Below are 72,089 nucleotides of genomic sequence, written 5' to 3' on the forward strand. Positions count from 1 at the left end.
CATCTTAGCATTCAATAGAATTGCGTTTTTAATAACATGCACTGTGCATGCTGAATTAGAACATTTTGAATCTCAGATTACTATTCTCTTACAGATAAAAAGAACTATTCTAATAAAATAGCTAACAATGACTGTGAACATTTATTGGGAGATTTCGGGGAGCCAGGTGCTGTGCTGAGGGCTTCATATACACTTTTTCATTTATATTCATAAGAAATTTGTTAGATAGTTTCGCCATCAGTGGCAGATCTGATGCCTAGAGAATTTAAGAAACTTGTCCAAGGTTATCCAGCCCAGTAGTGCTTAAAAGATAAAAATGTAGGTTTTTCTTCATTATCACGCTTTTGGAAAAGAGAAAGATGCAGTTTTAAATGTTAAAATGTTGTTTTGATGGCCTTTATACTGTGTATTCATTAACCTTATTCTTTATGATCTGGGGATTTAGCAAATTTATAACATTTGATTAAGTTTTAATCAATATTGTCTTAAATAAAATGTTCCCTAGTTCCCTTAGTTATTGACAGAAGAAGCAGGACTACCATTGATTTCCTGCCTACAGATGTTCCTTATTTTATTTATTTACTTACTTATTTACTTATTTACTTGTTTGCTTATTTATTCTCAGACCACTCGCTGGCTTACGATTCTGGATTCTGAGAGCTTGAAGCAGATAAACCCATGTGCTTTTACATCCTAATTTACATTCTCTCTTTCAATCCCATCTTCCAGATCTAACCTACCATACTTAATTACTGTCATCTCTCAGTCTCTGCTACCAATAAAAGAGTGCTCCATCTTCCCAAGTCATGCTTCCTTGTTAGAAATCATAACAAACTATTGTTTCAACAAGCATTAAAAAATAGATAATTCCTTAATATTAAGTGAACAAAAAGCTAACAGAAAAAATATCAACTCCTCCACTTTTGTCAGAATTATTTTATTAGAACTCCCATGAAAAGCTTAAAATCACTATAATGTTGGCTAACTTTCTCTTTGTTTCTATAGATTTAGAGCTTTATAAACATTTTGATAATTTTATTTTTCAAATTGTATCTCTGGAGTTAATTAACGTCTAGATCAAAGAATACAGCATTATCGGTCTCCCACACAAAATAACGATTTTGATTGGATTAGTGTTTCCTCTTTTAGAACTCGATATAAATTGACTTAGGAAAATTGGATTTGTTTTCCTGAATTCGTTTACTCAAATTATATTTCTAAAATCTGCCAAAATCATTGCATGAAATCATATTCATTTTCATTGCTCTATAGAATTCCATTGCACAAATATATTATGGTTAATGTAACCTATGTACTGTTGATTCCTAGTAGAAATTCTAAGGGGATATGCATATGTTCACACTTAACAGATGATGCCAAACTTTTTTCCAAAATGTAGTACTAATTTATATCTCATCGGCAATGTCTGAGAACTCCAGCTGTTCGGTTTTGTCTTTCTTTTTTATTTTAACCCTCTGATAAACATGTGGTGGTTTCTTGGGATTTATTTTACAATTCCTTAAGAGTTAATAAAGTTAAATGCTTTCATATATACATACATATATATATTTTTATATCTTCTTTAATCAATGCCTATTCCAATCTTATTTCTGGTTTGTCGTTGTTGTTATTGTTTGGATTTTTTTTTTGGTCTTGGGCCTTTCATTTCTCTTTACTCATCAGTGTGTTGGAGTTCTTTATATACTACAGAGATCTTTGATTTTAAAATTGTAACATATCTTTGGTCTATTAGGTTCAGGTGGTGATAGAGTATTTCAAATTACTATGAACTTCATTGACTTTGTCTTTTTATATGTTACTGGGATTATAAAAAGCTTTGATCACCTAGGAAAAAAATTCTGGGAAGAAATAAAGTGAAACAAATACAAAAGAGCTATAAATTTATAAAAAGTAATGTGATTACCACATCAACTTTCAGGATCTACTTAATCTATGGAGTTTTATTTTTTCCTATTCATTAGAATATATTTAGGTAAAGCAAGACATTTCTTTGCCTGTTTTGAAAAAAATATTAAAGTCTCTTTGAAGTTTTCAGGTATACAGTATGACTTACAAACTAACTGATGTAAATTATATTCTTGTTATATACATAATCTTGCTCCAGGCTCACTGGTTTCATTTATTAATTAGAACTACTAGGGAATCACCCACTTTTTATGGTCTATTTGGAATTAAATTTTTCATAATATATTTTAAATAAATCTAGCACTTTATTCTTATTGGCAATATAAATAGGCAAATCAAATAAAAATATATTTAGAGAAGTATGAATAAAATTTTTTAAAAAGCTCATTTTAATCATTTTGCTTAAATTTTTGTCATAGTGTCAGGTCAGTACAACACTACGTGATCTGGAGGTTTAAGAAATTACAGGACATTTTCAGACAAAAATGTATTTGTTATTTGCCTGAAATATCTTTGGAATTGTATCTTGCACTGCATTTCTCAATTTAAAAAAATTCTGAGACCTTTAAATTGAGTGTCAATATTCCAAAGAGAGCTCTACCAGAAGATGCTAAATACAGTTTTTGAAACATAACATAGGAAAGTACACAAAATTATCACTGCAACATATAAAATCTGCTACAAAAATTCAGGCTTGACTCAAAAGATAATATTCCATATCATACTCTCGATTGTTACACATTTAATCATCTGATAGACATGCAGGTATTAAATAAATGTCTAATGCTACTAGAGTGTGATCAGACTTTGAAATATATGCACTGCCAGTGAATTTAGAAAAGAAAAAATGATTTGGCCACTCACTGAATAATAAACTATTTTTCTTAATGTATCATGTCCAATAGCTTAAAACCCGTAAAAAAAAGTCCTTAAACTTTTTACTTGTAGTTGAGCCACTTTTCATCTACTTTCAAGGGCCTGAACTTTCCTCATTTTCTAGATATATATATATATATATATATATATATATATATATATATATATATATATATATAAGCTTGGAAAAAATAGTCCCATTTCTATTTTAAGCAAGCAAAATTAAACCAGAGAAAAAGTTATCACGATACATGTGTGTTACACTCGATTTGTAAAATCAAACATTTGTCTCTGAGGCTCCAGCAGATCAAAAGGAAAACATTATTAGCTACAACATAGGCTGTAACCATGTAACAAAAATATATCAGTTGTTAGGAAAAAAACAATTTTCTTGATATTTGGTTTCTCCAATGGGGTTAAATAAATGAAAAAAAAAACTGTGATAGATACATAACTTTCACAAAGATATTATCAAATCTAAGCTCCTAATTTTTATAAAAAGGGACATTTCTAGTGAAATGATAGGTCATGTTACTCTTGATGTTGTGATCAGGCCCAAGAAAGTAATTGAAAGAATACTTATCTGAAAATAAATACTTAATTCATGTATTACATGGAAAGTATTGATTAAACAGGTTAAAAGGCATGGCTATATGTGAAAATAAACGGACATATAAAATTTAAAATGAATCCAGTTTGAGAAGTTATGTTTATGGGGTAACATGGCACTTGCTTAGATGAAATTTGAATTCTGGTAGAGGAAATTGGCACACAGATGTATAACAGTATAACATGTTTCAGTGCCCAATTAGACACATGGTAGTTCAGTTATAAGGTCATAGCCCAGAAGATAATGAACACTCAGACACCTATGCATATTCACTTTGTTCAAGGTACAAACTATACAAGGTCAGATGACATGGCAATCATGAAGAAAACCATGGTCAGGTAAGATCTCCTACGGGATATCACTCTGTTGAAACAATGAGAAGTGTTTGTATAAAGTTAGGTGTCCCATAGTCCCAAAAAAGGATCAAAATTAATATTTTATAAGACTTTAATTCAGACTAGTACTTGTTTATATCTCCATTATACAGAGCAACTAGGAAGAAAATGTCATAAAATATTGCACAAACTTCAAGTGACATAAACCACAAAATCTGTGATACATAAATGATGCTTTGGATTTCAAGATTAAGTAATCTAGAGACTTTGAAGTTTAAAATGTAGCTCTCAAATATAATAGCATTTTTAGGGCTTTTGTCATTTTTCCCCATGCCATTCTTTTCCGAAGGTAAATTACATACGCATTATCAGAAATTGTTAAAGACTTTCAAGGGCTCCTAGTTCTAAAGCAATATTTGCATAATAGAAGACAACTGTGGCCAGAGTAATAAAATATAGCACCCTATAGAGAGTTAAGAGCAGATCTGGGCCTGAATCCAAGAGATTAACTTTCAGACCAGTGTTCTTCCACCTGGGAGGCCTAGAGCACAGTCTCCTGGCCAGAGTGCATGGCTGAGAATCCTGGCCTCACCACTGACTAAGTTGTACACCTTGGGCAGCTTATCTGTTGTTTCTGTGACTCAGTGTTCTCATCTGTAAATTGAGAATAATCATAGTAGCTACCTTATGAGGTTTTTGAGTTACCTTCCTGAGAAGTATTTAGAGTACCTAGCACAGTATTAATGGAGCTTAGTGTGGGCCACCCCAAAATATAACAAAGTGGTATACTGATATTTTGAATTAAAGTTATGTAAAAAGCAGCAAGTGCAAAAAAAAGGGGGGCACTCTGATTACCCTATGTATCTCTGAAAGAAGAAAGATACATTCAGTGCACCAGAAAAAAAGAGAAACATCTTTAGTGCTAGAGAGAGAGAATTCAAGGCTGAGAAGCCTGTATAAACAAACTCTTGTTCTTTTTACTAATTTATACCCCAAGCCCAAACTCTACTTATTCCTTACTAATTAAGCACACAAACTCAAATTTCTTTATCCTGTCAAATTCTAGTCAATTTATTGTTTCGTCCTCTAAAAAGTACAAAAACTGTCTGCTTTGGTCATTTCTTTAGGTCCCATATCTATGAGACTTCCTTATGTACATATGTAATCAAATTTGATTTTATTCTGTTAACTTCTTTTGTGTCAATTTACTTCTTAGACCAGCAAGAACCTGCAAGGGTAGAGGAAATTTCTACCTCCCTGACACTGTAAACTTTGGTTAAGAGTTTTCTATCAGCACCATTTTTTTGACATGAGCCAGGCATGAGTGTGGCCTAGAATAAGATGCTATACTGGGGAAACACATGAATGTGCTCACATCATCAGGCCAGGGCTGGGGACTAGGAGCCCTCAGAAGCCCTAATCTCTGTTGAGGAGCAATTTTTATTGCTCTCTACATTATTAACCTTACATATTTACATACTTTTGCCACTAAGGAAATTTGTATCCTCTAACAGTGGTTGTTTTTTTCTCCCAATAGCAGCATTCTCCTAAAATGCCTGGTCCCCATTTCATGCATATTTACAAAATGTAATAAAGAATTGGAGATTTGTGAGTGAGAATTCTCCCTTTATTGATGCTTTTTCAAAATATTATTTTCTTGTCCATAAATTTAAATGTCTTTTTTAATAACTCAAGAATGCAATATTCATAGTCTTGTTGATATTCAGGAGACATTAAATCAACATTTTAATTCAATTATTATGACACTGAGTTTTTCATATCTGCAATTTGTAGGAGAGATTAATCCTTATTGCATTAACTTCTGGAAAAACATGAGATTTTAAAAATTAATCTTGATCATATTTTGCCTCTCCTTATATTCGCACTAAATTGGCTATTGGTTTCAGTTAAAATGACATGTAATAAACTGGAAAAGTCGGTTAATAAATTGAAAGTTTTCTAAAACCACATCTGACTTGTTACTTTAATAGAGGGAATTATAATTCACATAGGACATCTCAATTTGAATACCATTTAGTTGCCATGATGATTATTTCCTAATTTTTCATAGAAACTTAGTCTGTTCTGTTATTTTCTACCAACATTCTACTTCTGCTAAGGATCAAATCCTCCCTTCTCATAGGAAGCAACAAATGATATAGATATTACAAGAAAAGCCCTTGAACTAAGGTAAATCTAACTTTGAATTCTATCTTTGCTGGCTGACAGATACTTGGAAAGTTACCCAACTTTACTAATCTTCAATTTTACAACAATACAATTAGGAATAATTACATCTATCTTGTAATTAGCTGTTTTATTGAGTTGTTTGTTTTGTTTGCTTATTTATTTAAATAAATTCCATAGGCTAAAATAAGTAAAACTTTTTACAGTTCTCAAAAAGTAATAAAGACAAATAAATGGCAACTATCGTTATTAATAAGAAATATATATTGATTAACATTTCTCAAAGGCCCAAGAGGAACACAAAAGTTAACGCTTAAAGGTTAAGTTTAATCTTCTTTATCTCACACAGAAAATTATGAGCAATATGACAAATTTACATGACTTTTCAATTTTGTTTGTATTGGCCAAATAATTGCTTTCAAAAATTCTTTCTACCTTCTGGATACTGTTTCTCTGAGTATAAAGATATATGTTGTAAATATTTGCTTTTAGCTGATTGCTTGTCCTTTAATCATTTGTAGTATCTTTGTCACAGTAGTCTATTATTCTGATGCAACCAAATCTATCAGTCATTTTTCATTAGAATAGGAAACTTCAGTTAGTGTTATTCAACTAAAGGCCTGCCCCCAAAGAAGGGTAAATCAGAATTGTCTAGGGGATTCTGACACATACTCCTTGATGTTCCACAGTGAGCATCACTGCCAAACTATTGTGACTGGTACTGATATCACTGATGATGTGTTGGGGAATAAATATTCAAAACCACAGTTATAGAATCAAGAAATATCAATAAAGTAACACAAATCTTTGCTTTGGAATGTGAATATGAGATTCATGTTCAAATCAAATTAGGAAAAATGGATACCACTGAAGAATAACAGCTTTGAAAACAACGGTTTTCATGTTCTAACAGTACTGATGTTCTACCTTTGGAATTTTTCTTTGTGCTAAAATATACATCACATAAAAGTTACCATTTTAACCATGTAAAGTGTACAATTCAGTTACATACATATATATATATAAACAGACTCATTATATATATATAATGATTAACTAAAACATTAACATGCGTGTATGGTTAGTGAAATACTACATTATACCAATATTATATAGTATGTGATATAAAAGCCTCTTTAAAAATCCTGGGCTTCTCCTTTATTTTTTAAATCATCTTTCCATCAAGCACCAGAGCTTGGTTAGCCCTGATTCAGGGTCATTTCCAATAAGATTTTTGCTACTCTAGATATGAGCTGAGAATTACTTAACTCACTTTTGCTATGATTAAATTTGGAATGGCAGAAGATTCCAGGCTTTGAGGCTAAAAGTGGCACTTGAAAACGCTCACCATTTAAAGATTTATTACTTCCATCCCCTCCCAAGATACCTGCCTCTTATCACTGTTCACAAACACACTCTGCACTTTGTTTCATCTGGGTTTTGTCTCACTGTGTTTCCTCTGCTTAGACTGCCGTCCTCACTTAAGATTCACTGAGGTTATTATGCTGAGTGAAATAAGTCAACAGAGAAAGAGAAACACCATATGATCTGACATATATACAGAATCTAAGGAATGAAAGGAACAAACTAATTGAAAACAGACTCATGAATATAGAGGACAATCTGGTGACAGCCAGAGGGGAGGGGATTTGGGGAGACTGGGAGAAAGTGGTGAAGGGTTAAGAAGTACAGATTGATAGATGGTCATATGGATGGGGAGCATGGTATAAGGAACATTGTCAGCAGTGATGTAATTGCTATATGTAGAGCTAGAGGGAAGACAAAGTAATCGGGGGGATCATTTCATAAACTACATAAATGTCTAACCAATGTACTGTTTACTTGAAACTAATAATAAAATAAAATACTAAAAAAAAAAAATTACTGAGGAACTCTAACCACCCTTCAGTGTCATACAAATCCTTCACCCTCTAGGAAACCATTTATATTATTTCACCAATTGAAATGTCTCCTTTGGAATCCAGATGGCAATTTGCACTTTCCTAATTGAATTACTTAGTATAGCAGATACTTCAATACATTGCTAAACTTTCTATCTCTTTATTTCTCTCTCTCTCCAACTTATGTAGAATACTACATTGCATGAAATTGGTTTCCTGGAAAACATGCCTTTTGCTAGCCTGAATATCCCACTGATAGATTGAGGGGAGGAATGTCCTGGAGAGTTCTCAGTAGTCCTCGAGAAACAATCAATCCTATTGTGTTTATTTATTACAAGAAATCCAGGTGTTCACTCTAAGACATCTCTCATCACCCAGATACTGCTTCCCATGTACCTTTTATACATCCTAATGCAACTCAGTTTTCTACTTCACATTTACCTGAATCACCAAACTTTCCCTAGGACCTTCTGGAATTTAGGGTCCATCATCAGTAGTATCCCCTAAAAGTTCAACCTTACCTATGAATATTACTTTCTGATTCTTCCCACCCTGCACCTCTCTCCAACACAAGACACTGCTATCTCAAATAATTGCTTTCTTACTTTACAGAGTACAGATCCTAGGGATGGGTAGATACGTAGCAGGTATATTTATTTTTCTCTGAATTGCTTTTAGGATATTATTTCATCTCCTTTTCCACCTTTCCCAGTTCCTCTGAAGTAAATGCCATCATCTGAATTTGTCGCCCACTAAACTCTCTTGCTATAGTCATCTAAAGATCTCTCTAATGACCCCTTGATTAATGGGACATCTTAGCATTTGGCTTGTTGGATTTTTTCTCACTACGATATACTTTTATTATCATGAGTGATCATGTAAAAAGCCACAGGGACATTCTATTCACAGCAGCAGGTGACAGTTGATCACTCTCTTCCATTATGAATCTTGTTCTTTACATGGTGCATGAATTCTACATTTTCCTAGTTATTCCTGCTACCTCAGGAAAGTGAACTCTCAGAATCCTTTCATGAATCCTCTTCCTGACTTCTAAGTGTTGAGTAACCAAGGAACAGTCTTTGGATTTTTCTATTTGCACCCATTTTCTAGGTAATTTCATTCTGAACCATGATTTCTTTCCTGAACCTAAATCAGCACCTGTGGCCTGTCATGCTGAGAACTGTACTTGCATATTGAAAAAACTTCACAAACATAAAATCTCAAAAAATGAACTCTTGATTTCTGCCACCACCATAGCTGGGGGGAGAAATGTTCAGAAAAAAATAATCTCATGAGTCGTTTTTAATTTTTTCTAATATACCACATACAATCTATCATCAAATCCTTTTGGCTGTCTTTTGACTCCCTTATCACCATCTCCCTTGCCTACTACCATGGTTCAAACCACTATCAAATCTTACCTGGAAACTAATGCATTATGCTCTGTTTCTACTCCTGTCTGATAACACTTACTCACCCCCTGTTTCCAATCCTGCACAAAATCTAGAATACTCCTTTAATATCAGATTATGGTACCACTCTGAACAAAACCATTCAACACCTCTCTTTCTAAAATTTCTAGAATAAATCTCATATTATAGTCCTGGACTACATTTCCAATCTCATTTCCAACCAGTCTTTCAGTTACACTGACCTCCAATCTCCCTCTAGTTTTGAGGACTTTATACTGGAATGCCCAGCATGCTCCATACCTAGGGATCTACAAGTCTTTCTCTTGACCACATGAATTTGTATTAAATAGACAGCAATTTCTTTGATATACTATTTGTTTATTTCCATAGTTTGTCTCAATAGGGTGGTAATATTTTGTTTGTTTGATTACTATGTTCAACTTCTAAAACAGTGCACACTTCTTTCATGTACTTAATTTTTCATAATAATTAGTTTCAAGAATATAGCACTTTGGTTAGATATCTAAATAGTTCATAAAATGATCCCCCAAAATTCTCCCTCCCTCCCCTGACCCTCCACCTAACCAATGTATTAATGCTAACTTCATTCCCTATGCTGTGCTCTCTATCCCCGTGACCATTCATCAGCTACTAATTTGTACTTCTTTAGCACTTCACTCCATTCTCCCAGCCGCCCATACTTCCCTCCTGCTGTCCGTCACCAAAATGTCCACTATACTTGTGAGTCTGTTTTTGACTGGTTTGTTCATTTTATTCCTTAGATTCCACATATACGCGAAATCATATAGTGTTCATCTTTCCTGTCTGACTTAAATACCATCGAGGTCCATCAAAGCAATATCTTTTTCCATCTCCTTCTTTTTATTCTGTGTGTGTTTTTTAATTTGAAGTGAGTCTTTTGTCTCTTTTCTTCTTAAAGAAGTCCCTCCAACATTTCCTGTAATGCTGGCTTGGTAGTGATAAATTTCTTTAGCTTATTTTTGTCTTGGAAGCTCTTTATCTGCCCTTTGAATCTAAATGATAGTTTTGCTGGCTGGATAAAGTATCATTCATTGTAGATCCTGGGTCTTCATCATGTTGAATATTTTGTACCAAGCCCTTCTGTAATGCATAGTTTCTTTTTAAAAATCAGCTGCCAGTCTTATGGGTGTTCCCTTGTAGCTATTTGCTTTTCTCTTGCTGCTTTTAATATTCTTTTTTTTTGGTATTTAACCTTTGGTATTTTAATTATGATGTGTCTCGGTGTGGGACTCATTGGATCCCTGGTATTTTGGATTCTCTGAGCTTCCTAGGGTTTTATGTCCATTTCCTTCACCAGGTTAAGAATGTTTTCATCATTATTTCTACAAACAGCTGTTTAACATCTTGATTTTTTCAATTACACGGATCAGACAAATATATGGACCCTTAATAGTGTTCCATATGTTCCTTAAATTATTTTCATAGTCTTGGCAACTCGTCTCTTGTCATTCTGCTTGTGTGTCTTTGGCTTTCCCATTCTCTAAATAGGGCATTTAATCCTTTTCTTTATTCACTCTGTTTTTTCCCTTTGTTTATCCCATTTAATATACTTCTCATCTCAGATGTTATTCATTTCTGACTGGTTCCCTTCTATAATTTCTATTTCCATCTTTATGTTTTTTATCTCTTTGCTGAATTTATCTACACTTTCCAAAAGTTCCTTGAGCATCCTTATAACCAGTGTTTTGAATTCTGCATCTGTTAGATTACTTGACTTCACTATATCTGGATCTCTGTTCTGTTCTCTCATATGGTTTCTGCTTGTCTTCCCATTTGGCTACCTTTCCGTGTCTATTTCTATGTACTAAGCAAAGCTCCTAAGTCTCCTGATCTTATTAGTGTGGATTTGTGAAGTAGGTGTCTGTCCAGTGGCACAGTCCTGAGAGGGGTTCAGCTGCAGGCCAAACCTCGCCCAAGCCTCTACCCCTCCGGGTCCACCTGTTAAGATTCAGCAAGCAATCACAGATGCTGTGCTTACAGTTGCCTCAAAGGCCACACCAGAAACTGAAGCTGGCTGCCTCCAGTGTGAGTGCAGGCGCTGCTCAACAAAGGGCACCTGACTCGCTGAGGATATACCCAGATATGGCTTGGGTAGGGCCGTGGTTTTGGGGAGCAGGGTTTCAGAGAATCCTTTGGGCCCAGCAACCTCTGCTATCTAGTTTGATGACACCTCTATGGCGGTGCTGTGTCTGCTCACTGGGAGTGGGAAGAGCTCAACAGGGAACAATGGATACTGTGACATTTCTGTTCTGAGCAAGTCTCATCTCGGCCCTCACTCTGACAAGTCTCCCTGTAAGTCCCTGGTGCCCACCGTACACAGCTGAACAGGCACTGGTCCTCAAAGCAAGCAGGTCCATCACCATGTAAGTTTGCTCATGGATGCAGCCCCTTTAAGAGGCATCTGCCGCTGCTACTGCCGCTGCTTCTGCAGCCTCCATTTCACTCAGCTGCTGGAGACCAGGCAGCCCCACCTATCGTTCTGTCTTACCTTCTGCCATTGCAGGGCGATTTCTCAGATTTGTCCCTAGTTGTATGCCTTATTCATCTATATGCCAGATGATTTTTCCTTGCTGCTGCTCCTTGCTTCTGTCACAACTTTGATTTGGTTGCCAGAGGGATAAACAGAGCCTCTATCATCTATGCCATTTTCTCCAGTCTCATAACAGTGCCCTCTTTAAGTACTCAAAAAAATATTTACTGATTGAATCAATAAACTGAATCAATTACTAATTAATGGTACTAAAATATAAAATAAAATAAAATAAAAATCAACTTCAAAGTTTTGTTACTTGTAAATCGTAATGTGAGATTCATATATAATGTGATTGATTTAAATTTGTGGACCACTTTTAGTTCTAACTGGTCATTCAGACCAGAAGTCAGTATTTGAAAGCACTGTGGAAGACGTATTTTGCACACACAAGAACAAGCTATTTTGCAAGATTTATTTGCTTGGTTAATTTTTCTCTCAGGGTGTTTAAGGTGTTAAAACTGTATATAAGAAGAACTCTGGCAATAGGGGTAGAAAGGCAAAGTTCATGTGTAAAACTATAGGCAACTAATAGCTGGTTTTGCTCAGGGAAATTTAGGTTTCATGGATGTATGTTACTAGTGATTTTAAAAAATTATTGAAATACATTTAGAAAATAACTGTAACTGAGAATCTAAAAAGCTCCAATTTCTCAACGTTTACCCCAAATGCAAGTAATATTTATAAATTTGTTTCTTAGTAATAAAACCATTGCAACTTTATGTACCTTCAATCATTAAAAATTCTTAAATTTAACTGATAATAATTAATTAAGAAAAAATGGAAAATAAACAACTTTAGTCTTGGACTGGATTTTTTTTAACTACTATTGGTTAGCAATATTTCTCTGACATATTTAAGTTTTTAAAATTTTAGCAAAGTGCTAAGTACTAAAAGTGGTAGTGTTTTACAGTCACATTGCTAGCGTTTTGAATTTTAAAATTTATTGCACAAAAATAATTTCACAACTTTATATCTTCTATTAGAAAATGGCAATGTTATATTTGCCACTGGAAACTCCATCATGATAGTCTTTGGTATTAACCTGAATATTCAAAACCTATTAGAAGCATAAATATCTATGAGGAAAACACACAATTTAAATATCTTATTCAGTATAACACATCATAAATAATTTGTTCTTATTTTTGTAGTAAAAATAAAGCCCCATAATTTGCTTAGTATTCTCCTCATAATTAACCTGTATTTAGTTTGGCTATTTAAACTCACATATCTCCAAGTTTAATATTTTGTTTAAGCAGGAATAAGTATTCAGTAAATCAAAACAAAATGGTTATAGTTTATCTGTAAAGTTTGAATACTTTGTTTTTACTATAATTTTGTAATTTAATAAACCTACTCATACCTTAATTCCTAGGACAGAAGCAAAAATTCTTGCATCTTCAGATACACTTCCCATGTAAAATTTTTTCTGAAACACTGGAGGAGGAGGATTTTCATCTCAATATATACTTTTGCCATATTACCTAGAGGATAAGAAATAATATATATTTTTATTGGTGGTTACTTATGCTAAAAAAAATGCACTGGAGTAAATACTTATTGCACTTTTTTTTCCTGAAACAATAGAAATCACTTCAATCAAAAAAAAGTTGTTCCTAAATGACATGTTTAACACCACAAAATTGACAGAGGACACTGATGATGATTCTGGCACAATAATGTTAAGTTGTCGCTATTTCTTTTAATTACGATGTCCTGGTAATTCATTTTACTTCATTTAATAGGCACAAAAGTATTTTATCCTAATAAGTTTGATGATACGACTCAACTGTTTATGTTTACAAACACTTCACACGCATTATCAAGTACACAAAAGTGACACAAATATATAAACACCTTAGGAAGTAACAGAAACAGCCATAAACAATATATATGTATATATATTTTATTGTTTTAATTAAATTTTGCCATGACATTGGTTAATAAGATTATATAGGTTTCAGGTATACAAGTCGATAATACATTATCTGTATATTGCATTGTGTGCTTATCACACGAAGTCAAATCTTCTGTCTCCAAATACTACCCTTTTTTCCTACGCCTCTTTTCCTCCAGTAACCACTAAATAGTTGTCTGTGTCTTTCAGTTTTTGTTTGTCCTGTTTGTTTTTTGCTTTCAGTTTTACATCCTACAAGAGTGAAATAATATTGTCCTAAACTTTGTTTGGCATATTTTGTTCTAGCATAATTATTTTGAGGTCTATCCATGTTTTCGCAAACAACGGTATTTTATCCTTTTTTATGGTGCAGTAATAGTCCATTGTATATATGTACCACCTCTTCTTTAGCCACTTATCTATCGAAGAGCATTTTAGTTGTTTCCATGTCTTGGCTACCATGAATAATAAAGATATTAGATATATGAATTTTATAAACTCTAGAGAGAGAAAATACAATGAAATAATCATTAAAAATATCAATTTAGCAGTTATGAAAAATCTCTAAACTTAACATTTATAAAAACATCTAGATAAATATTTATGCTATTGATAGTCAATGATTGTAAATTTCCTATAAAATAATTTATCCAACATTAACAATTGAACTTAAGTTTTTCAATCTTTTTTTAATTAATACAGTTAAATAATACAATTAATATAATTAAATAATTTTCAGGTGTACATTATAATTTGACATCTGTATATCTATTGTGTGTTTACCACTCGAAGTCCAGTTTCCTGCAGCTACCATATATTTGATCCCCTTTACCCACTTCACCTTCCCCCTAACCTCCTATATTTGACACCCTTTACTTCATCTACCACTCCCCTCCTCCCCTACCCCCTACCCTCTAGTAACCACTAGTCTATAGTCCATGTCCATGAGTCTCTGTTTGTTTTTCCTGTTCATCTGTTGCTTTTAGGTTTATATCCCACATGTAAGTGATATCATGTGATTTTCACCTTTCTCTGGCTTATTTCAATTGTGGTTCATCCATGTTGTCTCAAGAGGCAATATTTCATCTCTTCTTATGGCTGAGTAACATTCCATTGTATATATGTACCACAGCTTCTTTAGCCAATCGTCTATTGTAGGACACTGAGTTGCTTCCATTCATGGCCACTGGGTATATGCTGCTGTGAACATCGCTGTGTGTATATCTTTTCAGATCTAAGTTTTCAAGTCTTTAGGGTGAACTGCTAGATCCTATGGTAGATCAATTCTTAGTTTTTTTTAAGGAACTTCCATAGTGACTGTACCAATTTGCAGTCCCACCAGCAGTGTATGAAGGTTCGTTTTTCTCCACATTGTCTCCAACACTTGTTATTAATTTTCCTGTTCATAACAGCTATTCTAAAAGGTGTGAGATGGTATGATTCTGGTTTTAATATGTATTTCTCTAATAGCAATGATAAGCATCTATTCACATGTTTGTTGACCATTTATACGTCTTCTTGGAAGAAGTGTACGTTCAGGTCATCTGCCCATATTTTGATTGAATTGTTTCTGTTGCTGTTGTTGTTGTTGTTGCTGTTGTTGTTGTTGTTGTTGTTAAAGTTCTGTGAGTTCTTTGTATATTTTGGATATTAGACATTTATCAGAGGCGTTGCTTGCAAATACATTTTCCCATTTGAATATCTCTTTACTTTGCTGAGGGTTTCTTTTCCCGTGCTTTTTAGTTTGATGTAGTCCGATTCATTTACTTTAGCTTTTACTCCCCTTGCAATTGAGGTCAGATTCATAAAATCCTCTTTAAATCCAAGGTCCTTGAGCTTAGTTTCTATGCTTTCTTCTACGCATTTTATTATTTCAGGTTTTATATTCAGGTCCTTAATCTATTTAGACTCAATATTGATTTGTGGTGATAGACGAGGCTAGTTTCATTCTTTTGCAGGTTGCTTTCCAGTTTTCTCAGCACCATTTACTGAAGAGAGTTTCCTTTCTCCACTGTATGTTTTTGGCTTTATTGTTGAAAACTATTTGCACATGTAAACATGGGTTGATTTCTGTACTTCTGATTCTGTTCTACTGGTCTGTGTGTCTCTTTTAGTGCCAATACCATGCAATTTTGATTACTGTCACTTTTTAGTATAATATGAAGTCAGGCAAAATGTTGCCTACAGTTCTTTTTTTCTCAGGATGGCTTTAGTAGTCCAGGGTCTTTTGTGCTTCCATACAAACCCGATGATTTTTTTGTTCTATTTCTTTAAAAAGAGCCGATAGGATTTTGATGAGATTTTTATTAAATCTGCATAATCCTTTAGGTAATAAGGTCATTTTAATTATGTTGATCCCTCTGATCCAAAAACACAAAATATTCTTCCATTTCTTTGTATCTTGTTTGATTTCTTTTAATAGAGTCATATAGTTTTCAGTATATAGGTCCTCCACATGTTTTGTTAGATTTATTCCTAGGTATTTTATTCTTTTTGTGACAATTGCAAAAGAAATTATTTTTTCCACTAGTTTTTCTGACACTTCATTATTAGGAATGCTATAGATTTTTGAACCTTGATTTTGTACTCAGAAACTTTACTGTATTTGCTTATTGTTTCTAGTAATGTTCTTGTGGAATCTTTAGGATTTTCAATAGAAAGCACCATGTCATCCGAAAATAGTGGTAGTTTGACTTCATTCCCCTTTTGGATGTCTTTTCTATCTCTTCTCTGCACTCGTTAAGATCTCCATTGTTATATTGAAAAATGGTGGAGATAGTGGACAGCCTTGTCTTGTTGCTGATCTTGGATGGAAGGTTTTTAATTTATTACCATTAAGTATAATGTTGGCTGAGGATTTGTCACATATGGCCTTTATTATGTTAAGGTACTTACCTTCTATACCGATTTTGTTATGTGCTTTGATCATAATGGATGTTGCATCTCGTCGAAGACTTTTTCTGCATCTATTGATATAATCATGTGATTCTTATTTTTTAATTTGTTTATGTGGTGTATCACATTAATTGATATGCATATGTTTAACCATCTCTGTGCTTCTGGGATAAAGCCCACTTGATTGTGGTGTATAATCTTTTTCGTATGTTGCTGTATTCGGCTCACTAGTATCTTATTTAGGATTTTTTCATCTATTTCATGAAAAATATCGGTCTGTAGTTTTCCAGTTTTTTTTCTTTTTGAGTTAACTTTACCAAGTTTTGGTATCAGGATATTACCTTCATAAAATAAGTTAGGAAGCATTGCCTCTTCGATTTTTTGAAGGAGTTTGAGGAGAATTGCTCTTAAATCTTCTTTGAATGTTTGGTAGAATTCAGTGGTGAAGTCATCTGGTCCTGGACTTTTATTTTTTGGTAGGTTTTTGATGATTGTTTTGATTTCCATACTGATGATTTGTGTATTTAGATTTTATAGCTCTTCTTGATTCAGTCTAGAAAGGTTGTTGTACCTTGCTAAGTAGTTGTCTATTTCTTCTAGGTTATTAAATTTGGTGTTTTGTATTTTTTCATAATATATTATCCTTGTATTTCTGCTGGTGTCTGCTGTAATTTCCCCTCTTTCATCCCTGATTTTTTTGTGTGTCCTTTCTCTTTTTTTTTTAGTGAGTCAAGCCAGGGGGTTGTCAATTTTATTATTATTCTCAAATAATCAGATCCTTGTTGCATTTATTTTTTCTTTTTTTTTACTTCAATTTTATTTATTTATGCTCTAATTTTGATGATTTATTTCCTTCTGCTGACTTTAGGCTTCATTTCTTCGTTCTTTTCTATATTTAAGATGAAGTGTTAGTTTATTTGGTCTTGTTCTTGTTTTTGGAGATAAGCCTCTAATGATGTGAACTTTCCTCTTATGACTGCTTTTTCCCTGTCCCAAATGTTTTGATATGTTGTATTATCATTATCATTTGTTTCTATGTATCTCTTGATCTCTTTTTATTTCTTCTCTGACCCAGTTATTTTCAGTAGCATGTTGTTTAATATCCATGTATTTATGGTTCTTCCTGCTTTCTTTTTGCAGTTGATCTCTAGTTTCAAAGCACTATGATCAGAGAATATGGTTAGTATGATTTCAAAGCCCTTATATTTGTTGAAGCTCTCTCTGTGTCCCAGTATGTGGTCAATTGTTGAGAATGTTCCCTGTGCACTAGAGAAAAATGTATAAGCAGCTGTTTTGAGATGGAAGGCTCTGTAAAAGTCAATTATATCCAGTTGGTCTAATGTGTCATTTAAGGGTGTGATTTCCTTATTGATTTTATGTTTGAATAATCTGTTCATATCCAACAGGAAGGTTTTTAGGTCCCCTACTACTATAGTGTTGTCTGTTTCTCCTTTTAGTTCTGTTAGTAATTTCTTTACATATTATGGGGCTTCTTGATTGGGAGCATAGATATTAATAAGTGTTACGTCTTCTTGGTGCATGATTCCGTCTATCACTATAGTGTCCCTCAGTATCTTTCTTTACCCTTTTTATTTTGAGGTGTATTTCATCCAATATTAGTACCTCTTCTGCTTTTCTCTGAATGCCTTTTGCTTGAAATATCATTTTCCATCCTTTTACTTTGAGTCTGTATTTGTCTTTGGAGCTGAAATGTGTCTTCTGGAGGATATTGTTAGGTTTTGTTTTTTAATCCATTCTTCAACTCGGTGCCTTTTTATTGGTGAGTTCAGTCCATTCACACTTAAGGTGATTATTGAAATATGAGGGCTTCTTATAGCCATTTTCTTTTACTTTCTGGTAGCTCAGTGTGTCCATTGCTTCCTTGTCCTTGTGCCTCTGTTTTCTTTATTTTGGTTTGCTTTTGTAGGTTTTCCCTCTAGTTCTTGTTTTGTGATATATATACTTCCGTCTGAATCTTTGGTTTATGGTTACCATTACAAATATGTAAAGGACAGTTATATATATATACAGTCATACATTTTCTTCTGTGTGTGCCTTATCTCCATTCCCCTTTGCGAATCTGGATCCTGAATCTTCCCCTTTTCAGTCATTGTTGTCTCAATTTGTCCCTGTGTATGCAGAATGTTCATTACTATCTTGCTATAGCAAATCTCTTATTTTGTAAGCTTGTAATGCCCTGTTCTTAGTAAGGGTTGCATTCCTCTGCTTCTATCTGCCTGCTAGTCGCCTTACTCCTAGTTATTTATTTTTTTAGCCATTTTGTTTCAGCTGAGCTGACCCCTTCCAGTATTTCCTGGGGCCTTCTAATGGAGAATTTCCTCAATTTTTGACTGTCTGGAAAGGTCTTTATTTCTCCATATCTAAGGAGAGCTTTTCTGGATACAATATTTTTGGCTGTTAGTTCCTTTCGCTTAATAGTTTGAATATTTCATTCCACTCATTTCTTGCTGATAGGGTTTGTGCTGAGAAATCTGATGATAATATGTTTTCCTTTATAGATTACCGTCTTCTTTTCCCTGGCTGCCTTGAGAATTCTTTCTTTGTTGTTGATTTTTGATAATTTTAATACAATATGTCTTGGAGAAAAACTTTATGGGTTGAGATAATTGAGTGTTCTGTTGACTTCTTGAATTCCAAGCTCCAGCTCATTCCTTAGATTTGGGAAATTCTCAACAACTTTCCTTAAAATGCTTTCTAGTCCCTGCTCCTTTTCCTCCCCTTCAAGGATTCCCATTATTCTTATGTTTTCTCTCCAGACAGTATTAGCTAGTTCTTGTATTTCTCTTTCATTAATTTCATTCTTCAGTTTCTCTCTTCTTCCTTCTAATTTATTTCTACATTTCTGTCGTCAATATCACTGACCCATTCCTCCATTTGCTATTTCATTTTTCATCTCTTGCAGTGTGTTCTTCATCTTTATGAGGGTTTCAGTCCCCTTGCTAAAAAATTCATTTTGCTGATCTAGTTGTTTTTTCAATTCCTGAAATTGTTGATGAGAATTGTTTGGGATATCATTTGAGTTTTTTGAAGTACCATCCTGAATTCTCTGTCATTTATGTCACATATTTCTACGTCTTTTGAGTCTATTTTCTGGAGATTTTTCTCTTTCTTCCTGAGATGCCTTATCACCTTGGTTGTTCATGGTATTTAATGGACTATTTCTCCTCTAGGCATTAATGGAAGTGTATTCTGCTTTTTTTCCAGGAAGATTTGTTATATAAAGGTCTCTCTTTAGCTCATTACTAAGGAGGTGTTTTTCTTTTGATTTCCAATAGGTGATGTCTATGCCTCTTGGATCCCTGTTTTGTATAAAGTCTTTAAAATACCCTTTTTCTTCTTATAAATATTAAATTATGCTTGCTACCCTCAGGCTCAGTCCTTGTCAGTGTTAGCAACAGTTCTGTTAGCACTTGCTCATATTCCCCTGGGGCTCCGTGGTGTCAATCTTGGGGGACAAGTGGTGGGGCCTTCTGGGTTAGGGGATGGAGGCTGCGGCTCAGCCTCACGTTTTGCACACACGGTTGGTAATAATCAGTTGTTGTTTCTTTGCCATCCCTGATTCTCTGCTGTCTCCACTTCTCTGCTTTCTGCCCTGATACCTGGGTACTGCTGCAGGCTGCGTGACTATCACACCTCTCCCTGGCAGGGTTGTTTAGGGATCCTGCTGCACCTTCTGCCCTCCTCTTCCTCCTGCAAGGAGCTCCAGCTGAGAGGGAGCTTCTTTGTTTCTCCCAGGCTACCGCTGGACTCTCAGGGTTCTGACCTGTGGTAGCTCTTATTTGCAGAGCCCACACTCAGACATGCTGGTGTGCAGTTGGGTGGGGTTTTTTTTCCCCAGGGTTTAGATGTTCAGCTTATTGTTGTTTCAATGGGAGAAATCTGGGGATGTCTTTCACTCCACCATGTTTCTGACCCAGAGCCAAGAATGAACATTCTAAACTGGCACTTTTTTAATCAGTCCAAATATATCATTCCAATCACTTGGCCTGTAGATTTTATTCTCAGTAATTTGATAATAACCTAATGGGGGTTCTTTGCAGATTACAATTTTTTCTCTTACTGAGTTTAGGATTTTGTCTTTAATTTTTGAAATTCTCATTACAATGTATCTAGGAGGTCACTCTGAATTGGGACAAGTGGATGATCTATTAAATTCATAACATGGATGTTCAAGTCTCTTCTTGGGTTTCTATATAGTTCTCAGCTATGATTTTTTAAAATAACCTCCCCCCACACAGTTTTTCTCTACTTTCCTCCAGTGATTCTGATATTTGTCCATTTTATGATGTCCCATAGATAATGTAGGCTTTCTTTCCTTTTTTCATTCTTTTTTACTTTGTCCTTTTACTGAGTTATTTCAAAGATCCTATCCTCGGCCTCTGATTCTATCTTCTGTTGTATCTAATCTGCCGTGGATGCTTTCTGCTGCATTTTTAATACAGTCATTCAGTTCTTCAGCTCCAGAGTTTGGTTCACTTTTTATGATTTCTATGTTTTTGTTAAATTTCTCATTTGTTCACATATTGTTTTCCTGATTCGTTAAATTGTCTGTCCTGATTCATTAAATTTTAGCTCATTGTTTCCTCAAATCAGATATTTTTAATTTTTTATTTGGCAAATCACATACTTTGGGTTCAGTTACTGGAGGATTGTTGAGATCTTTTTATGGTGTCATGTTTCTTTAATTCTTCATATTCCTTGGAGTTTTGTATTGCTATGTTCACATTTGAAGTAACGGTTGCCTCCTCCAATCATTACTAATTGCCTGGGGTTTTCTCTGACCTCATGTGACTACATCTGCTCATTGTTTCCTGCTCCCTCATGACAAAATTCTTAAGCTTTTCCATCTTTTCTCAATCTGACAACTCACCAGGCTGGCTGTGGGAAACCTATTTTGTTTTCCCTAAGATGGAACTACAGTTCATGATTGTGGTTTCTCCCTTGTCCACAGACTCTGGCCTGTATTCTGCATGCACATCATGTCTACCAGAACTGGCTCTTACTGCTGCACTTGGGAACATACACAAGAAGCCAGCTATGGAATGGGAAAGAGTTGTTGGTTTAACATTTGAGGCATTTGAGGGTGCTTACAAGCCAGGTGAGGGTGATCCTCAGGTGAGATTTTCCCAGTGGCTTACTGTGGGCTTCCTGCTGAAGTTTGAATGCAATCACTAGGAAACGCAATACTTTAATTCACTCTGATAATCTTAACTGCTTCTTTCCCAATCTACTCCTTCCTCGTGGTATGGAGGTACTGCCTCAATACCCTAGGTGCTTCAGGAAACAGATTTCTCCATGTTCTGTACAGCTTAGGAAGCTAGGGACTCACTGCTCTCTCTCTCTTTCCCCTAAGGAAAAATCATTGCTAGCTAGTTCAGCTCCATGCTGTGCTGCATTGGCAAAGTTTACCTTAGACTTTTAAATTCAACCAAACTATTTTCTTTTTTGAGCAGAGCTCTGGTACTTTTCCTCAAGAAACCTGGACTTCTATAAATAATCTATCTGTGGGTATCTGCCAAAATCTTCACTCTCCAGGTTGACAGGCTCCCTGACTGTGACCAAGAAGAGCTGGGGCTGGTTCACAGACTCCCGCTGGTTCCGTAGTCTGTACCAAGGACTGTGTGCCTATTATTTGATGTGCAGGTGGTAAGACTCCTCTCAGGTACCTTGGTGTATGATATTACTTCCACACAGGCACTTTTGCAAATGGATACCAAATTTTAGTTGTTAAAAGGGAGGGAGGCAAAACAAAGGCATTTTCACTCCTCAGTATTCAGATTTTTATGAAGGAATTACCTTATTTTTATTTTCACCTTGGTAAATTTTGACATGTTGCCTGCTTACACTTTACAATCTTATTTTATTTAAAATGAATTATCCTTTGTTTAATAAGGAATGAATGTTGATCAAATTTTTCCTAAATTCATTTATATGAATGTATTTTTTTCATTATGATTGATGTTGAGTAAGACATGGGTAATGGTTAAAAGTTTTTCCATAAATAACAAACATTGAGATGATGATGACCAATACTAACCAAATATTAATGTGATAGGGACAGTTAAAAAATCCACATAACAAGCCTCTGAAGTACATCAATTATGCTGACATTACCATAACCACATTATATATACATATAAAAGGATCTGGAAGTTAAAATAAGTTAGTTAATGGGTAAATAACTAAGGTCAGGAATGTTGATCAAAGGGAAACAGTTTTATCTATAATGCATAACTCTTCAAAAGTAGAAGAGATCCACACATTTTCTCTGAAATTCACAACGAATTAAGCAGACACATCCAAAAGGAGCCATCAGGGTTAACTCTTTATAATAGCAATATTTTCAGCATTTAACAAAATTGGAGTTTGATAAAGACAGGTGAATACTTTCAAACCAATAGAATAATAACAATATATTTACACAGAATATCAAGAGCTAGTCATAGAATAGCCCAATCACATATTCTTTCAAAAACAATGATATATAGTCTTAAAGGGCTTGCTCCAAAAGTTTGAGTGAGTCTCTATAAATGGTAAGATTACAGGCAACTATATCTAACTTTTTGTTTATATTTACACTTTATAGACTAACATTGCTTTGCAAACAGTATAAACTTTATAAAAAAATAAAACAATCTTCCAAAACAAAAAGTACAGATCCACAAAATATTAAAGTAACAGTAACAATGCAAACAAGGGGAAACAAATATGAATACATATGCAACTTTAAAAAACAAAGGTTGCCCTTATATCCAAGCCTTATGTGTATAAAAATATAATTTACCATTAAAGAGGCAATTAAAAAAATACAAAAATAAATATGATGATTGAACAAATGCTGTTAGAGTGAGAAGTGGGAAAAGAAAAAAGGGTAAATTTAGAGCCTCAATAAAAAATGTAAGATAATTTTGAGATGGGTCAATAATTCTTTATAATCCACAAAAAGGACATGAAAAATAATAAAAGCAGAATTAGCCCCCAAATGAATTTTTTCAATGTTTAAAATTAAGTCAACTATAGCCATGCCACCCTGAACAAGCCTGATCTCATCTGATCTCAGAAGCTAAGCAGGGTCGGGACTGGTCAGTACTTGGCTGGGAAATACTAGGAAGATCAGGTGCTGCAGGCATTAAAAAAAACAAAAACAAAAACAAAAACAAAAAAAACCTATAAAATTAAGCCAAAAATACAGTAAAAGGTTTTTCATTTTTTAATATTCACAAATGGGAATTTTCCAAAAGTAATGAATGTAGATAAAGATCTTCAGATATTTATTTTCCTGTTTTTTTTCCCCCACATTAATTTTCTCTGACTTAGTGGTAAAGCAAAAATAAGGCACTAGTACATTAATTACATTTGTAGGGACTCTCAGTAGCATGATTTTCTTATGTGTCATGTGTCTTAGCTTAATCACTTAATTCCAATTGATAAACTTTCCAATTCACAGAGCTCCTTACCAGTATGACTTTTCTTATGTGTTCGAATCTCTGAACTCCTCCCAAAAGCCTTCCCACATGCCTTACATTCATAGGGCTTCTCATCCATGTGTATTCTCTGGTGCTGATTTAGAGCTGAGCCACTAATAAAGGTCTTCCCACATTCTTTACATTCATAGGGTTTTTCACCAGTGTGAATTCTCTGATGTTGAGTAAGGTCTGAAACATTACCAAAGGCTTTCCCACATTCCCTACACTCATAGGGTTTCTCATCAGTGTGCATTCTTTGATGCTGAATAAGTTTTGAACCACTTCTAAAGGCTTTCTCACATTCCTTACACTCATAGGGTTTCTCACCAGTGTGAATTCTCTGATGTTGAGTGAGATCTGACCCACTGTTGAAAGCCTTCCCACATTCCTTACATACATAAGGTCTCTCACCAGTATGAATTCTTAGATGTCGAGTAAGGGCTGATCCAAAGCTAAAAGCCTTCCCACATTCATTACAAATATATGGTTTCTCACCAGTATGAATTCTCTGATGCCGAGTAAGGGCTGAACCACTACTAAAGGCCATTCCACATGCTTTACATTCATAAGGTTTCTCACCAGTATGAATCCTCTGATGTTGAGTAAGATTTGAACCACTGCCAAAGGCCTTCCCACAGTCCTTACATTCATAAGGTTTCTCACCTGTGTGAATTCTGTGATGCCGAGTAAGGGCTGATTCAAAACTAAAGGACTTTCCACATTCCTTACACTCATAAGGCTTTTCACCACTGTGAATTATCTGATGTCGAATAAGGCCTGATCCAAAACTAAATGCTTTCCCACATTCTTTACATTCATATGGTTTCTCACCTGTATGAATTCTCTGATGATGAGTAAGGTTCGAGCCGCTGCAAAAGGCCTTCCCACATTCATTACACTCATAAGGTTTCTCACCAGTATGAATTCTTTGATGGTAAGCAAGGTTTGCACCACTACCAAAGGCCTTACCACATTCTTCACATTCAAAAGGTTTCTCACCAGTATGAATTTGCTGATGTCGAATAAGGACTGATACAAAACTAAAATCTTTCCCACATTCCTTACATTCAAGGAGTTTCTCATCAGTATGAATTCTCTGATGCTGGGTATTGAAAGTGGGCATATCTTCAGGAGCAAATATCATAAAATGTCCTTCCTGAGATTCCTGTTTTCTCTCAAACTGGCTTTTAAATTCCCAATCACCTCTGAAACTTGAACATTCAATGCTTTTTTTTATAAGTCTTTCCATTATCTCCCATCAGGATGATTCTATTCCATAAATATCCTTTTCCAGAAATAATTTCTTGGTCTCAACCTTGATTCACATTCTGAAAGAAAATATAAAAGCAAACATTCATTTTTGTGTATGTTCTGGGGAAAATGAAATTTTTATAATAATGAAAAGACTTAACTGAAACTGACTTTTTTGCAGAAAAAGTGAGTGGCTTATACAGTTCTTAACTATATTTGAATAACTTGGCAAATACATATGGAAAGTAAAAAGAATGAGAAGTCACAATGGAAGTTGTAAAGGAGTTACTTAGGAAAACAGATTAAGGCAATTTTTCCTAAATAGTGATTAGATAAAAATCCCCTACAGCTGTGGGGAACTTGATACATACAAAGATGTCCACGCCCCATCTCAACTTTTTTAAAGAATAAATCTAGGAACACATACATTTAAAAATGAGGGTAATTACCATTTAAGCCATTTCTTAGGGTTCACTTGAGCATTAACTACACCTGGAAGGGAAAATCTAGGATAGTTGTTTCTTAGGTCAAGTAACAAATATGAATTGCATATAATCTGAAGGAGATAGAAGAGAAAGTTACTCCAAATGTAGTAGTATGCTGATGAAAGATTAATGTTCTGAATGGGTCTGGAATGAGCAATGGAGACAGAAGATCCTTCTGTGGTTAGAATGTGGTTTGTTCATGGCAATTGGTAAAATCCACATTGCTCAGGAAGTCTATAAGACTAAACTTGGGAGAACAAAAGAGGAGACTCAGCAAAAGCTACAGCAGAATAATTGAGAATTTAATTTTAAAGTCAGAGAGAAGGGAAGAGAAAAAAGGTAATGTGATGCTATTAGATTACAAGAAGGATGCAGAGTCTTCTGAACCTCAACTCTGACAATTACTGAATGATTCAGAAGTTACACATAATGTATTTGTGTAGTTGTAGAAAGTAAAGGCATAGTATTTGTTACTTATTATTTTGGAAGACTTATATGCCATATAAGACCAAGAAAAGAAACAATGTAAAGATATGAATTAAGACTGAGCAAATGCCTCAAGTCCCAAAGGAGACTTCATAGCTCCATTCTCTTTCTATAACACTCATATAGAAAGCTTGTTTAAAGTAGACCTAAATGTTTTGAAATTGTTCTTTCCATCTCTACTGTCAACAGGTAAATCAAGCCAAAATTATCTTTTACCGGTACATGAAACTGCTCAAGCCTAGCACTGCTCTGCTCAAATGCTTCAATGGTTTCCCATTGTCCTTAGGATAATACCCACATTCTTAACTCGGTCTTAAAATTGCTCAGTGATCTGCCTCCTGCCTCCCTCTTCAACTTAACACCTTTCAACCTTCAACAATAAGCTAAAGCTACACTGACCTTATCAGTTTTTTGAATGCACTAAACTATAATACTACCACCACCACCCCCATACTGGTTTCACTTACTTGAAATATTCTATACTTCTTCCCTCCCCAATGCCCCCACTCTTGGCCTTGCATGTTCCTGGCCATTATTTGGGTCTCTGCATAAAGGCAAATCCTAATAAAGATCTTTTCTGAATATTCAATCTTTATGCATATCCCACCATTATTTTTCAAAGCATTTTTTCCTTTTTTGCTTCCTTTCTTTGTGTTTTGTTTTGGTAATGAGTAATTACACATTTGTCCCCTACAGCTGCAAATTTCATGTCTTTTTTTCTTCTTCTTAATGTCTGTCTAATACAACAGAACCAATCTTTGGGAAGGCAAGGATAACATCTATTTCTTTATTCAGCTTGAACCATGGCACATGAAACAAGATCAAAATACATTTACTAAATGGGGAATATAACAAATTAGTTTTGAAACTTATCCTTAAAAATAAACTAAAAATAAAATTTCTGTAGAAAGAGAATATACTTTCTCTCAAACAGGACAAGTGGATCACATGCAGTTATTTCTGCAATCTCTAAAACCTCACTAAAAGAAATAAAATGGATTTTTAAATAAATGAATGAACCCACAAAGTCAAAGAAAATTAAAGAGGAAACAGAGGCAAAAATTTTTGAAGCTGGAAAGAATGACGATAAATGACTAGCTTAACAAACCAATAGATGAAACCTAACCCTAAAAAAAGGAAAACACAGAAGATGATTTATACATCAGAACACCAGAAAGGTTTAAGAAATGGAGATACTACATACCTAAGAAAGTCTATCAGTTATCACACAAAAGTTAAATCAGTTTCCCATATCTGCTCTAAAAGTACCATCACTCCTACTTATCTCTGAATGCCATTTGCTTGAAATATCATTTTCCACCCTTTCACTTCGAGTCTATATTATCTTTGGAGATGAGATGTGTCTCCCGGAGGCAGCATATGTTTGGGTTTTGTTTTTTGATCCAATCTGCAACTCTGTGCCTTTTTATTGGTGAGTTTGGTCTTTTTATATTTTGGGTGGTTATTGAAATATTAGGTCTACTTATAGCCATTTTGTCTTTTGCTTTCTGGTAGCATTGCTTCCTTGACCTTGTGTTTCTGCTTTCTTTATTTTGGTTGGCTTTTGTGGTTTTTCCCTCTGGTTCTTCTTGTTTTATGTTATATACTTCAGTTCTGAATCTTCTGTGTATAGTTACCATTATGAATATGTAAAGGATAGGAATATATAGTTATATATACATATAATTATGTGTATACATAGTTATGTATATATAGTTATATATGTATGTAGTTATGCATATATGTGTATATATACATATATATACACACGCATACATATATATATCATCCATTATCTTCTGTATGTGTCTTATTACCATTCTCCTTCACAAATATGGATCTTTGAATCCTCCCCTTTTCAGTCACTGTTGTCTCAATTTGTCCCTATGTATGCTGAACGTTCATTACTATCTTGTTAAAACAATTCTCTTCTTATTATTTAAGCTTATGATGCCCTGTTCTTTGTAAGGGTTACACTCCACTGCTTCTATTTGCCTGATAGTCACTTTACTCCTAATTATGTTTTTCTTTTCTTTTGTCATTTTGTTTTAGGTGAGCTGACTTCTTTCCATATTTCCTATAGTTCTGGCCTCGTAGTGGAGAATTCCCTTAATTTTTACATGTCTGGAAAGGTCTTAATTTCTCCTTCATATGAAAAGGAGAGCTTAGCTGGATATATTATTCTAGGCTGGTAGTTCCTTTCACCTAATAGTTTGAATATTTGATTCCACTCCTCTCTGGCTTGTAAGGTTAGTGCTGAGAAATCCAACGATAATCTAATGGGTTTTTCTTTATAAGTTGCAGTCTTCTTGTCCCTGACTGCCCAGAGAATTTTGTCTTTGTTGTTGACTTTTGATAATTTTAATACAATGTGTCTTGTAGAAGGCTTTTATGAGTTGAGATAATTGGGTGTTCTGTTGACATCTTGAATTCTAAGCTCCAACTCATTCCATTGATTTGGGAAATTCTCATCAACTGTTTTTTCTGAAAATGCTTTCTAGTCCCTCCTACTATTCCTTGCCTTCGATAATGCCCATTATTCTTATGTTCCTCTCCTGATGGTATCAGCCCGTTCATGCGCAGGCAGAGAAACAGTCCATTAAACACCATGAACACACAAGGCAGCTCAGAAAAAAAGAAAAAAATCTCCAGAAAATAAGCTTAAAGACATAAAACTATGTGCTGTAAATGATGGAGAGTTCAGGATGGTACCTCAAAAAACTGAAATGAGATCCAAAACAATTCACATCAACAATTTCAGGAACTGAAGAAGAACTAGATTAGCAGAATAAGTTTACAGCAAGGAGATTGAAACCCTCATAAGAACTAAATATAACTTCTGGAGATGAACACACTGAATAGATGAAAAAATGAAGGAGCAAGCTTGGGAAATAGAATCATCCAAATGGAGAAAGGATCAGTGCTATTGAAGATGAAAACTGAATCAAGAAATAAGTCAGAATGGAGACAGAAACTGAAGAATGAAAAATAATGAAAGAGAGCCACCATGAACAAACCTAATCCCGTCTGATCTCAGAAGCTAAGCAGGGTTAGGCCTAGTTAGTACTTGGATGGGAGACCACCTAGGAAGACCAGGTGCTACAGGCGTAAAAAATAAGAAACAAGAAATTGTAAGTTGACAAGATCCTTGCAATATGTAAGGTCACTAAGGGTTGCCTCACCTGAAAAAAAAATATTTTTTTAATTAAAAAGAAAAAAAAGAAAAAGAATGAAAGAGAAATACAAGAACTGGCTGACTTGAAGTGAAAGGGTGGAAAATGATTTTTCAAGCAAACGGCATTTAGAGAAAATGCAGAAGTAGCAGTACTAATATCAGATAAAATAAACTTTGAAATAAAAAAGGTAAAGAAAAATACTGAGGGACACCTCATAATGATAAAGGAAATCATGCACCAAGAAGACATAATATTTATTTATATCTAAGATCCTAATTAAGGAGCTCAGAAATATACAAAGCAATTACTAATAGAACTAAAGGGAGGCACAGACCAAAACTCTGTTATAGTAGGGGACCTAAAATATCCCACTGTCGGATATGGACAGATCATTCAAGCAAAAAACCGACAACAAAATAACATCCTTAAATGACACATTAGACTAAATGGACATATTTGACTTTTACAGAGGCTTTCATCCCAAAACAGCTGCTTATACATTCTTCTCTAGTGCACAAGGAACATTCTTAAGAATCAACCACATACTGGGGCACAGAGGTAGCCTCAACAAATATAAGAGAGTGAAAAACATACCAACCATATTCTCTGATCATATTGCTTTGAAGCCTGTATCAACTGTAACAAGAAAGCGAGAAGAACCACAAATACGTGGAGATTAAACAACATGCTACTGATGAATAACTGGGTCAGAGAAGAAATAAAAAGAGAGATCAAGAGATACATAGAAATGAATGATAATGATAGTACAACATATCAAAACTTTTGGGAGATGGCAAAAGCGGTTGTTCAAGAAAGTTCAAATCATTACAGGCTTATCTCCGAAAACAAGAATGAGCTCAAATAAACAACTTTACACTTCATCTTAAAAAACTAGAAGAGGAAAAACAAATGAAGCCTAATGTCAGCAGAAGGAAAGTAATAATGAAAATTAGAACAGAGGTGGCTCCATACTGTAGTGATTAGCATGTCTGCTTTACACAAAGAAGGTCCTGGGTTCGTGCCCCAGGTGGAGCCACAGACCATACCGCGGTGCGCCAGGCCCCCCAGACCCCAGTTGCGCCAGGCCACTAGCGCATGTGAAAGGAGACACCCCACCTTCAGTGATCCAGTTCTTAAAAGGAGATGGCAACATCCATAGGTCAGGGGTGGAAGTGGAGAGAGTGGGGATTAAGAGGGCGGAAAAATATTAGAGTAGAAATATATGATATTGAAAACAAAACAAACAAAAAAAAACAATAAAAAAATAAATGCAATAAGGAGCTGATTCTTTGAGAAGGTTATTAAACTGACAAACCCCTGGCTAGACTCGCTAAAGAAAAAAGAGAAAGAACACAAATAAACAAAATCAGGGACGAAAGAGAGAAAATTAGAATTGACATTGCAGCAATACAAAGGATCATACAAGAATACTATGAAAAAGTATATAACACCAAATATAATAACCTAGAAGAAATGGATCGGTACTTAAGTTTTTCAATACAACCTTCCTAGGCTGAATCGAGAAGAACTAGAAAATCTAAATAGACCAATCAGAAGTATGGAAATTGAAACACTCATCAAAAACCTACCAAAAAGTAAAAGTCCAGGACCAGATAGCTTCACCAGTGAATTCTACCAAACATTCAAAGAAGATATAATAACTATTCTCCTCAAACTTTTCCAAAAACTCAAAGAGGGGGCAATATTTCCCAACTCATTTTATGAAGTCAATATTACTCTGATACCAGAACCTTGTTTAAAAAAAAAAAAAAAAAAAAAAAAAAACTTGAGACCAATATCTTTCATGAACATCAATGCAAAAATCCTAAATAAGATACTAGTGAACAGAATATAGAAACATGGAAAAGATTATACATCACGATCATGGGAACTTCATCCCAGAGGCACAGGGATGGTTCAACATATGCAAATCAATTAATGTGATACACCACATAAATAAATTTAAAAATAAGAATCCTATGATCATATCAATAGATGCAAAAAAGCCTTCAACAAGATATAGCACCTATTTATGAACAAAACACTAACAAAATCAGTATAGAAAGTACGTTAACATAATAAAGGCTATCTATGACAAAACTTCAGTGACATTATACTTAATGGTGAAAAATTAAAAACCTTCCTTTTAAGATCAGGAACAAGGCAATGCTGTCCACTATCACCACTCTTATTCAATATAACATTGGAGGTCCTAGCGAGTGCAATCAGACAAGAGAAAGATATAAAAGGCATCTAAATAGGACACGAAAAAGTCAAACTGTCACTATTTGCGGATGACATGATTCTCTATATTTAAACCCTAAAGACTCCACAAGGACACTACTAGAAACAATAAGCAAATACAGTAAAGTTTCTGCATACAAAATCGATGTTCAAAAATCTATAATGTTTATATACTCTAATAACAAAGTGTCAAAAACAAAATGGAAAAAGTAATTCCTTTTGCAATTGCAACAAAAAGAATAAAATACCTAGGAATAAATCTAAAAAAAAACATATGAAAGACCTATATAATAAAAACTATAAGACTATTTAAAAAAATCAAAGAAGATACAAAGAAATGGAAAAATATTCTGTATTCTTAGCTTGGAAGAATCAACATTGTTAAAATAACCCTATTACCTAAAGCATTATACAGATTCAATGTAACCCCCATCAAAATCCCATATACACTTTTTAACGAAATGGAATAATAAATCATCAGATTTGTATGAAAGAACAAAAGACCCCGAATTGCCAAAGCCATCCTGAGAAAAAAGAATGAGGCTGGAAGCATCACTCTGCCCTACCTCAAATTATACTAAAAAGCAACAATAATCAAAACAACATGGTTTGGGCCTAGTTAACTTGTATGGGAGACCACCTAGGAATAACAAGTGCTGTAGGTGATAAAATAAATAAATAAGTAAAATAACAACAACAACAACAAGAATAACAAGAATAACAATAAATAAAACAATTCCAAAAAGAAACCCACTTGGTATTGGCAGCAAAACAGACAGATGGACCAGTGGAACACAATCAAGAGTCCAGAAATAAAAAAACCCATGTTGGTACAAGCAAATAATTTTCAGAAAAAAAAGCCAAAACATCCAGTGGAGAATATAAAGCTCCTTCAATAACTGATGTCTACAGCCATGCTATCCTGAACATGCCTGATACCATCTGACCTAGGAAGCTAAGCATGGTCAGGCCGGGTTAATACTTGGATGGGAGACCACCTGGAAGTACAGGTGCTGTAGGCATAAAAAAAAAAAAAATAAGGGATTGTAACCTGACAAGGTCCTTGCAATCTGTGGGCTCAACCAAGGGTTGCCTCGCCTAAAAGAAAAAAAAAAAAACACACAAAAAATGACATGGTATTGGCAGAAAAACAGACACACCAAACAGTGGAACAGAATTGGGACTCTAGAAGTAAACCCATATTTATATGGGCAAATAATTTTCAACAGAAAATTTAAAAACATACAGTGGAAAAAGAAAAGCCTCTTCAATAAATGGTGCTGGGAAAACTGGAAAGCCACTGTAAAAGAGTGAAACTACACTGTTTTCTATCACCACACACCAAAATTAACTCAAAGTGGATTAAGAACCTGAATATAAGACCTGAAACAATAAAATGCATAGAAGAAAACATAGGAACTAAACCCAACGACCTTGGACTTAAAGAAGATTTTGTGAATTTGACCTCAAAAGCAAGGGAAGCAAAAGCTAAAATAAATGAATGGGACTACATCAAACTAAAAAGCTTCTGCTCAGCAAAAGAAATCATTAACAAGGTAAAGAGAGAACCATCCGAATGGGAAAATACATTTGCAAGCACCACCTCCGATAAGGGCCTAATATCCAAAATATACAAAGAACTCATGCAAGTCAGTAACAACAACAAAAAACAAATGATCCAATCAAAAAATGGGAAGTGGACCTGAACAGGCATACAAATGGCCAACAAATATATGAAAACATGGTCAACATCGCTAGCTATTAGGGAAATGCAAATCAAGACCACAATGAGATACCATCTCACACCTATTAGAATAGCTATAATCAACAAGACAAGTAATAAAAAAATGCTAGAGAGGATTCAGAGAAAAAGAACCCTCATACACTGCTGGTGGGACTGCAAATTGGTATAGCCACTATGGACAACAGTGTGGAGGTTCCTCAAAAAAACTAGGAATTCATCTACCATATGAGCCAGCAATCCCTCTACTGGTATTTACCCCAAGGACTTGAAAACCCATATCTGAAAAGATATTTGCACACCAATGTTCATAGCAGCATTATTCACCCTGTTCAGGATATAGAAGCAACGGAAGTGTCCTACGATAGATGACTGGCTAAAGAAGCTGTGATACATATATACAATGGAATATTACTCAGCCATAAGAAGAGATGAAATATTGCCTCTTGAGACAACATGGATGGACCACAAGTGAAATAAGCCAGACAGAGAAAGGTGAAAATCACATGATATCACTTACATGTGGGATATAAACCTAAAAGCAACAAATGAACAGGACAAACAAACAGAGGTTCATGGACATAGAAAATGGACTAGTGGTTACCAGAGGGGAGAGGAAAGAGGGAAGGTAGATGGAGTAAAAGGGGTCACATATGTGCTGACAGAAAAAATCTAAATATAGGTGGGGAACACACAAAGCAATATATATTTGTCTTACTCTTGAATTGTACATTTGAAACTGACTGGATTTTGTTAACCAATGTTACCATAATAATAAAAAAAAAATTCAAAAGTTAAATGAAAAAAAAGCTGGAAATGATTAAGCTTAGTAAGGAAGGCAGGTTGAAAGCTAAGACAGACCAAAAGATAGGCCTCCTGTGTCAGTTAACCAAGTTGTGAATGCAAAGAAAAGTTCTTGAGGGAAACTAAAAGTGCCACTCCAATGAATATATAAATGATAAGAAAGTGAAACAGTTTTATTGTTGATATGGAAAAAGTTTTAGTGTTCTGGATAGAAGATCAAAACAGCCACAAAATTCCATTAAACCAAAGCTTAATCCAGAGCAAGACCTTCTTCAATTCCATGAAGACCGAGAGAGGTGAAGAAGCTGCAGAAGAAAAGTTTAAAGAGAGCAGAGGTTGGTTCATTAGGTTTAAGGAAAGAAGCTACCACCATAATATAAAAGTGTCAGGTGAAGCAGCAAGTGCTGATGTAGAAGCTATAGCAAGTTACCCAGAAGATCTAACTAATAATGGACAAATGTAGCTACACTAAACAGATTCTCAACATAGACAAAACAGCCTTATATTAGAAGAAGATGCCATCTAGGACTTTCATAGCTGGAAAGAAATCAAAGCCTGGCTTCAAAGGACAGGCTGGCTTTCTTAGAAGCTAAAGCAGCTGCTGACTTAAAGTTGAAGCCGATGCTCATTTACAATTCTGAAATCATAGGGCCCTTAAGAATTATGCCAAATCTACTTGCCCTGTGCTCTATAAAAGAAACAACAAAGCTTGGATTATAGCACATCTATATATAGCACGGTTTACTGACTGTTTTAAGCCCACTGTTGAGACTACTGCTCAGAAAAAAGATTTCTTTCAAAATACTACTGCTCATCAACGATGCACGTGGTCACCCAAAAGCTCTGATTAATGTTGTTTACATGCCTGCTAACACAATATCCATTCTTAGCCTATGAATCAAGGAGTGAATTTAATTTTCTAGTATTGTTATTTAAGAACTATATTTTGTAAGGCTACAGCAGGCATTGATAGTGATTCCTCTGATGAATCTGAGCAAAGTAAATTTAAAACCTTATGGAAAAAAGTCACTATTCTAGAAGTTATTAAGAATGTCTGTGGGGGAAGGGGAAAATGGAATAGATGATAGAGGATTTGTTCATCCCTCTTGCGACCAAATCAAAGTTGTAACAGAAAGACGGCGCAAACAGCAAGCAAAGTCACCTGGAATCTAAAAGAAAAGAAGCAACTAGCAGAGAACTGTAACTAAGGAGAGAAATAAATCACCGTGCAACAGGAGTAGGTAGGACGGGGCGAAGACATGAGGTTGCCTGGTCCTGAGGAGGTAAGTAGGACAGCTGCAGATGCCTCTTAAAGGGGCCGTGTCCACAAGTGGACTTTCACAGTGACAGACTTGCTCGACCAAAGCACCAGCACTGGGTCATCTCCACGGGGGGCACCAGGGACTTACAGAGGGACACCGAGTTGTTGGAGAGAAAGCAAGGCATGTCATTCTCCCAGGCAGAAGTGCTGGGGATATCCAGTGTTCCTCTGTTGAGCCCTCATTCCCTCCCAGTATGAAAATGCAGCACTACCATAGCTGAGATGTCATCAAACGGGATAATTGAGGTCGCTCCACCCAGAGGATTTCTTGAAACTCTGCCTCCCCCACTCATGCCCCTACCCAAGCCACATCCAGTTGTGTCCTCTGCAAATCCAGTGCTCTTTGCTGAGCAACAGCTAGACTCACACTGGTGGTAGCTGACCTCAGTTTCTGATGTGGTTTCTTGAGGCAACTATAAGCACAGAATCTGTGGATTGTTTGCTGAATCTTAACAGGTGGCCCTGAAAGGGCATAGGCTGGGGCTAAAGTTGGCATGAAGCTGAACTCCTCTCAAGACTGTGCCACTGGACACCTACTACACATAAAGCTACACGAATAAGACAGGAGACTTAGGAGTTTTGCTTAGTACATAGAAACAGACACTGAAAGCTAGCCAAAATGAGAAGACATAGAAGCAGAAACCATATGAGAGAACAAAACAGAGATCCAGGAATAATGAAGTCAAGCAATCTAACAAATGCAGAGTTCAAAACACTATTATAGAGATGCTCAGTGAATTTAGGGGAAGAGTAGATGAACTCAGTGAGAACCTTAACAAAGAGACTTTAAAAACATAAAAATAAAGTGGAAATTATAAAAGGGAACCAGTCAGAAATGAAAAACACATTATCTGAGATGAAGAGTATATTAGAAGGAATCAACACAGTGGATAAAAAAGAGGACTGAACTACTAATATAGAGAATGGGGAAGCCAATGACACTCAATCTGAATGGCAAGAAAAAAGAAGTCAAGACTATAATAATAATTTAAGGAGCCTATGGAACACAAACAATAAAAATCCATGTCATAGGGGTACAGGGATGAAAACAAGACATTGAAGAGCTATTTGAAGAAATAATGATGGAAAACTTTCCTAACCTGGTGAAGGAAGCTCAGAGAGTCCCAAAAAACAGAAACCCAAAGAGGCCCACACCAAGAAAAATCATAATTAAAATGCCAAAGGTTAAATACAAAGAAAGAACCTTAAAAGCAGCAAGAGAAAAGGAGTTAGTTACCCACAAGGGAGCACCCATAAGACTGGCAGCTGATTTCTCAAAAGAAACTATGCAGGACAGAAGGGCTTGGTACAAAACATGCAACATAATGAAAACCCAGGATCAACAACCAAGAATACTTTATCCAGCCAAGCTATCATTTAGAGTTGAAGGACAGATAAAGAGCTTCCCAGACAAAAAGGAATTTATCAACACCAAGCCACTATTACAGGAAATGTTAAAGGGAGAAAAAAAACGTGTATCAAAAACAAGAATAAAGAATGGTAATAACTACATTCCTATCAAATGGAAAAGAAGTGCTCCAACCAAAAGATAGAGTGGGTGAATAGATAAGAATACAAGATCCCTACATATGCTGTCTACAAGAGTGTCACTTCAGATTTAAAAAGACATAGACAGACTAAAAGGAAGGGGATGGAAAAAGATATTGCCTTTATGGACTTACAGGGTATTGTACTGAATGAAATAAATCAGATAGAAAAAGACAAATATCACAGATTTCATGTACATATGGAATCTAAAGAACAAAATAAACAACAATAACAAAAACAAACTCAAAGATACAGAGAATATTTTGAGGTCTACTAGATAGGAGGGGGAATTGAGGAGAAAGGCAAAAAAGGGCTAAGGGATCAAGAAGTACAAATGGATAGTTACAAAAAAGACATTAAGATATAAATTGTAGCATAAGAAAAATGCTACAATGTTAACAATGTTATAACAAATATGTAAGGAGGAAGAGGGGCACTAGATTTAATGGGGTGATCACTTTGTGAGTTATGTAGATCTCTAATCACTATGCTGTACAACTGAAACTAATATATTATTGTATGCCACCTATAATTGAAAAAATTCACTGAATTGTACAGCATAAATATGAGCAAATAGTTGTCTATTTCAATAAAGAACATCTATAATTCAAGGGAAGAGATCAAAATATCAACATTAATAGGAATCTGGAAGAAATTGATTCCAACCCTCATGAATGACTTTGAGGGATCCAAGACATCACTGGAAGAAAACTGCAGCAAGAGAACTAGAATTAGTTCTAGTGGTACCTGAAAATGTGCCTGAATTCTTGCAATCTCATTGTAAAGCTTTAACAAATGATGAGTTGCTTCTTACAGATGAGCAAAGAAGGTAGTTGCTTGAGATGGAACTTTCTCCTGGTGAAGATACTGTGAAGATTGTCAAAATGACTATGCAGGATTTAGAATTACATAAATTTAGTTGATAAAGCAATGGCAAGGTGAGAGGACTGACTCTTGAAAGAAGTTCTACTGTAGGTAAAATGCTATCAAACAGCATTGCATGCTACAGCAGAATCATTTGGGAAAGGAAGGGTCAATTGATGAAGCAAACTTCGTTGTTGTCTTATTTTAAGAAATTGCCACAGCCTTCAGCAACCATCACCCTGATCAGTCAGCAGCCGTCAACACTGAGGCAACACCCTTCACCAGTAAAAAGATTAAGACTCACTGAAGGCTCAGTTGATCATTAGCATTTCTTTCACAATAAAGTACTTCTTAATTAAGGTATGTATATTGTGTTTTTACAAATGATGTTGCACACTTAATATACACTAGAACACACACAAAAAAATTGTATTACTCACTTTACAGTGATATTTGCTCTACTGTAGTGGTCTGGACCAAACCTTCAATCCCTCTGAGTTATGCCTGTATTACAAACTTATAGTAATAAAAATAGTATGATATAGGCAGACACACAGATCAATAGAACAGAATAGACAGCCCAGAAATAAACCAACAGCATGTACTGTCAATTAATTTATGATAAAGGATCCAAGAATATACAAAGGTGAAAGTATGGTTTCTTCAATAAATGGTATTGAGGGAAGTAGGAAATATGGCAGCATGAGAGACGCTCCCAGGTTTCTCCACTTGAAACAATAATAAGCTGAACATCTAAAACTTGGCCAAAACACACACACACACACACACACACACACACACACACACACAGAGCACCCCAGTATGTATAAGCATAAAATCTGCTCATAATAGCTACCACAGGTAGGAACCCCAGGATCAAAGCAGTAGACTAGGAGAAACAAAGAAGGTAACTCTAGCAACCAGAGCTCCCTGAAGGAGGAAGGAGAGAGAAGGTGGAGCAGGTCCCTGAACAAACCTGCTTGAGAGAGCTGAGAACTCCAACAGCCAGCAGCAGCACCAAGGAATCAGGCAGAAAGCACAGAAGTGGGGAAGGCAGAGAGACAGAGATGGCAGAAGAACAACAGGTGATTATTACCAGCCACAACTGCAAAATGCAAGGCTGAGCTGCAGCCCCCATCCCCAAACCCAGGGGGCCCCTCCCCCCATATCCTCCAAGAAGAAACACCATAGAGCCCCACGGGAATCTGAGGAAATGCTACAGAAACTGTTGCTAACACTGACAGTGACTGAGAGGGTAGACACCACTTACTAGAAACCAAAAAAAAAAAAAAAAAAAAAGCCTTTTTTGCCACAAACTATAAAGAGAGATCATTATATAATAAACCTTCTTTTTGAAAAACAGCATAGTACACTTCTATTAATGCCCAGACAGAAAAATAGTACATTAAACACCATGAACAACCAAGGTGACAATGCACCTCAGAGAAAGAGAAAAATCTCCAGAAAATATGCTTAAAGACATAGAAACATGCAACTGGAAAAATAGAGAATTCAGGATGGTACTTATGAAAAAACTCAATGAGATCTGAAATGAATCATATCAACAATTTCAAGAATTGAAAAAACAACTAGATGAGCAGAGCAAGGAGACTGAAACCCTTAAGAATAGAATGGATCTACTGGAGATGAAAAAAAACCACACTGCAAGAGTTGAAAAATGAAATAACAAGCTTGAGTTGACCAAATGGAGGAAAGGATCAGTGATCTCAAAGACAGAAATCTAGAAATAAATCAGAAGGAAGAAGAGAGAAACCAAAGAATGAAAAATAATGAAATAGAAATACGAGAACTAGCTGACACCAACAGGAGAGGTAACATAAGACTAATGAGAATTCTCAAAGGGGAGGAAAAGGAGCAGGGATTAGAAGGCAATATCAGACAAATAGTTGACGATAATTTCCTAAATCAATGGAATGAGCTGAAGCTTGGAATTCAAGAGGTCAAGAGGACACCCAATTATCTCAACCCATAAAGGCCTTCTCCAAGACACATTGTATTAAAATGGTCAAAGGTCAACGGCTAAGAAAGAATTCTCAGGGAAGCCAGGAGAAAAAAGATAGTACCTACAAAGAAAAACCCATTAGATTATCGTGGGACTTCTCAGCACAAACCTTACAAGCCAAAAAGGAATGGAATCAAATATTCAAATAATTAAGTGAAAGGAACTACCAGCCTACAGTAATGTATCCAGCTAAGCTTTCCTTTAGATATGAAGGAGAAATTAGGATCTTCCCAGACATACAAAAATTGAGGGAATTCTCCACCAAGAGGCCTGCACTACAGGAAATACTGAAAGGGGTCAAAATGACAAAAAAAATTGCACAATTAGAAGTAAGGTGACCCAACCATATACTACCTCCAGGACACACATCTCAGTTCCAAAGACAAATATAGACTCAAAGTAAAAGGGTGGAAAATGGTATTTCTAGCAAATGGCATTAGGATAAAGAAGAAGTAGTGGTACTAATATCAGACAAATAGACTTCGAAATAAAAAAGGTAAAGAAAAATGCTGAGGGATACTTCATAGTGATAAAGGGAATCATACACCAAGAATACATAACACGTATTAATATCTATGTTCACAATCAGGGAGCCCCAAAATAAGTAAAGCAATTACTAACAGAACTAAAGGGAGAAACTAGAAAAGGAAGAACAAATGAAGCCTAAAGTCAACAGAAGGAAAGAAATAACCAAAATTAGAGCAGAATTAAGTGAAATTGAAAATGAAAAATAAAAAAAAATGAATAAATAATTGCAACAAAGAGCTGGTTATTTGAGAAGGTTAATAAAATTAACAGAACCCTGGCTAGACTCACTAAAGAAAAAAGAGAAAAGACACGAATAAACAAAAACAGGGAAGAAAGAAGAGAAATGCCGACAGACACCACAGAAATATACAGGATCATACAATAATACTATGAAAAGTATATAACACCAAATTTAATAACAAGAAGAAATGGACCAGTACTTAGAAACATACAACCTTCCTAGACTGTATCAAGAAGAACTGGAAAATCTAAATACACCTATCAGCGGTATGGGAATTAAAACAATCATCAAAAACCTACCAAAAAGTAAAAATCCAGGACTTTTCACCAGTGAATTCTACCAAAATTCAAAGAAGATATAATACTTATTCTCCTCAAACTCTTCCAAAAAAATCAAAGAGGAGGCAATAATACTTCCCAACTCGTTTTCTGATACCAAAACCTGGTAAAGATAACACAGAAAAGGAAACTATAGACCAATGATCACATGCAAAAATCCTAAATAAGATACTACTGAACCAAATACAGCAACATATGAAAAAGATTATACACCACAATCATGTGGGCATCATCCCAGGGGCACAGGGATGATTCTATATATGTCAATCGATTAATGTGATACCCCACATAAACAAATTAAAAAATGAGAATCATACGATCATATCAATAGATACAGAAAAAACCTTCGACAAGATACGGCATCCATTTATGATCAAAACACTTCACAAAATCAGTATAGAAGAAAAGTACCTTAACATAATAAAGGCCATCTATGACAAACAGTCAGCCGACATGATACTTAATGGTGAAAAACTAAAAACCTTCCCTCTAAGATCAGGAACAAGGCCAGACTGTCCATTATTACCATGGTTATTCAATATAACATTGGAGGTTCTAGTGAGTATGATCAGAAGAGAAAGATATAAAAGGCATTCAAAATGGAAACGAAGAAGTCAAACGGTCACTATTTGCAGATGACATGATCCTCTATGTAGAAAACCTTAAAGATGCACAAGAACACTACTAGAAACAATAAGCAAATACAGTAAATTTTCTGGATACAAAATTAATGTTCAAAACTCTATAGCGTTCCTATACTCTAATAAAGAAGTGTCGAAAAAAGGAGAAAAAATAATTCATTTTGCAGTTGCAACAAAAAGAATAAGAAACCTAGGACTAAATCTAATGAAACATGTGAAGGACCCATATAATGAAAACTACAAGACCCTGTTGAAAGAAATCGAAGAAAATACAAAGAATTGGAAAGATATTCTGTGTTCTTAGATTAGAAGAATCAACATCATTAAAATGACGGTATTACCTAAAGTATTATACAGATTTAATGCAATCCCCATCAAAATCCCATAGGCACTTTTTAAAGAAATGGAACAAAACAGCGTCAGCTTTGTATGGAAGCACAAAAGACCCCGAATTGCCAAAGCCATCTTGAGAAAAAAGAACAAGGCTGCAGGTATCACTCTGCCCAACTTCAAATTATACTACAAAGCAACAATAATCAAAATGGCATGGTATTGGAAGAAAAAACAGATACACGGACCAGTGGAACAGAATTGAGAGTCCAGAATTATACCCATATTTATATGGGCACATAATTTTCTATATAAAAGCCAAAAACACACAGTGGAGAAAGGAAAGCCTCTTTAATAAATGATACTGGGAAAACTGGAAAGCCACCTGCAAAAGAATGAAACTAGACTGTTGTCTACCAGCACAAACCAAAATTAACTCAAAATAGATTCAGGACCTGAATATAAGACCTGAAACAATAAAATGCATAGAAGAAAACATAGGAACTAAACTCAATGACTTTGGACTTAAAGAAGATTTTATGAATTTGACCTCAAAGGCAAAGCAAGTATAAGCTAAAATAAATGAATGAGACTACAGCAAACTCAAAGCTTCTGCATAGTAAAAGAAACCATCAACAAGTTAAGGAGACAATCATCAGAATGGAAAAATATATTTGTAAGCAACAACTCCGATAAGGGCCTAATATCTAAAATATACAAATAACTCATACGGCTCAGTAAGAACAAAACAAGAAATGATCCAATAAAAAATGGGCACAGGACCTGAACAGACACTTCTCCATAGAGGACATACAAATGGCCAACAAATATTTGAAAAGATGCTCAACATTGGTATCTATTAGGAAAATGGAAAACAAAATCACAATGAAAATCAAATATATGGTAGCTGAAGAAAACTGGACTTTGGGTGGTAAACACACAACAGAATATACAGATGTCAAATTATGATGTATACTTGAAAATTATGTAATTGTATTAACCAATGTTACCCTAATAAAAGTAATTTAAAAAAAAATCACAATGAGATATCATGTTACACCTGTTAGAATAGCTATAATCAACAGGACAAGTAATAACAAATGCTGAAGAGGATGCAGAGAAAAAGGAACTCTCATATGCTGTTGGTGGTACTGCAAATTGGTCCAGCCACTATGGAAAACAGTATGAAGGTTCTCAAAAAACTGAGAATTGAACATCCATATGATCCAGTAATCTCTCTACCTGTTGTTCATCCAAAGACTTAAAAACTAATATACAAAGAGACATTTGCACACCGATGTTCACAATGGCATTATTCATGGTGGCCAGGACACGGAAGCAACCAAAGTGTCCTACAATAGATGATTGGATAAAGAAGCGGGGTTACATATACCCAATGGAATTTTACTGAGCCATAAGAGATGCAATACTGCTATTTGCGACAACATGGACGGGTCTCAAGATAATCATGCTAAATAAAATAAGCCAGACAGAAAAATTGAAAACCATATAATATCACTTATATGTGATGTGGGATATAAACCTAAAAGCAACAAATGAACAGGACATACAGAGACTCATGGACATGGACAATAGACCAGTGGTTACCAGAGGGGAGGGAGGAAGGGGGCTGTAGTTGATGTTAAAGGGGTCATATTTGTGGTGACAGAAAGAAATCTAGCTATGGGACGTGTACACACAATGTAAATATATATATGCCTTACTGTTAAAATGTACAGCTGAAGCTTTCTGGATTTCATTAACAAATGTCACTATAAAAAATGAATTAATTTAAAAAAGAGTAAAGGAAGAAAAAAAAGATATGGGGAACACAGTAAAAGGTACCATAGAAAACAGACTTGATTGGACCAAAATGCTATTAAAATAAAAATAAATATCTACATGCATACCTAAGTCTATATAACTCATTTATATGTCCTCAACTTCCAAACATGAATTTGAGAGGTCTATGAATAAAAGAAAATTATTTAAATCGTACTCAAAGGTTATAGGTACGCAATATCAAACTTCCAGTCTAAAACTATTATGACTAATTATTATCTGAAGTGCTCAGATTCCTGGCAGTCGATGCAAAGGAAAATACTATCCAATGAATTATATGATTCCTATTTGCCTAGGAGTATTCACAGGAGATAAGCAAACCTTGTTGAGAAACAAGAAGACCTAAATCATTCAAGAGGTTCACATTATTAGATTTCCCAAATTTCTATTCACGTAATTACAGATACAATGCAATCCAATCAAAATCCCGAAATATGTTTGAGTGGAACCAAGCTATTTCAAAAACTTATATAGAAATGCAAAGGAATACAAACAGCCAAGACACTGTTGAGGAACAAGAAAGTAAGAGGACTTGCTCCAGATATTATAAAGTCACAGTAAATAAGATAACATGGTATTACTGCAAGGAGATACAAATAGAGCAATGAAACAGAATGTAAACATACACAGTCATTTGATTTCTTACTAAAACAGCACTGTAGAATCATACAGAAAATATTAACTTTTCAGTAACTGATACTGAAGCAATTGGATACCCACATGGGGGATAAAATGTAATTGGACCCCTACCCTACGGAAATCAATTCCAGGTAGTATGAATACCTAAATATTAAAGCCAAAAACCAGAAAAATTAGGAGAAAAAAACACAAGAAAATCTTCATTACCTCAAGGTAGCAAAAAATTTCTTAAACAAGCACTAACCATTGAAAAAGATTTAATATCACTGAAATCCAGAACCTCCATTTATCAAAAGGCACCACAGAATGAAAAACCAATTCAGAGCAGAAAAAAATATGTCACACATACAACTGATAATAGAATAATATGTAGTAGGCAGACACACACACACATATATGTCAACTGCTATAAATCAGACAAAACCACCCCATTAAAAGTTGGCGAAATATTTGAACAAGCATTTTACAAAAGAAGACATCCAGGTAGGCAAGAAATGGAGTTTGATTTTATTGCTAATAAAGCAAATATCAATTAAATGTGATAACATTAACATCTACCAAATTGGCAGCAATTAAAAAGTATGATGATGCCAGGGGCTGGCATGGATGTGGAGCAAAGGAAATCTTCGTAAATTGATTTTACAAGTAAAGAAATTTACACAGTATTTTCGGAAAAGTTTGGCGCTGTCTAGTAAAATTGAAGATGTATAAACCCTATCCCTCAGCAATTTAATCACAATTTTAGTACAGATAATAAAGAAACACAAGCATATATGTACCAAAATATGCACACAAAATGTTCATAGTCATATTGCCTGTAATAGCTAAAAACTAGATGCAAGTCTAAAGTCCATGAAGAGTAGAATAAATAAGTAGTAAATTGTGATACTATCATACAATGAGATAGTATATATACAGCAATGGGAAAAACTGAAATGTAGTTATGGAAGACATGAGTGAAGCTCACAATTTTTATAAAAAGAAAAGAATGTCTATTCATACAAAGATTAAAAAGACAAAAACAGTCTAGGTGATTCTGAAATTCATACATAGATATGAATTTCTAATAAAAGGCAAAGAAATGATCACAGTGGTTATCACCAGAGAAACACAATTGTTTGTGATTGTGGAGGGGCACATCAGGGGCTTCTTTAAAGATGGCTGTCTTCTAGTTCTTGATCTGGCTATTCCTTATATGGGTCTTTACACCTATTTGTTAAACTGCATAAATGAGTGTTATATGTCATTTCTGTATCTAATTTGAAAGAAAAATAATAAGCCATTGGCATTCAAATAAATATGCACCTCTAAAAATGTTTCAAATATTAAATTATATGGAAAAATATTTAAACATAATTTATGTGAAAATGTAGGCTATAATACGGTAAATACTGAATGAATTCCATTTTTAAAAATCACATTTAATATTTGTATATAAAACATAATGAGAAGAAAATAGTAAAAAGTCAGTATTGGCTTAAAAACTGAGAATTAAAATTTTCTCCATTGGATGTTGCCTGTACTTTTGAAATTGTTTAAAATAATCATGTTTTACTTGTAGAATCAGAAACTATTATTTTTAAAAGACAACATAAAGAAAAATTAAACCATTTGACAAATTATTAAGAAAAAATCAGGTGTGTGTGTGAGTGAGGGTTAGGAGCCAATCACCTTTTCTCAAAGGGCAAATTCCAGGGATCAGGTCTTGCAGGTAGGAATTTTCAAAAGGAAAGCAAGTCATGTCCAAACGAGGAAAAGGAGATTTCAGGAAACGGGGAAACAACCAGCTACCTTGAAGGCGCCTTGTGGATGTTCAACAGCCATTCTTTTCTTTAGAAACCTCTGTGCAAGCACAGCAGAGCTGGGGAAGGAGAAAGGAGTCAGAAAACAGCAGGCTCTTCTTTCTGGGAACCCAGTCAACCTACTGGGAACTCAGTCACAATCACACACACACACACACACACACACACACACACACACACACACACACACAAACGGACGCACATGCCTCACTCTCTCCCCTTCTCAACTGGTTCCTCCCCACACCCGTACAGGCCGGAGGTTCCAGACACGCCTTGCCCAACCTCGGCCACCTCACCTACACTTCCTCGGGGCTGGTCAGTACTCCTCCACTGTAGCGGGACCCCATCGAACTCTGCAGCTCCCACAGTGCCCTGAGGCCTTTTGCCCTAATTCACCGGAAGATCTCGCCAAGTCCTCTGGAGAAGGTCTAGTTCTCGCGGGAGGGAATATTGGGCCTAGAGGCCTCTGGGAGGTGTAGTCCAAAAACATATCTCCAGGTCTTTCTGATTCCCTGTGGCGCAGCGGAGGCGGTACTTGGCCAAAACTGCATTCTCCAGCTGGGCCGCGCACTGCAGGCTTCTGGGAGTTTTAGCTGATACGGTTCCTTTGAGTCCCATCCCTTGTCCATGACCTGCTGACTCAGCAAGGTCAGCAAAAATCCAGACTCTTGATATTTAACCAAGTTCCTCGTAACATTTTCCATCCATTGACTCCCTCACCCCGCTAATTGGCTATAAATCCCCAGCTACTGCTATATACTGTAAAGTAAACGCGGGACACACAGAGAAGTTTTAAAACCCACCTTTATTGGTGAGAGAGCTCCCAGGCGAGGTGCGCTGGTCCCGGGGGCCAGGGAAGTCGCGCCCTGATCGGGAGAGTGTAGTTTTCATAGGACTATGTGGGGGTAGGGTATAGAATGGGACATTGAAGCCTATATCAGGGAATGTTAATTGGGCCTGGAGGCTGTTCGGGTAGTGGTGCCAGGGCTTCAGGGAGGGCCCAAGTCAGTTGAGCATCTGGATTCTATCTCAGTTGGGAGTCTGGATTCTTGTACCAGATCGAGATATTCCCAGGCAGACACCTGGTTAGCCCTCCCTCCAAGTTGAGTTCAATCTCTCTTACTTATCATGATAGTTTCAATAAAGCCTTCCTTACCTGTTTGACTTGTCCATGGATTTTTTTCTATGACACTGCCAGCCTTAAAGTGCGGCTCTCTCAGGCTTTGGCCGCTCATTGTGCAACATACTAGGCCCCACAGGCTCCTGGAAATTGGAGCCCTGGACTTCACTAGGGATGGATCAGGCCAAGGTAAGCTGCAACCGCTAGGCACTGAGACATCACAGGCCACATTTGAGTGCCTGCGGGCTGCTCAGAATTCTGCTCTGCCCTGGGAGTGCAGGGAGGCTATTTATGTCTATTGAAGTCTTTCTTCACTCTCAGCCAAAAGACCTTCTTCTCTTGGTGCAAGGCTAGGTACTCCCCGGCCCTGACTAGAGGAAATTTGCCCTATCCTGCATCAGTTGAATGAAAGAGAAACTAAGTGTACCTAAAATTGATGAGCGTGAGAAAGATGAGATCAAAATTATGTGTGACTTTGTGAGATGGTGGGCATATGTGGTTGGAGTAATTGTGTGTGTGTGAGTGGTGGAGCAAGATTATGTGTGTTCTGCGTATGTCCATGAGTATGTGTCTGATCACCTGAACGTGTGTCACTAAATGGGTAGCTGAGATTGTGGAGGAATCTGAATACTTCAAGCCTCATTTCCTCCTCAAATTGCTCTAATAAGAATACGTCTTCCTTGTAGCACTTTCATAAAAATACTTAAGATTCTCAATATTTGTTCTGAAATAGAATACCAAGTCAAAATGACTTTTAAAACAAGATGTTTAAAGACATGTGTGTCTGTTTTGGGTTATGTCCACAACCTTTCTCAGACATTTTTTTTTTCTCTGTTCTTTAGGAGACACTGGTGGGGCAAACATTTAGAGATGTGACTGTTCAATTCAATCAGGAGCATCAGCCAAAAGTAAAAGAAGTTGAGGAGGAAGCTGCTAGCTTAGAAATTATTGCTACTTTCTTCCTATCTCTCCTTTCTGCAAGTTTTGTTTTAATTTCATAATTGTTTTTAAAATAATCATTGTTCGGTTACTCATGGGTGCCATTACGCCAGCGGGAAGGTGGCTCAATACCTAAGATGGCCGACGGCTCACGACCAAAGTTCCAGCAGAGACTTCCCGGGCAGCGAGATCAGCCAACTCGAAAAGTCCCCGCCCTGTAACCCCACCAACATCCTGAGATCAGCCAAAAGGAAAAGTCCCCCCCGCGCCCCGTAGCCCCATCGATATCCTGGACCAAAGCCTTTAAAAACCGCGCCTATACCCCAGGCACGCGCGACTTCTCTGGCCCCTTTCCTCGGGACCAGTGAACCTTGCCCGCAGACCCTAATAAAGCCTGTTTAATACTTCGCTTTGGCTCAATCTCACCCTCATTTTCATCTCCTCCAACCGATCATTTGGTGCCGAAACCCGGGAGGGGTTTTTAGCCACCTCTCAGAGGGGCGGCTACCCTCCCCCGGACCAGTCTCTGACTCATACTCTCTGGACCCCAGCTGCTCATGAGTAAGTTCTCACCCCTGTCTTCCCTCTGCCTCCCCTTCCTCCTCGGGTGGCTTAGCCCTAGCTGCGGCCGGGCCTAGTGCTCCCCCACCGCCGGCCCCTCTGTTAGGGCCTCCACCACCGGTCATTTTCAGAGACGTCTGAGACTGCCTGGCTTGGCCGCATGGCTTTTGCCACTCTGACCCGGGTCTTGGGTTGGGACGAGGACGCTCCTCCCAGCCCCCGACTCCAAGGGCAAGGCTAGATCCATTAATTCTGACAAAAGGAGAGACCGACCATGGGCAATGCCGAGTCTAAACCAGACCCTAAAACACCCCTGGGGTGCCTCCTGGCCAACTTTGTCCGCCTGGGTTACACTCAGACCTTAAAAAAAGAAAAAACTGCTCTTTCTGTCCTGAGTGGCCTGGCCATAATATAACCTGCCCAATAGCTCCCACTGACCTCCCACGGGCACATTTGACTATCAAGTCCTTAACGACCTAGAAAATTTCTGTAAACAGAACTCAAAAGATTCTGAAGTTCCGTATGTACAGGCTTTTTGGGATCTGCAGTCCCGTCCAGGCCTTTGCTCCCCCTCTTCCACCCTCCAAATCCTCCTGGCCCGCTCCCCCAACCGCTCACCCTGTTTCCCAAGTCCCACATCCCCCACTGCCTCCTCTTCACCCCCATCTCCCAAGCCGCCTATTGATCCCTCCCCGGAACATAACCTCCCCAAACTCCTCAGCTCTCCTCTGCCCTACCGCCTTCCCGAACCCTCAGCTCCCGCCGCTCCCGATTCTTCAACCCCACCTCTGCCCCAACATTCGATGCCTCCTCGCTCTCTGTCCCCTCCTCACTCTCCCATCGCCACCCATACTCGATCTCATCCCCGTGAACCTGACTCCTTTACCGGCCACCTCTTCCGTCTCCGAAAGGTGGCCGGAGGAGATGGAGTAGTCAGGGTTCATGTTCCTTTCTCTCTCCACGATCTCTCCCAAATCGAAAAACGCCTCGGTTCCTTCTCAGCCAACCCATCTAACTATATCAAAGAGTTCCAATACCTTGCCCAAGCTTACGACCTGACTTGGCACGATATTCATGTCATTACGTCCTCCACCCTAACCCCCGAAGAGCTCAAGCGCGTTAGGGGTGCAGCTATCCAACAGGCAGACCATGAGCATCTAGTTGATAATACGGTCCCTAATGGGGAAAATGCTATCCCCCGAGAAGACCCCCATTGGAACTACCAACCCAGCCAGGGATCTAACCTTCCCCAGAGAGATCTATTTGTCTGATACCTCCTACGCGGTATGGAGACCGTGTCTAACAAAGTAGGCAATTTCGACAAACTCCGTGAGGTTACCCAACAAGCTGATGAAAACCTTGCTCTCTTCTTTAACCGCCTCCAGGAGGCTCTGACTCAATATACCCGTCTAGATCCCAACCCTCGCAGCAGGGCTACCGTTCTAGCCTCTCATTTCATCTCCCAGTCTGACCCTGATATTAAAAAGAAACTCAAAAAGGCTGAAGATGGTCCTGAGACCCTGATTCAGGATCTGGTAAAAATGGCATTTAAGGTATTCAATGCCCGCGAGTAAACGGCCGAGGCCGCTCAACAAGTGTGCCTCCAACAAAAGGTAAGCCTCCAAACCCATGCCTTGGTTGCAACCCTGTCGCCCACGCTGGGGGTGCCACAGTCATCCGCGGCCAACGGGGCCCGCCCAAAGACATCGCCACCTGGTGCCTGCTTCGAGACGGCCACTGGGCTTGCCAATGCCCCAATCCTTGACCACTGACAAAGCCTTGCTCTCAGTGCAAGAAGCCGGGCCGCTGGAAGTCTGACTGCCCGAGCCTTCCTCAGCCCTTGGTGCCTCCATGCGGAGGGGCGGATGATGGACAACACCTGGTTTTCGAGCACCTAGGCCTGGCCGAAGACTGAAGAGGCCAGGGTTCTGGCACTCTGGTCGCCCTCGTGGAGCCCAGGGTCATGCTCCAGGTAGCGGGTAAGTCCATCACCTTTCTGGTGGATACGGGGGCTACCTATTCGGTGTTTCCCTCTCATTCGGGCCTTACTCTTCCTTCCCAGATCACTGTTGTTGGGGTAGACAGAACCCCCTCTAACCCCAGCCAAACTCAACCCCTTTCTTGCTCCTATGAAGAGACCCCTTTCACACACTCGTTCTTAGTCATACCGTCCTGCCCCATGCCTCTGCTAGGCCGCGATATCTTATCTAAACTCCATGCCACTATCTCTTTCAACTACACGGGACCCTCCTTCCTAATGGTTCTCCACCCAACTTTATCTTCCGACCCTGCACTCCCTGTCACTAACCTCCTTCCTAATGTAAACCCGTCTGTATGGAATACAAACACCCCTACCATTGCCACTCACCATGAACCTGTCCGTATCCAACTAAAAGACCCCACCTCCTTTCCCAACTGTCCCCAGTTCCCAATCTCTAAACAACACCTCCAGGGACTAAAACCTACCGTCACTCGCCTTCTGGCACAGAACCTCCTTGTCCCTATAAATTCCCCCTGTAATACCCCAATCCTCCCTGTTAAAAAAAACCTCCGGCCAGTACCACCTGGTCCAAGACCTCCGTATCATTAACTCTGTAGTTGTCCCTCTTTCTCCAGTTGTTCTCAATCCGTATACCTTACTCTCCCACATTCCCCCCGACAACTCTCATTTCTCTGTCTTCAACCTTAAAGATGCCTTCTTTACCATTCCCTTACACCCCGACTCTACGTTCCTCTTTGCCTTTACCTAGGAAGACCCTGACACACACGGAACACAACAGCTCACCTGGACCGTCCTCCCCCAGGGCTTTCGCGACAGTCCGCATCTTTTTGGCCAAGCCCTAGCCTCTGATTTAGTCACCTGTGACCTTTCACCTTCCACTGTACTTCAATATGTCGATGATCTTCTTGTCTGCTCTCCTTCCCGTAAGGAATGCCTCTGAGCCTCTATCACACCCTCCCGACGGAAGTGCGCCGTCTTCTTACCCGTTATTGCCGGAATGTCCCTAATGGCTTCACTTGTTGCCATAGGCCTCAGTGCCAGGGCCCTTGCTAACTCCATAGCCCAAACCTGAGACCTCAACAACCGCCTCCAGCTAGCTATAGATGCCTCTGCAGAATCCCTTGCCTCTCTCCAGAGACAGATCACCTTGCTAGCACAGCTCCATGTTTTATAGAGCTCCTAAAGACGCGGTTTCATGAGATATCCAGAGTCACCATCCACCAAATGCTGCTCCAGCCGCTTGGCCCCTACCAGCCCATTCCCCAACTGGATGATGCGGACACCCCGGTTCCTTAAGATACCCCTCCTATGTCACCCCTCTTCAGCAGGAAGCAGCCAGATGACACCAACGTCCCATTTCCTATCTTAACGAGTCGGGAATGTTCGGTTGCTCATGAGCACCATTACGCCAGCGGGAAGGTGGCTCAATACCTAAGATGGCCGACGGCTCACGACCAAAGTTCCAGCAGAGACTTCCCGGGTGGCAAGATCAGCCAAACGGAAAAGTCCCTTCCCTGTAACCCCACCGACATCCTGGACCAAAACCTTTAAAAACCACGTCTATACCCCAGGTACGTGTGACTTCTCTGGCCCCTTTCCCCGGGACCAGAGAACCTCGCCCGCAGACCCTAACAAAGCCTGTTTTATACTTCACTTTGGCTCAATCTCACTCTCATTTTCGTCTCCTCCGGCCAATCAATCATCTCATTGATTTAAAAAATTTAAATAAGGTTATAGTGAAAAAAGTATCCCTTTCATTATTTCTCTTCACCTTCTTTTATGATTAGTTTCTTATATAAACTACTTTGAATCTTTCTACAATTATACCAACATATCTGTGTTATATAGCCCCTCAAATTTATTTCTTATAAATGTTAGTATACTATAAAGCACCCTGTTTTTCACTCACCATTCTGTCTTAGAAGACAGTCCATATTATTCTTTCTTATGGTGGTATAGTATTTTGTGGTAGCAGAAATGTCATACTTTAATACCATATTATTGAATATTTAAAATGTTTTCAGGTTTATGCAATTGTGGAATGAATATCTTTGTACATTCGGCTAAGAAGTATTGAGTCAGAGGTTATGCATAAATATTGCAATCCAGAGAAGATGAATCACTTTCCATTACCACCCCAAAAATTATGAAAGTGACTATATCCTGTTCCTGTCAAACACTATATTTTTTCATACAGTGGATATTTATTGAGGCCTTTATTTGTGCCACGTGTTGTTCTAGGCACTAAGAAAGCAACATTGAACAAAACAGCCAAAATTTCCTGTCTTAAAGGAGTTTACATTCTAGTAGGTAAAAGTGGCCAATGGACACATAAATATACTATTTCAGATAAAGGTAAGATCTGTAGAAAAAATAAAGATTGGAAATGGGATAGTGAGTGTCAAGGGAGTTGCAGTTTTAAGTAGGTTGTTTTAAGAAATACCTTACTAAGAAGAAATTTGAGCACAAACAAAAGGAAGAAGCAGTGACATTTGAAGATATTTAGATAAAGAGCATTATAAGCAGAGAAAACAGTAAAACATAAATGTCATAGGTTGGTACAAGCCTAGTGTATTCAAGGAGCAGTAGACCAGTGTGACAAAGTGGAAAGAGATGAGGTAAAAGAGCTAATTAGAGGACAGAGTATAGAAGTCCTTGGAGAGACTTGTAAGAAGTTTGGCTATTATTCTCAGTGAGATGGGAAAGCAATAATGGGTTTTGAACAGCGGGGTGACATGATATGACTTACATTTAAAAGAGATTATTTGGGGTGCTGAGTAGAAAGTAAGGTATAGGGAGACAAAGAAGGAAGCAGGGAAACAAGTTTATGGGGTACTAGAATAATTCAGGTTAGAGATGTTGGTGACTTGGTCTAGGGTGATAGTAGTGGTAGTGATGAGAAGTAGTTGGATTATAGATATATTTTGAAGATAGAGCCAAAAGGATCAGGTAATAGATTTGATGTGGGAAATGAGAGAAAGAGGAACTTAGGCTGACCCAACTGCAAGACCAGGATCATCATTTACTAAGATCAAACTATGGAATGAGCAAGTTTTAGGAGGTAGATCAAGGTCATTTCTCTGCTAAACACTCCATGCTAAAGAGAAACATTTATGTGTTGTCAGTATCTAGATGTAATTTATAGTAACAAGACAGGTTGAGAATTCTAAGGTAATCTACCAAGAGTTAAGACTAAACAAAATAATAAGTTGTAGTGGGTTAAATAATGACAATCCAGAGGTATGTCTAAGCCCAAACCCCCAAGATCTATAAATGAGAACTTACTTGGAAAAAAGGTCTTTGTAGATGTAATTAAGTTTGGATCTCTAGATGAGATCATCCTGGATTATCTGGGTGTGTCCCAAATCCAATGACAAGTGCCCTTATAATAGAAAATGAGAAGACATAGAAGAGAAAAAGGCCATATGAAGACAGGCAGAGATTGAAGTTATGCACCTAAGTCTTGTTCTGATTGTTGTTGCTTTGTGTCTTGGGAGTGTTTTGATTTTTCTTGTGTTTTTCATATGCCTTATAAATTTTGTTGTTGTTGAAAACCCGATATTTTGTTTAGGATGGTAGTGTGCAGAAAAATGTTAATATAGCAGACCTGAGACTTTTTATCCTTAGATAAGCCCTGCTTGCAAGGTTGCCCTTTGGATTCCATACAGAACTTAAGTTTGAAAGGGTTCTGGTAAGAGAGGCCCTCTATGCCTAAACTATCATAACTGGTAAGAGAGGCCCTCTATGCCTAAACTGTTTGTGCAAACAATATAGTTTATGTGAAATACCTGCTTTCCTTCTGGTATGTGCCAGGCAGAAGCTGCCTATGCAAACTCTCCCCAATAAAAATTGTAGGTACTGAGTCTCTAATGAGTTTCTCTGGTTGGCAACATTTCGCGGGTGTTGTCACAACTTATTGCTGGAGAAATTAATGTCCTATGTGTCTCCACTGGGAAAAGATCCTTGGAAATATGTACCAAGCTTAGAGGGAGAGTATGAGGACATGCCAGTTGTTTGGCACAGCCTCACAGGACCTTTCTGCCACACCGTATCTGTCAAATGCCCAGGTGGTGAGCTTGCACTGAAAAGAATTGCACTCTCCCTCTCAGGTATTTCAAAGGCTCTGGACTACTTTTCCCAGTGGCCATTATGTCTAAAGTTACTTCAAGTGGAAAGTTTGTAGAAGAAGAGCAGCATGGAGGCCTAAATTGAGACTTGTGTTCCAATCACAGCCTGGAATTCATTGTAGCTCTTGGCCACAGTTGTGAGTGCTGTGAGTTTGAGGATCTTTGCTGAGTGACAGAATGGGGTCCAAAGCCTGTGAATTGAGCCTCTGAAAGGCTGTCCAGGTCCTGACTATATTTCCCAATGTCCACTGTAGCCAGGCAACGTCCAGTTTGCACATGGGCCCTTTCAGGGCCACCAGAGAGGTCCTGTGCCAGTCTTTGCAGAACATTCCATGCCTTGAGCGGGGCCCTGAGTCAGGTAAGTGAGTCTAAGACTCAAAGTGAAATGACTCCTACCAGCCAAACCTATGGGGAAGAGGAGTAAGGAATAACGTTTTCCAAGTGGGATTTTGCCAGCAAGTGGACTGGCAGGGAAGGTGGTCGGGAACAATTTCTGTGTGTCCACACTCACCAGTGGTCCCAGTGAAAGCCTTGGTGGTAATGTAGGGAGGAGCCAAGAGGCTCAGCTTCCTTTTCAGCTCTCCACAGTGCCTCTTGGCTGTCAGGACCTGATGCAGAATGACAATTTCCTCTTCCACCTTTGTTAGCTTGGCCATGAGTTATTCCTTATCAGCCTCTATCAGACACTCAACAGCAGCAGTCTGGACAGCCACCACTGTGTCAACAGAGACATCCTTCAGGGAGTCAGACTGCAGACCTTTGTTAGGAGAATTCAGGATGATATTTTGGCCAGTAGAGTCTATGTTCAGAGGGTAGCAGGGCCACAGCTAGTTTTGGTGCTGGAGTTGCAAGTACTGTAGGAGCCCAGCAGGCAGTCACAGGCAGTGCATCCACCAGCCAGAGGAACCACCTCAACTACAGCTATTGTCTCTTTTGTGATTGAATTATGCCCTCAGGTAGTTCCATAAGGGCACCTGTAAACAATATTCCTGAAGTTCTTGTATCATTTAACTCTTTATATCCTTTATACTTGAAGGAAAGCTTGGCTACATATAAAATCTTTGATTCCCTCATTTTTCCACAAGTGTATTGGAGAGACTACCTTTCTATTTGGGGCACTAAATTTAGCAATGGAAAAGTCAAATAACAACTGAATTTCCTTTTTCTTATAGGTAACTTGATATTTTTATCTCGATTCCTCATGAGTTTTAGGAAATGGTTTGGTACTGACAATTTGAGTCATTTTCCCCATATAATATGGTGTGTCTTGTCATTACATATATATTCATACTTTATTTCAGAAAATTACTCTTGACTGTTAAAAAAAGTAGTTTTTTAAATTTGTTCTCTTTCTTGATTTAGATTTCATCTTTAGGGACCTTATTTACTTGCAAGTTGGATTACTTCTGACTCTCCTTTTTTCTTCTAATAATTGTCATCTCTTTCATTGTTTCATTTTGTTCCATTAACTAATTTCTGTACTCTTTGTTACATGCTATACTTTCTGTGGTATTTGTCATCCCTTGTGTTCCTTGTAGTATTCTTTATTTCTAAAGAGCTTCTCAGACAGGAAAAAGCTTAAGGCATTCATCAGAACAAGCCAGTATTACAAGAAATGTTTTTAAAAACTTCTATAAAAAGAGAAGGGGTAAGAAAGAAAATAGAAATAATAAAAATGAATAATAAAATGGCAATAACAATGTACCTATCAGTAACCGCTTTAAAGATAAACAGATTAAATGCTCCAGTCAAAAGACATAGGGTAACCGAATGAATAAGAAAACAAGACCTATGCATATGCTGTTTACAAAAGACCCACTTCAGATCAAACGACACTCACAGACTGAAAGTAAAGGGATGGAAAAAGATATTTCATGCAAATAGAAATGAAAAAAGCTGAGGTTGCAATACTTATATCAGATACAATTGACTTTAAAACAAAAGCTATAATAAGAAAAAAATAATAAAGGGATCGATAAATCAAGAGGAAATAACCCTAATAAACATATACGCACCCAACATAGGAGCACTTACATACATAAAGCAATTATTGACTGACATAAAAGGAGAGATCAATAATATACACTCATAGTAGGAGACTTTAATACTCCATTGACACCAATGGATGGATCTTCCAGGTGAAGAATGAACAAGGAAACAAAGGGCTTAAAAGGCACATTAGACCAGATGGATTCAATAGATATTTTCAGAGTATTTTACCCCAAAGCAGCAAAATATATATTCTTCTCAAGTGCACATAGAATATTTTCCAGGATTGGCCACATTTTAGGAAACAAAAGTAGTCCCAATAAACTTAAATCATACCAACTGTCTTCTCTGGTCACAATGATATGAAACTAGAAATCAACTGCAAGAAAAAAACTGGAAAATACATGAACACATGGAGGCTAAATAACATGTTACTAAACAATGAATGGGTTACTAATGAGATCAAGGAATAAATCAGAAGATGAAAATGAAAACAAAATAACTCAAAATCTATGGGACACAGTGAAAGCAGTCTTAAGAGGGAAATTCATAGCAATACATAACCTACTTCAAGAAACAAACAAACAAACAAAAACTCGAATAAATATCCTAACACTTTATCTTTAAAAACTAGAAAAGAAAGAACGAATAAAGCCTAAAGTCAGTAGATGGAAAGAAATTATCAAAATTAGAGCAGGATTAAATGAAATTGAAAACAAAAAAAAAAAGGAAAAATAAAAGCAACAAAGAGCTGGTTCTTTAAGAAGGTTAATAAAATTGACAACCCCCTGGCTAGACTCACTAAAGAAAAAAGAGAAAGGACACAAATAATCAAAATCAGGGATGAAAGAGGGGAAATTATGAAAGACACCACAGAAGTACAAAGGATCATACAATAATACTATGAAAAGTATGTAACACCAAATTTAATAACCTAGAAGAAATGGACCAGTACTTATAAAGATAGAACCTTCTTAGACTGGATCAAGAAGAACTGGAAAATAATCCAAATAGACTGATAAGCAGTATGGAAATTGAAACGACCATCAAAAACCTACCAAAGAAAAAGGAATGCTCATACACTGCTGGTGGGACTGCATGGATACAACCACTATGGAAAACAATATGAAGGTTCCTCAAAAAACTAAGAATTGATCTACCATATGATCCAGCAATCCCTCTACTGGGTATTTACCCCAAAGACTTGAAAACTCATATCTGGAAAGATGTTTGCACACTGATGTTCATAGCAGCATTATTCACAGTGGCCAGGACATAGAAGCAATCGAAGTGTCTCATGATCGATGATTGGCTAAAGAAGCCAATATACAATGGAATATTACTCAGCCATAAGAAGAGATGAAATACTGCCATTTGCAACAACATGAATGGAGCTTGAGATAATCATGCTAAATGAAATAAGCTAGACAGAAGAAGTTGAAAATCACATGATATAACTTATATGTGGGATATAAACCTAAAAGCAACAAATGGACAGGACAAACAAACTCATGGACATGGACTGTAGACTAGTGGTTACCAGAGGGTAGGGGGAGGAAGAAAAGGGGAGGTTGTTGGGGTAAAAGGAGTCAAATATCTGGTGACAGAAAGAAATCTAACTATGGGAGGTGAACACACAATGTAAATATATATATGCCTTACTATTAAAATGTACAGCTGAAACTTATCAAATTTTATTAACTGTCATCATGAAAAATAAATTAATTAATTTAAAAAAAGAAATTGAAGATACAAATAAATGGAAGTATATACCGTGCTCACAGGTAGGAAGAATCAACATCTTTAAAGTGACCATACTACCCAAAGCAATCTATAGATTCGATGCAATTCCTTTCAAATACTAATGACATTTTTTCAGAGAGATAGAACAAATAATCCTAAAATTTATATGGAAACATAAAAGGCCCCAAATAGCCATGACAATCTTGAGAAAGAAGAACAAATTTGGAGATATCTCACTACCTGATATTAAACTATACCATAAGGCTACAGTCATCAAAACAGCATGGTACTGGCATAAAAAGAGATACAATGATCAATGGAACAGAATAGAGAGCCCAGAAATAAATCCATGCCTATACGCTCACTTAATATATGACAAAAAAGGTAAGGATATACCATGGGGTAAAGACAGTCTCTTCAATAAATGGTGTTGGGAAAATTGGACAGATACATGCAAAAAGAAAAAGAAAATGGACCACTTTCTTACACCATATACCATAATAGACTCAAACTAAATTAAAGACTTAAATGTAAGACCTGAAACCATAAAAATTTTAGAAGAAAAAATAAGCAGTAAACTCTCTGATATTACTAACAGTAATTTCTTTTTGGATATATCTCCCCAGGCAAAGGAAACAAAAGAAAACATAAACAAACGGGACTACGTCAAACTAAAAAGTTTTTGTACAGCAAAGGAAACTATCAACAAAACAAAGAGAAAACTGACTGATTGGGAGAAGATATTAGCAAATGATACATCTGATAAGAAGTTAGTAGCCAAAATATATAAAGAACTCATACAACTCCATAACAACAACAACAAAAAACAATCAATCCAATCAAAAAACGGGCAGACGACCTGAACAGATACTTCTCCAAAGAGGAAATACAGATGGCTAATAGACATGAAATGATGCTCAGGGTCGTTAATCATCAGAGAAATGCAAATTAAAATCACAATGAGGTAACACTTCACTTTTGTCAGAATGTCTATCAATAATAAATCAAAAAACAAGTGTTGGTGAGAATGTGAAGAAAAGGGAACCCTCAGACATTGTTGGTGGGATGGCAAATTTGTATAGCCACTATGAAAAACAGTATGGAGGTTTCTCAAAAAATTAAAAATGAATATACCTTTAGACCCCAAAATTGCACTTCTTGGTATTTATCCAAAGAAAACCAAAACAATAATTTGTAAAATCTATGCACCCCAATATTCATGGCAGCACGATTTACAATAGCCAAGATATGGAAGCAACTAAATGTCCATCAACAAAAGACTGGATAAAGAAATTATGGCTCATATATACAATGGAATATTGCCCAGTCACTAAAAAATGAAATCCGACCATTTGCAACAATATAGATGGACCTAGAGGTTATTATGCTGAGTGAAATAAGTCAGACAGAGAAAGATAACTACCATATGATTTCGCTTATATGCAGAATCCAAGGAACAAAAAGAACAAACTAATCAAAAACAGACTCACAAATATAGTGGACAATTTGGTTCTGGACAGAGGGGAGAGGGCTTGGGGGGCTGGGAGAATGGGGTGAAGGGTTAAAGAAGTACAAATCAGATGGTCGCAGGGATGGGGAGCATAGCAGAGAAAATGCAGTTAGCATTTATATGTTAGCTAAGTGGAAGGCTGAGAAGGGAGGGAGCAATTGAGGATCATTTTATGAACTATATAGATGTCTAACCAATGGACTGTATATTTGAAACTAATTAAAATAAATAAATAATTTTAAGAAAAAAGAAAGATTATATGCCACCAAATTCAATAACCTAGAAGAAATAGACAAGTTCTTAGAAATATACAATCTTCCTAGAATGAATCATGAAGAAGTAGAAAATCTAAACAAACTGATCAACAGTAAGGAAATTGAAACAATCATCAAAAACTTCCCTAAAAGTAAAAGTCCAGGACCAGATTGCTTCACTAGAGAATTCTACCAAACATTCAAAGATGGTTTAATATCCATTCTTCTCAAACTTTTCCAAAAACTTGAAGAAGAGGCAATACTTTCTAACTCTATGAGGCCAACGTTACCTTAATACCAAAAATGTGGTAAGGATAGCACACAAAAAGAATACTTTAGACCAATATCTCTGATGAATACAGCTGCAAGAATCCTAAATAAAATACTAGCAAATTATAGTACTGATCTTTCGATGAAAATAACAATAAAAAAAAAACCACACACACACGAAGAAACAAAACACTAGCAAATTGAATACAATGATACGTTAAAAAGATTACACACCATGATCAAGTCGGGTTCATTCCAGGAGTGCAAGGATGGTTCAACATATGCAAATCAATCAATGTGATACACCACATGAACAAAACAAAGAATAAGAATCATATGATCATAGCAAAAAATGCAGAAAAAGCCTTCGACAAGATACAGCATCCATTTATGACCAAAACCCTTAACAAAATTGGTATAAAAGGAAAGTGCCTTAACATAATAATGGCCATATGTGACAAACCCTCAGCCAACATTATACTGAATGGTGAAAAGCTAAAAATCTTTCCTCTAACATTAGGAACAAGAAAAGGCTGTCCACTATCACCACTGTTATTCAATATAACATTGAAGGTCCTAGAGAATGCAATCAGGCAAGAAAAGATATAAAAGTCATCCAAACTGGGAATGAGAAAGTCGAATTGTCACTTTTTACAGATGGCATGTTTCTCTATATAGAAAACTCTATAGACTCCACCTAAAATTATTAGAAATAATAAACAAAATACAGTAAAGTTGCAGAATATTAAATTAATGTCCAAAATCTATTTCATTCCTATACACTAACAATGAAATTCCAGAAAAAGATATGAAAAACATAGTTACTTTTCAAATTGTAGCAATAAGAATAAAATACCTAATAATAAACTTATTAAAATATGTGAAAGACCTATACAGTGAAAACTATAAGACATTATTAAAAGAAATTGAAAAAGAGACAAAGAAATAGAAAGATATTTTGTGTTCATGGATTAGAAGAATCAACATGGTTAAAATGACCTTATTACTTAAAGCATTATACGGATTTAATGCAATCCCCATCCAAATCTCAATGGCATTTTTTTTAAGAAATAGAACAAAAAAATTCATCAGATTTTCATGGAGCCACAAAGACCCCAAAAAGCCAAAGCAATTCTGAAAAACAAAGAACATGGCTGGAGGTATGACACTGGCTGACTTCTAGGTATATTACAAAGTGACAGTAATCAATACAACAAATTATTGGCAGAAAAACAGACATACAGACCAGTGGAACAGGATTGAGACCCCCTAAATAAACCCACATATATATGGGCAAATAATTTTAACGAAGGAGCCAAAAATATACAATAGAGAAAAGAAAGCCTCTTCAATAAATGGTACTGGGAAAACCAGAAAGCCACCTGCAAAAGAATTAAACCACATTGTTGTCTATCACCAACACATCAAAATTAACTCAAAATGGATTTAAGGACATGATTATAAGACCCGAAACAAGACAATGCATAGAAGAAAACATAGGAACTAGACTCAAGGACATTGGACTTAAAGAGGATTTTATGAATTTGACCTCAAAAACAAGGCAAGTAAAAGCTAAAATAAATGAATGGGACTATATCAAACTAAAAAGCTTCTGCTCAGCAAAAGAAATCATCAAGAAATTAAAGAGACAACCCTCAGAATGGGAAAATATATTTGCAAACAACACCTCTGTTTAGGGGCTAATATACAAAATATACAAAGAACTCATACAATTCAACAATAACAACACACACACACACACACACACACACACACACACACACACAAAACATTTAAAAATGGGCAGAGGACCTAAACAGACACTTTTCCCAAGAAGACATACAAATGGCCAACAGAAATATGAAAAGATACTCAACTTACTAGGTATTAGGAAAATGCAAATCAAAACCACAATGAGATATAATTTCACACCTGTTAGAATGGCTATCATCAATAAGACAAGAAATAAATAACCAGTGTTGGAGAGTTTGTGGGGAAAAAGGAACCCTTATACACTGTTGGTGTGGGACAGTAAATTGGTGGAATAGTTCTGTCTTATTTGCAGTGTGATTATATTAATCTGTTTTATTCATTCTGTTTTGATATTATTCTATAATTATTTAAGATAAAACCATTGGTAGAAACTGGATGAAGTGTACACAGGACTTCTGTATACTATCTTGGTAATATCCTGCGTATCTATAATTATTTTAAAATAAAAGTTAAAAAATAAGTTCAATAGATGGGCTGAGAAGCAGAAAGCACATAACTAAACTTTGAGTTAAGATTAAATTGCTGTATAACCCAGAAGGATATCTGTAACAAATAGATGCAGAGTATAGAACAAAACTTAATATAAAAAATGGAAATAAGAGTTCTACCATCCATTTAATAGAAGCCCCAGAAGACAATGGAGAGAATTGAAGGAGAGATAATGCTGAAGTAGTAACCAATGAAAATTACCTCAAAATAAGGATGTAAGCTCTTAATTTTAGATAAGCCTACTAAGTTAATAAAATTCCATTAATTCTGACATATTTTTCAATATAACATCTATGAAACAGAAATTCATCTTAATATCAGCGACATGTCATATGTGAGTTCATATTGTTTACTTTTCAATGATAAATAAAATATTGTGGTTCTAAAAATGATGGCTTCGAAAAACTTAAGTAAAAAAATAAATACCTACCCTTAGGCACATTTTAGCAAAATTCCAAAAAATTAAAAGATAAAATACCAAAAGTTTCAAGAGAGATTTAAAAGACAGTTTGCCTACATAGTAATGAGAAGTAGATTAACATTATTTTTCATGAATTATACTCATGTAAGAAGACAATGGAGTAAACTTTCAAATTCAGACAGGCAACAATTTTGTATCTATACTTTCAAACCCTAACAAACTTTCTTTTAAGTGTCAGTGAAATAAATTACTGACTTCAAAAACCCTTTCTGAATGTATTCCTGAAAGTTATCCAACAAAAAGACAAAGATAACCAAACAACAGAAATGAGGTGACAGGAGGAGTTGATAAATTTGTTTTAAAAAATTAAGTCTGAGGGTACATGCTTCCTACCCAGAAGTCCTTGTGCAAACCAGCACAGCAGACTCCCAGGGCACCAAGATAGAGTCAGTGGTACCAGTAAAGGAGATGAAACTCATATATGTCAAAATAAGGAAGCTACTAAACTGGATACTGATGTGGAATTTCACCCTTAAAGGCATGGTTGGAGCATTTCAAAGAGGTTACTGCTGGTATTACAACTACGTCAATGTGAAGAAAGGGAGGGTGCTAGCAGCTTATGTACTTTCTAACTACTGCGTTGTTTTTTTTTTTTTACAAGGAACTCAAACATGAGTAGTTATCACTGACCAATGTGGAGGGCCCACTCCATTCCTGAACATGACTTTCTTTGCCCAGACTCCCTGAATCCTTTCATATCCTAACTGAGAATTAACATATCAAAAAAAGATGATGTGTAAAAAAATTGAGTCTAAACTAGCACTGATTATAAAAATGCCAATTAGTTTGGAAATAAAATCCTATATGATATTAAAATAAAATATAAGCGTGAGGAAAGGGGAATCAGAATGTAGTAAAAAAGCATGAGGTTCTTTTCTTGATCAAGAGAAGGCCAGATGGCATTACTGGGAGTTCCACAGAAATCCTTAAAGTTTTTTTTTTTAATTTAAGGTAACCAGGAACCTATAGTAAACATCACACTTACAGATAAGTATTAGAAACACTTTCATTAAATCAAGAACCAAGGGAAGGAAACTAATAATACTGTTACCATTCAGATTATGCTGGAAATCTGATTCAAAGCAATAAATAAAAATTAAGATGTAAAAAAATAGATAAGAAATATAACCATCATTATTTGCAAACAACTTGATTATCTACTTAGTAAATAAAGGTAGTTTCCTGGAACTATTAAAAATGTGATATTTCATCCAGGTTGCTACCTTTATACAAAAATCAATGACTTTCTTACATACTACTGATTATCAAATAGATAATGTAAAAAAATATTTCCAATTATGAAATCAACAACTGTATACTATACCTATGATTGAATCAAAAGCAATGAATATACAAAATCTTTATTCAAAGGATAAAGACTTAACAAAAGACACAAAAGTATGCCTGCTTAAACAGAGAGTTTAACTAGTTTTAATGACAGAAGACTCACTACTGTAAAAATGTCAATTTTTTTTTCCTTTAACCATTCTGGCTGACTGGAATACAAAGAAATAACTCTTGTAGCTTAACAGATTTTCTTTGGTAGATAGGCATATATAGTTGATCTTGATTTGTTTTCATTGTTCTTCTGTATATTTTCTCAATTTTTACAAAAAAATTGTATATAATGCAAATATAAAAATGTTTGGAAAGATGTAATACTACCATATATTAAAGGTTATTAAAATAGCAATAATTATAACTGTGGTATTCTAGGCCATTTTTCTGTCTCCATTCATATTACATATCTACATAAATATTTATAAATATATAATTTTAAAAATGTTTATACATATACAAATATATTTCAGAAGTAGGCAGTAGGAAACAGTGATAGGGAAGAAATTATTCAATAAATAATAGAGTATTAAAAATTGACTGAAAACATTACATTAGAGCCTGAGTTAATTACAACCCTTACCAAGATAGAGATTGTTGAATAAAAAATAATATTAATTAGATGTTTCATTACCAAGATAAAATTTTTTTCCAACCAAAAAAAAAAATTATTGAGGAAAAAGAAAGTGTTGAAACCCAATGCATGCAGACATGGCAAGCTATGTGCATATTATGGCCTGCATGTCAAGAAGGAGGGGAGGGGTATCTATAGTAGGGAAAAGGAAAATAAGGGAAGGTGAAGTTAAAACCACAGAGCTCTATTTTAAACAAAGCTCTCCCTATAGGGTTCTCAAGATTACATAGAGTATGAGAACTACCATAAGCCCTAGCTTCTCCCGACTGATTATGTTTGCTAAAAGTTGTAGTTAGTCTTTATCAATATAAAATTACATACCAAACAGCAATCTATCAGCAAATAAGTAATAATTAGAAACAAAGAGCTATGAAAGATATATACCTAACAAATTTAAGACTTGACATGAAGGTAATTTATAAGGATTTGGCCATATAGTTAGTAAAAGCCATTGATCTAAAATGAAACTAATAATCAAGAGAAATGGCAAAAATACTTATGAGATAAAGTATTAATAATTCATAGTTTAAAAGCATATAGAAACTGATGAGGGGCATATTAGAGACAACAGCAAAAACAGGTAAAGAGCCTGAACAGCCAATACACACAAACTAAACAATAAACAATCCAGAAAATATGTCTACACATATAATAGTAATAAAAATAATAAATAGAACAGAACATTTTATCCTATTAATTTTGAAGGTTTTCATTTAAAAAAATAACCATTCCGCTTAATGACACAGGGAAAACAAGACTCGGCTGTCCTCCACTTTAACTAATATGCCAAATAGATATCCATCATCTTAAATGTACTTCATTTCCTCTGAAAAATATATTGATGAAGGATCTTAGTGTGCTGGACATTCATATCTCACAAATTAATTTTCAGTATCCACAAATTACTTTTGCCCACATCTGCTGCAATGTAAACTTACTGAGAATTAAATGCATTTGTTTACAACATGTTAATTACCAGTTACACTATTATTTTAAATGCTCAATTTAATTTAATGATAGATAAACACATGAATTATGAGTGTGGAAAGACAAATTCTTCTCACTGGCTGTTGGCCAGAGATCAAGCATCCTAAGTTTCCAGTATGGCAGCTTGCTTCATCAGAGAGAGCAAGCCAAAGAACCAGAGAGAATGTGAGCAAGATAGGAATCACAGACTTTTATAATCTAATCTTGAAAGTGAAATCCCATCACTTTTGCCATATTCTATTTATTAGAAACAAGTCATTAAATCTAACCCACACTAAAGAAAAGGGGTTTATCCTTAAAAGGGTATGAATACCAAGAGGCAGGGATCACTGGGAGCCATTTTAGAAGCATCCTACCATATCTTCTTACTTGCTACTCCTTCTTCTATTCTTCCCTATACAATATTCTCATTCCTGAGCCAGAGAATACTGTTCAAGATTAATCTAGAGTCAAATACATGTCACCTAAAACCAGTATGTCCTCTTGAGATACAAAATGGACCCTGGTATAGGTTTTCACCTCTCAGGGATTCCCAGGAAATATCCCTTTATTTATCTGAAATCAGGCTCAAATTATTTCCTCACTCAGCTTTAAAGGTCTCACAAAGTCTGAGATTTTACCACATACCTAAACTGAGGTCTATCAATGCTATATTCTATTTTATCTACAGACTTGGGTTTCAGATGGTACCATCTTTTCTTTATCATCAAATTGCAGACCTAACCGGAAATGGTCAAGCTTCTTTCTGAAGGGATTTTATTTTTGCTCCATCTCTGCTCTTAACGGAAGACTGAGTACATAGGAGAGGCTGAATGATTTTTCAGGTACACTTATGAACAGTGGTTTAAGAAGACTGGAGCACACAGAAGAGACCTGGATTGTATCCTCCAAAAATGGGAGGAAATGGGGAGCAGGTCTAGGGTATAAGGAGGTTTCAAAATAAAAAATGAAAATCTTTCCATAACCTAAAAAATAACAAAATTTAGTATTAAAACACAAACTTACATGAGCCATGGTTTTATAATTGCAGGAACTAGACAGTCCTTGGAGTCCATCCACTCAAGAAGCCTAGAATCCAGGGAAACCATATCTGGAAGAGGGGGAAAAACAAGGCAGCTAAAACCAGATTTTCCATGGAATTCACGAAAAGTCAAGTTTTTTTCCTCCAGTTTTTCTTCCAAACCAACCCTCCCCACATATACATATACTGGAAAGATTAGGGGGAGTCTAGGGAACCTTGGGAAACCCAAATATAAACAGATTACCTCCTAGCAGAGGTTCTGCACTAAAACAGGTCTAGGAATCTTAACAGGGTTTCCAGTAGTCCTCCTACGTTAGGGGTTCTCAGTTTAACTTGTGATTAGGCTGTTCAGACTTGCTCTTCCAGGCCTGAGGTGGAGCCATAACATACATAAAGAATTTCTTTCAGAACTTGCTTGATCTTCTACATCTGAAGTGATAAAATAACACAGCCCATGCCTGGAAGTTTCTGAACTAAATTTACCCATGTGGTGCCCTTCTCTGAGACAAGATTATAACTCTGAACCCTGGGGCTCACCACTCTCATTTAGGACCCAGACTGGGGAGGATGAAATCATGCCCACTGTAACTAAACAAAAATGAATAAATTTTTGTCTTTTTTATTTTCTTTTTAGTGGTGAAAGCCCTAATCCATCAGACCCTACTCTGAGATTAAGAACATCAATTAGCACACCTTGTTGAAAGGCCAGGTGCCCATAACACATCCATATTAATCTATTAAATTATCCCATTATTATTTAAATTGAGATATAACATGTATGTCATAAATGTATAAAGTACACTACTCTTAAGCATACAGCTTGATTAGTTTTTACCTCTATGTACACCATGGGGACCACCACCCAGATCGAAATACAGAATATTTCTGACAGATAAGGTTTGGTCCTGCCCCTTCCCAGTCTGTACCCCTCAAGTTGACCAATATTCTACGATCATAATTGATCAGTTTTACTTGTTCTTGAACTTCATATAAATGGAATATCATATATTATATGCTCTTGTGACTGATTTCTTTCACTCAACATATCTTTAAGACTCATCATCTATATTATTACATACCCCAGTAATTTCTTCTTTCACATTGTTATGTAATACACTAAAATTTTTCTTATGCATGGTTCTACTGATAGGGCATTTTGGTTGAACACTTTCAAGCTAAAATAAACAGAGCTGCTATTAACATTCTTGTCTGTATTGTTTTGTGGACAAAATGTATTAATTTCTCTTGGGTGTATTTTTAGAAGTGGAATTGAGGGTTATAGTATAATATATCCCTCTCTTGAATTTGTAGAAAAGATAAAGATACTCTTAAAAGAGCTGGTGTTTTTATCTTGAATGACTTTTCTTTATTTCCTCCTGATTCAAATATACTTAGAAAAAAGTTGATTTTTTCTAAGTATAACTTATGTATAATTATACTAAGTTAAAACTAAGTATAACTATGTTGAATTACTACATAGAAAAGTATGATTAGAAGTTCCTAAATAATGTATGTATTGAAGGTCTCATTGCCATTTTTTTCATGTCTTTCCGAAATGAGTTTATTCGCTTCAGAATGCCTTCTAGCCATTAAATTCTTGAAAAGCTGCTAAAACATCTTACCTTAATAATCTCACTTTTCTTCTAACATTAGTAGAATAAAAAGTGTAAACATGTACCTTACTGAATAAATCCAATGGACTTAAAGATCCCATGAACTTAAAATAATTTGCAACTTGCTAGAATGTCTTCCATCTCTCTTCGGAGGAATACACCCAAATTTTTCTAGAGGACTTTATCATATTCTGCTTTAGATTTATCCCTATAAAAATTACATCTTTCTTGCTCAATTATAAAGATCCAAAAAATAGCAACTACATTTTTTGATGCTGGTATTTCCCAAACACTAGCACAGGGTCTGGCATATTGTGATTAGTTACTAAACGTCTGATAATTATTCAACAATTCAGCTTCTAGGAAGTTATCATAGGGAAAGAGCTATAAAATGCATAACAGCATCTCTACGAAAATGTATATCAGAGAATAAAATATAATAAACAAAAGTTAAAAATATAAATACCTAAAAAGATTAAGTAAGTTATGATCACCAATAATATATTTTGCCAGCAATAGTAATGGCATATTCCACAGAACTATTGAGGAACAGTATTCCTGATGAATTACTGTGATGAAAGGTATTTTAAAAATGCATGACATTGGAAGGTGATATTCAATCATAATTTTAAATATGAACTTTGCTATCAAACTTCCCAGATGTGAATCTCAGTTATCACAATTGCTAACCATGTACTCTCGGACAAGTTACTTTCGGAGGCTAGTTTCATCATCTTACTTTAAAATGGAGATAAGAATTTAGGATTGCATATCATGTAAAGCAAAATAAACAGAATTTAAAACATGTAATCGAAGACTCAGAAGGAGGGAAAAAAAGAGAATGGGGCAGAAGAATATTTTAAAAAGTATTAGCTGAAAAAATTCCTAAAGGAACAGTTCAAAGAAGCTCTCAAAAGCCTAAGAAGAATAAATACAAAGAAAACTCTGGTGAAAATAATAGAAAAGGGAAATCAGTAAAAGTAATAAGAAGTAAAAAAGAGACTAAGAGCTGACTTCTCCAAAACAACAAAACTAAAACTATAACAATCAAAAGATATCTTCAACATCTTGAAAGAAAATAAATGTCAAACCAGAATTCTATACTAGATAAAAACAACCTTCAAAGAAGTAGTGTGGGCACTTATTCTTGAAATGGGTTTGCCTTTGTCTAACTAAAATTCCACAGTAGTTAATGTCTTGTTTATCATCATATCATCCCACTCTGCATCGATTTTGACTGTGGAGCTCATTGTACAGCAAAATAAGTGGATCAATGAACTAATATCTATGGATTCACTAGATTTAGGTACACATCTCCCAGAAGCAACTGATATTATACAATGATGAAAAGAACTACTGAAGAATCATTTGCTTTGTCAGCCAAGATGAATACTATGTGCTGCTGGAGCACTGTCCTATGAAATGTGTATTTACTCTGAATCAGAGATCAGTACATGGTACTACTTTTCCAATAACCTTATATGTACACAAATTGTTTTAGAAACCAGGGTAGAAGGAAGTCAGACTAGATACTTTTACTATCTTTTCATGAGTTTTGTTTCCCACTAGAACATTGGGTTAGTTTGGAGATTTTAGTGTTATTTTGATAAAATTGAAAGTCTTAGTCTCCATCCCTAGTCAAAAAAAAAAAAAAATCACCGTATACAATATAAAGACTGTTTGTGCTTTTTTAAAAAATATATATATAAGTGGATGCTAGCATTAGCAGAGGCTGTGCCAGAGAGCTAATAATGTCATCATTCTGCCCTAGCAATGAGACAGCTCCACCAACTGGTTGATGAAAATCTGCTAAAGCTGTGCCTTCTGAGAAGACCCTGACTACCAGTCTGCTCCAGGAATAGCCTGCCTATGTTTTCCTCCCAGCTTTTGGGCAACTTTAGATGCTGTGTGTGCATGGAGCCTATCTACTACTCTGACTTCTCAGTAACAGGATTCAGAGACTCATAAAATAAAACCCAAAATTATCTAGGATATAATAAAAAAATAATTTATATCAAAAGCTGGGGAAAATTTCAAAGCAAATGACAAACCACAATTGACAGATAACAACAAGAAGACGACACAGATACTGGAATTATCTAACATGGATTTTAAATTATCAGAGCTCATTCAAGATAGTCCGATAACTATTAAAGTAATTAAATCCACAATTTACATCTTCAGAAAAAGAAATCTTCAGGCCCTTATTAGTCAGGTGTGGGCTCCAGGCCTGGCTGGTCCCAGGTCTGGCTGTGATCCAGGCTCCCGGCTAGGAATAGGACTCAGATTTAGAATGTTACTTTAATGTAGTTAAGCACCCAGCTCATGTAAGCATGATTCAGCTTATTACATCACACTTGTGTGGTAGAATACCACTATTGTTCTCTCACATATGTGGAGCCCATGTGGTCTCCAAACACAGAAGCGTGCTCCCTGCAATAGAAGCATGCTCCCCTCAATAAAGTAGGTGCCTGCCATTTCATTCTCATGTCAGCCTCTTGTGCTTTCTTTTAACTGGGCATCTCACCACTGAAACCTTCCCTTCTCTATCATCTTGGGGCTGACACATGGTGTAGCCAACAGGATGAGGTGAGACAGCCCCCAGCACCTGAGATGGGCCCCAGGTGGAAGACACGTGGCCCCCCACCTCCCAGTGGTATCCTGTGTCTGGGTATCTGGCTACGTGGATGCCCTCGGGGATTAGGATGGAGTGAAGCTGCATCTGGAGGACATCCGGAAAGCCCTGGATTTGCTGGAGCCCAATGTCCCAACTACTCACCGGGAGGCAGCAAGTTGGGTGGTCTGGATATTTCTGGCAGTGCAATGGCAGACC

General features: G+C 36.3%; 1 protein-coding gene and 2 pseudogenes across 4 annotated transcripts; 2 read left to right on the forward strand and 1 right to left on the reverse strand.

The window, feature by feature from the left end:
• Positions 1-22,836: 22,836 nt before the first annotated feature.
• ZNF345 (zinc finger protein 345) lies at positions 22,837-46,833 on the reverse strand. 4 transcript variants are annotated; one of them, XM_016133322.2, is made up of 3 exons: positions 46,702-46,833; positions 46,395-46,464; positions 22,837-25,429 (listed from the first exon to the last, which is right to left on the reverse strand). In XM_016133322.2, the coding sequence occupies exon 3, from the start codon at positions 25,348-25,350 to the stop codon at positions 24,046-24,048; it is 1,305 nt and encodes a 434-aa protein (XP_015988808.1). In that variant the 5' UTR covers positions 25,351-25,429; positions 46,395-46,464; positions 46,702-46,833; the 3' UTR covers positions 22,837-24,045. The 4 variants fall into 4 exon arrangements, with proteins under 4 accessions (XP_015988808.1, XP_015988807.1, XP_015988810.1 ...); XM_016133321.2 differs by having other exon boundaries at positions 46,275-46,464; XM_016133324.2 differs by having other exon boundaries at positions 46,706-46,832.
• Positions 32,648-32,765, forward strand: LOC118611888 (annotated as a pseudogene).
• LOC118611483 lies at positions 34,255-38,347 on the forward strand (annotated as a pseudogene).
• Positions 46,834-72,089: the final 25,256 nt, after the last annotated feature.

This window comes from Rousettus aegyptiacus, unplaced genomic scaffold (genome assembly GCF_014176215.1).
Source record: "Rousettus aegyptiacus isolate mRouAeg1 unplaced genomic scaffold, mRouAeg1.p scaffold_m13_p_14, whole genome shotgun sequence".
NCBI lineage: Eukaryota > Metazoa > Chordata > Mammalia > Chiroptera > Pteropodidae > Rousettus > Rousettus aegyptiacus.

What these genes read in the sequence shown, in the direction of transcription:
- ZNF345 (XM_016133322.2), bottom strand. Translation starts at nt 25,350, where the DNA reads ATGGAAAGACTTATAAAAAAAAGCATTGAATGTTCAAGTTTCAGAGGT.